The 66,645-nt window shown below is 44.0% G+C and overlaps 2 protein-coding genes across 5 annotated transcripts in view; both read right to left on the bottom strand.

Annotated features, from left to right (window-relative positions):
* Positions 1-13,031: 13,031 nt before the first annotated feature.
* LOC113407466 (zinc finger protein Gfi-1-like) lies at positions 13,032-24,327 on the bottom strand. The gene is made up of 6 exons (XM_026656028.1): positions 24,233-24,327; positions 23,280-23,482; positions 17,250-17,665; positions 17,022-17,159; positions 14,638-14,803; positions 13,032-13,210 (listed from the first exon to the last, which is right to left on the bottom strand). The coding sequence occupies exons 1-6, from the start codon at positions 24,325-24,327 to the stop codon at positions 13,032-13,034; spliced, it is 1,197 nt and encodes a 398-aa protein (XP_026511813.1).
* A 23,494-nt stretch (positions 24,328-47,821) lies between these two features.
* LOC113404956 (ecotropic viral integration site 5 protein homolog) overlaps positions 47,822-66,645 on the bottom strand; it is a 134,085-nt gene continuing 115,261 nt past the window's right edge. For all 4 annotated transcript variants that reach the window (XM_026655881.2, XM_026655880.2, XM_026655882.2 and 1 more), the window contains one exon: positions 47,822-48,448. In XM_026655881.2, the coding sequence (XP_026511666.1) occupies positions 48,134-48,448 (315 nt within the window). In that variant the 3' untranslated portion in view covers positions 47,822-48,133. The remainder of the gene's footprint in view (positions 48,449-66,645) is intronic.

The following is a 66,645-nucleotide window of genomic DNA, read 5'->3' as shown; positions in this document are numbered from 1 at the left end:
CACTACATAAATAAATTACAATGATTTGGACAGGTATATGTGCATATTTATTTCTTTTTCCTAAAGCTAATTAAATTTTTTGGAAAAATTGTCATACCAGCCACTAGCAAGAGTTGGTGGCCGCACTTTGAGGCCACCAAAAAATTTGTTACGAGAACCCCTGGTTTAAACACTAGCTGGAAGTAAGTTTAGACCATAGTACAAACATAAACCAAAAGGGTAAAAACAAGCTAACACTTCTGTTTTTAAAACCACCTTTAGAAGAAAACAGAGTATTTCCTAAGACTGCTTCCTCATTGAATGAGCTCATTAGTAATCTCCTAATAAGTGCTTCAAAAGTACACAAGAGCTACGGTTAGGTTTTGACGTAATCACAGATAAGTAGTTTCATATCACCAATATCTGCAACAGATACACCATAGTACACAGCCAGGCATGAGATTACCATCACTTCAAAAGAGATAGCAACCCTTAACCAGAGTGGTACAAACTCGTCTTCCTCCCCCCCCAGTTCCTATAAATTGTACTGGCAGCTTCAGCTTTTATGGCTTCCCTGTTCATGAGGCACAGCTGTCAGCTCCACTTTTCAACTGACTAAGGGGCAACAGCTGCCAGCCCCTTCCCCCAGATCTAACACCTAATGCAGTCCCCCCATGGGCTGGGCTTTTCTTCTCAGCCCCTGAAGGAATTTAACACTCTCTATGATTCAGCCAAGGATGAGATACACACACCTTGTCACAATCAGACTGTTTGACCCCAGTAGCCTTTTCTGGCCCTACAATCTAGTGTCCAAATGAAGGCCTTACTCAGACAAAACTTTCACTGGGTCTGATCCTGAGGGGTGTGAACTTACCTGCAGTTCCCATTGAACTCAAAGGGAATTACAGGTTGACTTGAATGGGATCTTTGCCCAAGTCAGCTCTGAACAAGGAATTAAAGATTTGTTCTTGTGAGTCCATGGAATTGTCCTTTTTTCCTAACACATTCCCCATTGTAAGGTTGAGCCAGTCAACAGAAATACATAGATTTATCCTGTAGCACTAGAACTAATTTTTTTTTAATTTTGGCAAAGGCTCCTAGAGCTTAGGTTAGGTCAGTGGTCCCCAAACTTTTCACAATTGCTCCCCCCGTTTGTCTTCCCCCCCCCACACACCCCAGAGCTGGGTCCAGAAGCTGGGCTGCACTCCCGGGGGGAGGGGAGGGCGCAGACAAGGGTAAGGGGGCCAAGGCTGGGGTTGCCGCTGGGGGCCGGGAGCAAGGCCGGGGCTGGGAATGGAGCCGCGCACTGCTGGGGGCTGAGGCTGGGGGGTGAGGCTGGGGTGAGGCTAGGAGCAGAAGCCATGCCAGGGTCGGGGGCTGGAAGCGGAGCCATGGCCAGGGGTGGGGCCAGAGCAGAGCTGGGGGCAGAGTGGGGCTGGGTGGTGCTCCCTTCCCACCCCCTGTAGGGGCTGACCTAGGCCCCGCTGCACCCTTCTGAATGTTCCTCCACACCTCCCTAGTGGGGCACACCCCACAGTTTGGGGACCACTGGGTTAGGTGGTTTTTTGTCTGAATTAGACATTGAAATTACCGGTAAGTAAATATTAGGCTATATTGTCATATATTCATGCGGGTCCTGCTGTTGCAGCTGTAAATCAAAGGGCAGCTCATGTGGTAACTGGCTTTCCTTGGCAGAGTATCTCTGAAATGTATGTTACAGTCAATATGCCTCATGGCTGGAAGGATCTGTATGATGTGATTTTGTCCAGTGCTTTAATACAGTGTCACACCTGTGCATCTGATCCCTACAATCCACTCACTGAGATCCAAAATGGTCTTGGTGTTTTGTCTACATGTACACCCATCCCGCCGCTGTCTTCCTGTGGATCTACTTGAGGATTTCACCTCCTGCGGCTTTAACGGGTGTTCTGTGGGGTGTTCACCTCAAGAGACATTTCAGTCACTTATAGGGGGAATCAAATAATTCCATCTGTATTTTATTCATCTCCACATTGAATTTTTCTACCCATGGTTTTGGTTGCCTGGATTTGCCAGACCAAACGAGCACTCACCCACACATGTTTCTCTGAAGACAATTTTTTTTTTTTTTGCAGATGTCTGGAGTTTCCTCTGCCTGTTTGTCAATCAGGATTACAAAACACTACCTAGTACCACAATAGTGAGATATGCAATTAGCCAGTTTAAAGTTTCTCTTTGAATTTTACAAAACTGCAAATTAGGGTGACCAGACATCTCGTTTTTAAAAGGGACAGTCCCATATTTAAGGCCTCCTGCAGGTGTCCCAACTTTTTCTTAAAAACAGGCAAATTGTCCTATATTTTCTGTCTCCTCCTCCCCCCCCCCACTCATCAGTACCGGCAGGTCCTGCTGCTGGACGGCCTGCTCACCAGTCACGCGCCCACCAGCAGTGATGGGGGGCTCCAGTGGCCAACGATGGGGATGGGTGTGCAAGGCTGGCAGCGGGGCAAAGTTGCAGCACGTGGGGCCAGCTGTTCCCCCTGCTGGTCCATCAGCACAGCCCTTTTGGCCAGCAGGGCCCCACCCCCTGTCCTGTTTCTGGCCAGCACTGGCTGCGTGCTGCGGTGGCTGGTTACGTCACCTCTGCTGCCCACCCACTGGCCCTTTACGTGCTCCCCTTCTCGCTGTCCTCTCCCTGCTTTTCCCCATCACCCTCCCCCCAGCCCTGCTGCTTTTCCATACTCCCCCCCACCCGGCAGGGTGCATCCCGCTCCCAGCGCCAGCCAGGAGGAGCCAAGCTCTGCATGTGCCAAAGCCCCACACAGCGCTGGCACGGGAAGCCTCTCCACGCCTCAGCTAAGCGATTTCCAGCCTGTTCATGCCCCGAACCTGCAGGCTCCACAGCAGCCCTCAGGGCAGGGGCTTAGTACCCTCTTAACCACCACCCCAACCCCACCCTGGGTGCTGCCCCCAGGGACCGCGGGGCTGCTCCGTCCCCTAGACACCCTCCTGTGCAGAGCCACCTCTCTGGCTGGGTTCACTGAAGCTCCTGCAGTCAGGTTCCCTGGGCCCTGGTGCACAATGCATCCTTAGGGCTTAGCCCCTTCCTGCTCGCGCTGTAGCCAGGGGACAGGAGGTGGCTGGGTTATGTTGGTGGCCAGCAGCAGCCTGGAGGTTTTAGCTGCCTCTCGACACTGTGCAGGCCGGAAGGTACAAGCGGCTTTCAGCTGTTGGGGGGAGGATGAGCTCTGCAAAGACATCGACCAGGTCATCCCTTCCCGCTCCTCCTCCCCTGCAGCTGGAAGCAGCTCCTGTCCCTTCCCTCAAACACAGTGCCAAAAGGCTGCTGCTGGCCACATTCTACTGTGAACACTGGCAGAAATCTGGGGGTAGGGCCCGGGGCATGTAACCCTGCATGCTCTCCCCACGTGTTGCCTCAGGAAGACGTGGCGCCAGGTACCAGGAGAGGCAGGTCTGTCCCAGGGGCCCAGCCAGGCATGGAGGGCAGATAGCACTGGGCAGGGAGGGTCAGGTTGGTCAGTCACCGTGTGTGTGTGGGGGGGAGGGCATGTGTATCACCTCTCCTCATGTAAACCCTAAAGATAAGAAGGAGATAAGGTAAATAAAAAGAATCCAACTATGCAGTATTTCTTTTTAACAGGGGCTCAGTCAACTTGAGGTTAATTTGTACTGCATAGTTCTGATTGATTGCTGTTGAACTTGCTTGAATATGAGTAATTTTACCAGGTGTCCTGTATTCAGCATAGGGAAATATGGTCACCCTACTGCAAATGTTCTCACCAGTCCAGAGCTCAAACACTTTTTCATAAACAATGGATGTGCAGCATTAAATGTGAATGGGCTATGTCTTTATTGCACCAAGCCAGAAGATGGTATTATGATTCATTAGCCTGTAGAATCTCTACATCTAAAAAAGACACATTTTAGTTTGCTATTTCATAGCACAAAAAAGGAATTTCAGTACACTGGGCATTATTCAAATCTGTAAAATGAGATTATTTTCTCCCACCCTAAGGCCCTTTATACTGCCAGAGCAATGTAAAACAGCCTTAGTGTAACTGAGAATCTGGCTCATTTCACTCTTGTTTGTGGTGGCCAAATACTTTTATGCTGGGAGTTGAATGAATCTTGTTGAATCTGGTGGCCATAATAGCCATCCTTCATTCAGGATAAGTGTCAGACACTGTTTAGCTATTTTTGGTGTAAAATAGCTGAAAGAAGAGCCCCATCCCCCCAAAACACTGGCCACATACAAGGCCAGTTAAGAGTTGGGCCATGTGGACAGAGGTGCTTCACTAGGGGTTGGATACAAATGGAGGGGCTGGGTATAGACTGATGAAGCTCCGTGTGTGTGAGCAGAAGCAGACATAAAAACCACAGAACCAGACAGAGAATGCATCAGAAAGCCAAGGACAACTTGTAGCATGAGAGGCAGCTAAGAGAGAAAGCTTGTGGGTAGAGTGCTGTCTGGGAAAAGAGGCTTGGAATATAGAGCAGGGAAACTAGCTCCTGTTGTTTGATTCCTACTGTGTTCAGGGAAACAAGACTTTGTACATTCTTTGTAAATAAACAGGATCACATCAAAGAAACCTGACTCCATCATCAATTTCTCCTCCTAATGGAAAGAACCCACAAGACCCCAAATATAGGCTAACTGCTCAGGTTAAAGGAGGTAGCAATTGACACAAAGGGCCTCACTTACACTGGTGGAACTCCTTTGTTTTCAGCAGAATTACTGCCTATTTACACTGGTTTAAATAAGAGGAGAATGAGGCCCGAAGGCTTTATAACATAGATTGAATATGAAGTTTGTTCTATATATTGTGACCAAATTCATCTATGAGACTTACACCAATAGCGGACATTCTCATAGCAATGCATTCACATTGTTTTATAGTGTTTTTTTAACAGATAAAGAGTGATAACACATCATTTATTTAGTCTAAGTCAGTCTAATATCAGCAGATCAAAGTGGCTTCACCTATATGCTATCAACTGCCAAATCAGGGCATTAGATTGCAAACCCTTTAAGGTAGGAACCGTGTCTTCCTATGGGTTTGTACAGCACTTGGCACAACGGGGCCCTGAGTCTGACTGAGGACTCTGGATGTTACTGAAATATAAATAATAGTCATAAATATGATTCTAATGTCTCAAAATTAGTAAGAATATCTGTAACACGCATTCTGGTGGCAACAGCAATTAAACTGTACTCCACGGAAGAATTGCTCAAACATGACATTTCAACAACTGAACAGACATCCAAAATGGCAAGTGGAAAAAAAGCCACAATGAAACCAAACCACAACAATCTCAAAAGAGAGAAGTAGTAGCCATGACGTCTCTCTTATGTGAATTGGGCATTATGCGAATCAATAATTAACAACAATCAAAGGTAACTAGAAAATGATGGGAAAATAACAAAGGACAGAACTTACTCCACTTGCATAAAACATATGGGCAAATTTAAGGACAAATTCCTTCCATAACAGAACAATAACTATTCTACTCCATTCCCTCAAAGAGATTGTGATGCAATTTAGATTGGGGAAACTGGGAAGGAAGTACACATTGGAACATAGCAATACTTAACTGGAATCAAAGAGAGGTAACAAACTGACAACTAAGCAAACACACTATCTCTACTGGCCACAAAATCAATCCAGAGATTGCCAAACCCGTAGGAAACAAAATGTAAATGAGGCCCCATACTCTTAACTGTACCCAACTTCTTTTTTAAAAAGTGCACAAACAACTGACTCCTACCACAGATTGGCTCACATGGCTGAGAAATTTCACGTGATGAAAAATCGCTCAGAAAATAGACCTCTCTCTATATGCAGCCAAAAATTAAAATTAAGGTCACAGCAGAACAAAACAAATCTGCCACTACAGGACTATCTGCATAATGATATGTTGGCGCAGATATAGCTTTAAGTTACTGAAAGCAAAAATAACAATGGCCAACTGGCATCATTTGTATAATTTATTGCACCCGAAAGACCCGGACAGTATCGGGACACCTTTGTGCTAGACACTGTACACACAGGAAGACATTGTTCCCTGCCCTCCAGAGTTTTCAGTTTAGCGTCAGACAGCTATGCCTGACTTTTGAGTATTACTCAGTGTAAGGTTATCACAATCTGGTCTTAATTAGTTGCCAAACAGCCAGTGTTTATGACATATATCATGCTGCCATGGGCAATGTGACAGTTTAAAGAACCCTGTTTGGAACAGGCTACATGAAACAGCTGTTTTCTTAATCTTCGTCTTCCCCTTATCGCATCAACTGGGATTGGGTCGTCGTGCAAGTATCCGCCATCTTTGTCTGTCTAAGGCAGCACTAAGGTCCACCCGCTTACCATCTTCTCTGAAGTGATCCATCTATTGCTTCCTCAACTTTCCTCTGGATCTCTTTCCTACCACCTGCTCCTAGCTTCACGAGGTCCCTTCATTCAGCCTCTGCATCTGTGTCAGAACCAGTCAAGTCACACTGCCTGGAATTTGTCTGCCATATCATGGACATTAACTTCCATCCTAACACTTTCATTTCAAAATCTGTCTCTTCATGTAACTCCTCTTATGGCATGAAGATGTCTCATCTCAAACACCTGTAGGCATCAAACCTAACATCTCTTTATCAGCCATGCTTCTGCATCATATAGCATTGCAGGGTGCACCATTGTTCTACACAATTAGGCTTTTAGGCTCAGTGGCATACTTTTGTCATACAGAGCCCCGAGATGTTATTCCACACTCTTCCAGCACTCCCCAGTCTAGACAGTATCTCATGTTCAAGCTCGCCATTTTCCATAGCCTTCCTATGAAGGTACATGAACTGATCAGTCTGGTTTAGTCTCACTCCATTAATCTCTATGTCCAATTTCCTATGGCACCTTTACTGACCACGTGACCTCCATTTTAGTCATGCTCATTTTCATCGTGTGCCATTATAGCTGGTCATATCACTGGTTTACTGTTTCTTTCTTATTGCTATATCATCTGCATATAGCACCTTCTCGTCTTGTCCCATTGGGACCTACCTGCTGACTTGGTCCATCAATATGACAAACAGCAGCGAACTTATGGCCGATCCCTAGTGCAGTCCGACTTGCTCTTTAAAGAGATTTGTCATTCCAAAATATGTTTGGTTCACTGATTTAGGTGATCTATATAGGGCATTCCCCAGTGTTATTAAAACCTTAGACACTCAACTTGATTTTCTTAATATTCATTCTAATTTTTATATCATCCTTTCATCCAGTGCCTCTTTTTTCCTAAATTTCCCAAAACATATATCCATTAATTTCATTTTATTTCACATGAAGAGGCAAAAAGAGAAGCAGTGATGAAAATGTAGAAAGTGGGGAATTCAACAGGCGAGGATTTAAATGGGTCAGAAGATAACAGGCCAGATCCTCAGCTAGTGAAACTCAGTGTGGACTAATTGGTATATTGATCATTGACTACAACAGTTCACATTAGCTGAGGATATGGTCCATACCATCTACTTCTTTAACTCCTGAATTTGAGTGATTATTTGTGTTTCTTCACAGCAATACCTATGCTTTCTTATAAAGCAGGCATTTCCATACCAGCGACCCCAACTGATTCATTTGCTCTCAAGTTAACTTGTCTATCTACTTTTTTCTCTTTAAGCTACTCAGATATTTCAGCTTTTTTTCCTATTATATTGTCATCCAGTTTCCCCCCTGTGTTTGCTTGTCAATTCAATCAGGATGTGTTTATGAACTTAATCATTGTGAAACCATAAATAAAAATGAGAGAAAATGTAAAAAAATAAACTATTGTATCATACTGTGATGTGTATTGTGTCAGAGAATTCCAATTTCAAGTCTAGTTGCTGGCAATAAGGCACTTAAGCCAAGGAAATATGCCAGATAGATAGACATAGCTAGATAGCCCATCTAATTGTGTTTATGTTTCATCTATCGTATATACCAGTTACTTGTCAGAAGCTGAGTGAGAATATTGACAGGGGGAGGGGAGGAGAGGGAGAATTCATAATATCCCAGATTACTTTCTAGTGTCTTCCTTCATTTATCTGTATTATGGTATCGTCTTCATTACAAAATAATAGCTCAGGCAAGACTGAGAATATAAGAGCAATCACATATAAAAAGTGTTTTGCTTTTACCATTCTGGAAAGATTGTTTATGAACGCTAGGTTAATCTTTGTTAGGCCATGCAACGTGGCTCAAAAAAGGTGTGGCAGGCAGTTTTATGATCCATAAAGCTTTTTTCCAAACTTTTATACTCTCATTATTTACATTCAATAGATGTTAGATACAGCCAGCTGCTGTGAGAAAGACCCATCAGATGTACTGAGATTTATGGCCTGATTTTTAAAGGTATTTAGGCGCCTACAGCTGCAGATAGGTGCCTAGTAGATTTTCGAAAGCATATGAATTTTTATGCACCTAAAATACCTTTAAAAATCTAGCTCTTTCTCTTTAGATTCCTTATAATACAGTTACTGTAGACATGGGCTTGTCCCTTGAACTTGTTTGGGTTGTTCTACTGCTCACATTGACCCAAACTCCATGTATAATGGGAATAACAGCTATTTGCCTGGTGGAAAATAAAAAGATAACTAAATTTGCCATTCTTGGTGCTCAAAAGCCACCTTATTAAAATCAAGATTTGTAAGGCACACATAGGATTTGGCTCTTACTCGCGTCTGATCATTGATCAGGCCTTGATACTAAAAATCTGACAGAATCTTACTCGTGTGGTCTTCCCCTAGGAAAGTACTTAAGCATGTGCATAAATCCCATTGACTTCATAGCAATTTATGCACATGCTTAAGTGCATTCCAGAATCACAGCCTAAAGCAGAACCTCTCAGAGGGCTTTCTGCTGAGTTATACTTCATTCTTGATAGATAAATCCAGATTTTAAGACCCAAGCTCAAAAATAAGGGCCAGATCCATTTCTGGTGTGACCTTATTAAAATCAATGAGGTTATGCCAGAAATGAATTTTGTCCATACAACCCAAAAGGCTTGTGGTGTTGTTTTTTTTAATTTATAGTTTATCTTAAATCTGGAAGAAACTAAAAAAGGTGGAGAGCATTAATATATCAACAAAGCAAGAAAGTACTAAGAATACTCTGCTATTGTTACTCTAACCAAAGTGCAACTTTCAAACACATTACTACTCAAGTCCTGCAGGCTATTTGTTAGTACTTATTTAGGGAAAAACCCCACTGGCTTAAATGCAAGTTTTGCCTGAGTAAGGCCCAAGACCTGGAAGAATTGACCTTATACTTACATGAACTAAAATAAAATCAGAGTGTTATCTGCTTTTGGAAACTCGCTATATTAGAAAACATAGATGCTACTTGCATAGTTTAATGTCAAGCTATCCTAGACATCAGGGTGGAACTTAGTAAAAGTTGCTTCATTTCCTCCTGCTGAATTAGTTGATCCTGCTAACTGATTTGATTAAAGCAGTTTTACCCCAAGTAATTGGTGTGGTTACTGGCCACTCAACGCAGCTTTTGGTGGCTAATTAATAAGTCAGGTAACTTGCCAGAAGTAAGTATTTTTATAATATCAAGAGGAGGTAGATTTTTTTTCTCAGTTGTTCCAGCCATGTTTTTTAAAACAATCAGATAAATTCACCTTGTTTTTAATGGCCTGAAGCCTGATAGCTCTGCACATTCAATAGGTAATTTAATCATCACTGGTGTGGATGAACAAAAACGCAAATTAACTCCTGAAAGGCTTAGTCTTCCCTTAGACAGCTCTGCCTTTCCACTCTTATGCAGGCACTGAGCTTCACCAACTGGTTAGCTGGAGGTGTTATTAAAAATTTACAGAGAGAAACAAAGGTGTGCTCTGGTGTCTCCTATTACCCTTTCTACTGTTACACTGGCAGACAAAAGGTCTGGAACCTGCTTCATGAATAATGAATCATGTAATATGCATAATGCATTTTTAATGGAACTAAGTAATAACATTAAGACAGATATTTGCAATCTTCAAATTTACACTCTAACAGTCTCAGTAATTTGTTCTGATTCTTCACCAGTTAGCTTATTAAAGTTATTTTTGCCCATTCATTTCAAATAGCTAGCCTTGAAATTGTCATTCTTTATGGACCTGAGCCTGCGCTTCTTTGAAGTCAAGGGAAGACCTCCTACTGGCATCCCTGGTAAAGAATCCAGCGTTGTATGCACAGTAGAGGGAATTTGTCACTATTCTGAATCCTGGTGGCCTTGCTTAATTTTAACTTGGTCCTTTCACAAGTAAAACCCACCCTGGTTGTGATGGGCCACATGCCTGAGTAAAGACTGAATAAGGACTTCTAGATTTGGTCTATAGATAGCAGGAAATTTTAAGGAGAAATCTATTTTTCAATCAGTTCATTGTATTTCCCTCTGTAAAGCACCCAAATCACTACACTTTTTAGGCTCTTTGGTTAGCCTGCCAGGCTTGACCTTCTTACTTCTCCCCTAGGCTAGGCTAGGCTTCTGTCAACATTAGTCCCTGGCTAGACATTGTTCAGGTAGAGCCCCTGCATCCCAGTTCAATGCTGCAACCTGGTACCTAAAACTTGCATTTGCCATCAACCAAATCAAGGTAAGTGCTGAAGGTTCAGGCTACCTGAAGCACTGGGGAGCTCTAAAGTGCTTTAATTTGGAGTTATCTTTCTGACGATGGTGAGTCTGCTCATGAGTGAAAAGAATCCCTCTGAAGAGTGAAAGCGGAGAGTATTTCTGCTGGAACTGAAATCTGAGGTCAGCAGGAGAGTCCCCACTGTGAATTCACTTATCAATATTCCAGCCTCCATTCAACGTCTGCTTACTGGTTTTCCTCTAAAGCCAATTTAAAATATTTTCTTGTCACCTACATCCAGCCTACACCTCATTCCCCATAACTTGTCTCTCACTAGTGCTGCCTCCAGTGCTTCCCGCTATGCCTGGACTATCCTGGGTCCTGTAGGCCATGTCACCTCTTTCTCTCTTCCTTCAAATACCTTCCCAAAACCCACTTTTCCCACAATTCCTCTAACAATTACCTGATCTCCTGTGCCAAGCTTATTGAGTATCCCTCCCTACATGAACTATTACCAAGATGTATTATTGTGCATACCCTTCCCCATCTCTGCTTGGCCTGCTGTGACCCTGTTCCTTTGTGTCATGTCTTTCTGTGCTTAATAAAGGCCCCGACCATGAAAGCACTCATACATGTAATTTGATGCATTTGAGTAGTCCCACTGATTGAGTTCAATGGGCCTCCTTGTGTGTAAATTTACTCACATATGTATCTGCTTGAGGAGAGGGCCTTCAATTGACAGCTCTGTGAGAAAGGGCTCATGGGTAAAATTTTCAAAAGTGAATCTGTAACTTAGGTGCAGATTTTTAAAGGTACTCAGGCATTGCTGCACTCACGGTTGCAAGGCCTAAGTGACTTAAGAACATTAGTCTCATTTGATTTCAATGGGAGTTGGGTGCCTAAATACCTTTGAGGATCTAGGTCTTAGTGCCTACGTCCCATTGACTTTCAATGAGACGTATGCTCCTAAGCCCCTGTCTCTTAGCTTCTTAAATTTTTAGGGCATTTTTGAAAATCTGCCCCATGTGTAAAGTGCCATGCCCGCCTATCACAATATATATGGATCACTTGATGATTACCTGTTCTGTTCATTCCTTCTTGGGCACCTGGCATTTGCCACCGTCGGAAAACAGGATACTGAGCTAGATGGACATTTGGTCTGACCCAGTATGGCCATTCTTATGTTCTTATACAATGTTGCATAATAATAAAGAGTGAAATTTCCTAACTCTGTTGAACTTCAATGAAAATAACTATAGAGGATCCTCAATACTTTATTAATTTAAAACATTATTCCAATAAATATGTACCAATAAACATAAGACACTCCATAAAATCTAAATAAAGACATTTACAATCCTGCCAACAAAGTAAAAACAGCATATTTTTCCACTGAGGTACACACAGGGTCATTTAAGGCAAATTCAATCAATTACAGGTTCATAATTATTCCTGCCCACCCTCGGCATGGTAGCATTTAAAAATAAAAATAAAAAACCCTAATATACAAACAAGTCTATCAGGAACTTGTCAGCTCCTTCCCAGTTATTTATAATCAAACCCAGAGTGCTGGTGCTGATGGTCATTCTGGACAGAAAGCCCGTGCCTGCTATTTGGTCCTGTTCTTTTCAGTCGGGGCAATCTGTTGTTCTCAGGAGTTCCTAGTTATAAGGCATTACTCTGTGCTTTGGCTTTTCCTGTTGAGTCCTTCATAGGCTTCTCCTTCCCCAACTGATGTAGAGCAAAATCCCAACCTTTTCAGACAAGCAACCCCACTCCTAACACACACACACACACACACACACTCACCCAACCAGGCCTTGTCTATACAGACAGACAGAGAGAGCTGGAAGGACAGGAGACAAGGGCCTGACTCTCTTCTCACACCAGTTTTACAGCAGTGTAAGTCCCGATTTACACCAGTGTAAGTGAGATCAGAACCAAGCCCAAGCTGATTCCTTGGTGCTGAAAGCTGCGAGATATCAGTCCAGCTCCTCCACTACAAGCCCTCCAGACAGAGAATGATCAATAAAGCTATTTAACAGTTAAACTCAACAAAAGCAAGCACTTTTCATAACATTACCTAACAGCTCAGTGTGTTTATCATGTAAACTCTGTTTCCCTGCAAGTTAATTTCAAAAATAAAAAGATGAAGGAATTCATCTTTGCCATGGGTGAAGGACTTTCCAGCTCACCGATATTTTCTAGCTTATCCACACTTGGAGCTTCAGGTTTCAGATGGAAACATTTATTTTCCAGTGTTGTGAGAGAGAAAGCCCAGCCTTTCAGATCCACTTTCAGAGTCCTTCTGGTTGAACTTTCAAAGCTGTGTCCCATCCTATCCTCCCTGAGATCCTTCCCCAAAAAGTAATGCCAGGGTCTGTGCTAACGGGCATGATTCAGGGCCATCAGGGAAGCAAGGGAGTCTCTTTACATAGTGTTGTAGGTGCTTTCTGTATCGCAGCTGGGTCTCATTTCAGACCGTGTTGTGTCTCCCGATGTCTCCTTAAATCCACCTTCCTCTGGAAGCCTTTGCCACATAGATCGCAGCCAAAGGGCTTGAAGCCGGTGTGCTTACGACTATGGGTGATGAGGTTGGAGCTCTGGCTGAAGGCTTTCCCACACACCTGGCACTTGTGGGGCTTCTCACCTACAAGGAGAAGGGGATAAAGAGGGCAGGCCCCATATTAGACAATCAACATAGCATCCAGGCAGATCCAGGACAAACGAGCCATAGTCAATGCGCCCCATGCTTTGAAGGGATTACCACGCTGCAATATTGTCATCTCTAAGTGACCACAGAACAGGGTCACTCTCCCTAGGACAATACTATGGGTGAAATTTTACCCCATTTAAGTTAATGGCAAAACTCCCTTTGATTTCAATGGGGACAGGACTTCAACCTATGTCTCATTTCAGTAATGTATGTTACCAGATTCTGGTCTCGCTTATGCCAGTGTAATTCCAGAGTAAATCCATCAGTTGATTTAGAATCTGGCCAAAGATTTGGCCAATAAAGTCCAATTTAAAAAAAACTGATTATCTTTCTTCTTCTCTTCCCCCATCCCATTTTACTATTTAAATGGTTCAGCTGAACCAAATTTTTCAAATGTATCCACTAAAGTTTAGTTTGTCTCAACTTGAGACAAATTCTAAGTCAGTTTACTCTGAAGTTACACCTGAGTAAATGAGACAACTTTATAATAATAATATTTAAGTTTGTTTTTCACAACCACGTGTGACCTTTTTGAAAGTCAAATACTTTGACAAACAGCACTGATTTTATATATGTATATTCAGATCACTATCATTTTCGATGATTTAAATCCATGATGCTAGCAGTTTGAAAGGGAAGCTTTATTTTTAAAGATCCCTGAGAAAACCTGCTGCCTCTTTCAACAACATTCTTTGAAAAATGCTTTCCTTGAGTAATTTATCTGCAGTGTATTAATTTCCATATTCATTATCACCAACAATGAAACTTGAGAACTATGCACCTCTCCTCCCATTATATGCCAGACTGCAACCATTTGATTGGAAAGTCCGGGTGGAAGCCCAATAGATAGATAATCTCTGAGTAAATATTTAGACTGAGAGTTGGACCCTGGGCCCTTGAGTTTAGTGTTTAATCTAGAGGAGGAGGCTGCTGCTGCTGCTATTGTAAAGTGGCAGGCTATGCAGATGGAGATGCAGCAGTCAGATTCACCTGTCATTTTCCAAGGGCCATAGCTCTAAATCAAGGCCATATGAATATACTGCTCTACAAATCATCTTACAGAGAAGCCCTTCTGAATAACCACAGGGAGGATCCTATTAAAGCAACACTGATTGGACAGTGAGGATTTCAGGTATTAAACAGAGGCTGTTCATGAAACCAAGTTCAAATTTCCCTTCTTTGCACCATTGCTCCGCTTGGGTTTCCACAATTTGAGCTACCCCGGTAGGGCAAGGGCCCGGCAGAGGGAGCTGCATGCACTGGTCTGGCTGAAGATGAATGGATTGGTGGGAGGAGAAAATCTACTTTTCAGAATCTATTCTAATGAATAGGGGCTGAACGCCAGCTGCTGCAGGGCTGACCTGTGTGAATGAAAGTGTGTTTCTTCATGTCAGATTTCTGGTGGAACCGTTTCCCACAGTACTGACACGGGTAGGGCCGGGTGTCCGAGTGAATGAGCAGGTGGGTGGACAGGGTGGAAGATCTCTTAAAGCTCTTGCCGCAGATCTTACAATCAAAGCTGCGTTCCTGCAGAGAGAGGAAAGACACACACCCCGTTATGCCACTCCCAAGATCTCTTCGCAATGCAGTTAGCCTGCCAGTGCATTAACAAACACCCCATCCCAGGAACCACATCCTCCTCCCCAGTACCCACTAGGCCCAGTGGAGGCACTAACCTTGGCATTACTGCCCCACTTGGTAAAACACATCCCTGATTCACAGTCAGATAAATTCACCTTCCTCCCAATTCTATGCACCACTCAGTCCTAGTAATGTAATGGAACGGCTCTTCCAGACCAAGGGACTGTGTGGGACTAGCTACTTTGGTGCCCCAGACTTTGCACTACATATGTGCACATTCCAGGGGGCTCCAATGGAGAAGCCATAAGACTTCGCTGAGCAGCCTGATGGCCACAATACAGCACAGTGGGGCATTTGGTTAATGACATTGCAAGGTACAGGACCCCACCTGACATCTTAACAGTGCTGAGGACCGTGGGAAAGTGAGGCATTGAGGGGAACTTTTGGATTGGGTTGAATTCTGTTGGGCAGTTATTGTTTGCTGCTAGCTTAACTTTTCATCAACATTCAGGTCAAAGGTGCCTAGGGCTTTAAGATCAGAACCTTTCTGGTTGTTAATATTTCTATAAATCAAAATACATACACTGGAACCACCACTACCTCTCCCTCCACTCAACTTCCCGTCAGATCTTTAGACGCCCCATCACGCACTCCTCTCCTCCTTTCACCTATGCTCCCTCTGTAGACACCCCATCGCAAAATCCTCTCTTCCTTCAAGTATCAGGGGGTAGCTGTGCTAGTCTGTATCTACAAAAACAACAAGGAGTCTGGTGGCACCTTAAAGACTAACAGATTTATTTGGGCATAAGCTTTCGTGGGTAAAAACCTCACCTCTGCATCTGAAGAAGTGAGGTTTTTATCCACGAAAGCTTATGCCCAAATAAATCTGTTAGTCTTTAAGGTGCCACCAGACTCCTTGTTGTTCTCTTCCTTCAGTGCTTCTTCCCCTACCACACACTCCTCTCTTCTCCCAGCACTCACTCTCCTCCTCCAAGGCCATGTTATGCTTTTCAGACACGTCTGCTTTAAGTCTGTATTTGGCAGGCAGCATTTGCTTGTTGTGCTCGGCCCCAAATGCTTCCTCCTCAGGGTTTGAATACACTGAATTGCTCTTTTTTCCACTGTTTAACTGGCGATATTTCCCTTCCTCAGACGCCTTGCAGTCGCACACTCATTCACTTGCAAATAAAACAGCAAACAAGTCTCTCTGTAACTCTGTCCTCCTGAAGCTGACTTTGGGAGGGAAGATTTGCCAGGCCAAGTGAGTGGGTGAAGGGAAAATATGGTACAATATCAGCAGGTGGAAAAAGTTACAAATCCTCCTACCAAAATTAACGACCATATTCTTCTTGTGTGTGACTCAGATCACGTTGAGATGGGTGAAGTCTGCTCGCTACACATGATTGGGTATTCAGGTGTTCCCTGCACACACACACACACACACACACACACTAACTAAAAAGGAGGGCAGATTCACTCCTTTTGGGGCAGGGCTGCCCAGAGGGGGGGGGCAAGTGGGGCAATTTGCCCCAGGCCCCGGGCCCCACAGGGGCCCCCATGAGAATATAGTATTCTATAGTATTGCAACTTTTTTTTATGGAAGGGGCCCCCGAAATTGCTTTGCCCCAGGCCCCCTGAATCCTCTGGGTGGCCCTATTTTGGGGGAGAGCTGGAGGGTGGAGACAATGAGTTTCTTTAACTGCTACAAAAGTCCACCATCCTGCTGCAAGGTCCTGACTTTGGGTGAGAGTGAGACACAAATTCATGACATGAACAGTTGTTTTATTTGTAAAGTACCATAGGTGTCCATAGCTCATTACAGACAAACACGGGGCCTGGGAAGTGTGGAGGAAGTTTTGTTAATTTCATTCTCAGTGTTTATAGTGCCTGGATCCCAGATGCCTACCTGTCACCATGTTCTCCTCATTCAATAGCCCACCTGCCACTGTGCCCCCATCAGCCTCAGCACTCTCCTTCCTCTGAAAGACACTATGCCTCTCTGACCCCCTCACCCTGAGTGCTTTCCTGCACCATGGCCCGCTCACCCTAAGTGCCATCTACCACCATTCAGTTGCCTCAGCTGCCTCTTTGGTTCTGTACCCACGGCCCTGGCTACCTGCCTTAGCACTGCATGCCCCCACCAATGTGCCTGCCCTGCTCTTACCTGGGAGTGCACAGTCTTGTGCTGCTCCAGGCTGACCGCATGGCCGAAGGTCTTGCCACACATGTCACAGGCAAAGGGTCTGGTGCCGCTGTGCGAGCGGCGTACATGCACCTCCAGGCCATGTGGGGTGGAGAAGACCTGAAGGGAGAGAGCACACAGGGGTCAGGCAGGCTAGCATGGGGAGGCAGGGGCTCGGATAGGACCGGAGTGGGGGAGGTCGGTTCCTACCTTGCTGCACTTGACGCACTTGTAGGAGCCAGTGCTGATCAGCAGTGGGCGGCACAGAAGCTCTGACTCCACCTTGATCCCACCTGGGCCTTTCTCCTGCTGCAGTCCAGGCTGGGCCTCTGCATAGAGGCCGGGTGTTGCTGCTGATGGCCGCTCGAAGAGTCCCAGCCCAGGGGAGCTGAAGTCACTGTAAAGTCTCAGTGCTGAGCCACAGTCTGTACCAAAGAGGGCAGACTCCGAGCTCCGCTCACAGAAGAGCCCCAGGGCTGAGCTACGCTCCAACGTTGGGCAGGGCCTGTAGTTCTGCACCAAATGCCTCAGCTCAGAGCTGCCCAGGGTGCTCCATGCATATGGCTTGAAGGGCACTGAGAATGGGGGCGCCTCATCCAGGGAGGGGCAGACAGAACGCTCAGATGCTGTGGAAACACAAGGGGAGGGAGCGATTAGTAGGGTTCATAGCCACCACCCATTGGGCACAAAGCAGCACCTCAGAAGCCCAACACAGGTTCCAAAGCCAGAAACCTATCAGTGCTGCACACTCGCTCACATGAGGGCTGCCTCTAACCTCTCACAAGGGGCGGGAGGGGGCTGTTAGCCTGCATAGCGCACTATAGGCTTAATGCATTCATTGCTCCACTCTGCACAGGCTGCCAAAGCCAGCTTTTCAAAAATGGCCACTCATTTGGGGTGTCTCAGTTTTTGGGTGGCCCACTTGGAAACTTTGGCTTGATTTTCACAGATGTTGCTCACCTGCATCTCCCTTTGACTTTGACTGGAGTTTTGGGTACTCAGCACCAATGAAAAACATACCCAATATGTGTCTCAGACTGGGCACCTAAAATTAATGGCTACATTTGAAAATTTGGGCCTAAATGACTAGGCAGTAATGTAAAGCACACATAATAAATAAATAAATAATAAGCCTAGCTCTTATATAACACTTTTCATATTCTCCTACACATACCATTATGGACATGCCAGTAGCAGCTCCCTAGTTAAAGGTGTGTTACGTTTTACACTTTTAGCAGAACTGAAATCCTTCTGTTTCCCAATTTAATGTCTGAATTAGTCTCCAGATTTGGCACCATAAGTCTTTAGAGGACAGTTGAATTGTCTCTGTAATGTTCCTCACTTTTGCAGAGGAAACATTTTAAAATGGTCTCTTGCTGAAATGGAGATGTGTAATGCTCACATTTCTCTGGGTTCCTTTAGTAAAACAAGCATGGGCTCCACAAACTCTGAACTTCGCAAACTCCAGCCCTGACAAATATTATGAAAACCGTACGCATAAGCCACATTTAAAATTAAAGACACAAAAGAGAGTGATTGCCCTTCTTGGTCATAACCTACATGAACTGCACCACAACAGACTGCTGGAGGCTCAGATCCATCACTTCTGTTTTGCCAACAAAACGAAAACAAACATGTTCGAGTTGTTTTGGGTTTTGTGCTTTGCCAAAATTTCCCAGCCAGCTCTAACCTGAGCCAGCAGTTCTGGTCATACCCCTGGTGAGGGAGATGGGCAGCAGGGATATAGAAATGGGCTCTGGGAAAGAGCTTGAGCTCCAGAGGGCCATGAGGATTGAGCAGGGAGAGCCAAGTTTGGAGGACATGGCTGGTCAAGTGGGACTTTTGAGAAACAGGGGGGTTACCAGAGATGTGCCAGGAGATGGGGAGGAAATAGGCTTGGGGCATGTGGCTCAGAGCTAGGACATGAGACATGAAGAGATGGAACCCAACTGTCTCAGCCCTGACACATTGGACCTTAAAGGGCTCCCTGAGTACTACTGCCTTGGCTCCCCACCGCACCAGCCAGCAGCACAGGGGGAGTCGAGTGTCTCTGTGCTGAGGCATCTGTGTATCAAGGGCTCTCCACAGCATAGCTACACTATGGACTAGGAAGAAGAGGCAACAGTGGAGAGTATTTAATTCACTCTTCACATGCTGATGCCTCCACATAAAGCCATTGGGCTTCATCACCTCAGGCTGCCTGAACAACCCCACCTCTCCCTCAGCCAAACACCTCTTCCTGCAAACTCCCACTTTTATATCCACAATTACTCCCCTGGCTCCTCACATCCCCAGTCAATTCCTGGCTTCCAGAGGCAGCCTCACACCCTCTCAAAAACCCCTTGACACACCAAGATGAGGGTAAAGATATGTGGCTATGTATGCTGTAAAGGAGGGAGTTGAGATGGAAAAGGAAACTGATGAGTGGAGATAGAGCGCTGAATGACTTGGCTCTTATTTCCTTGCTTTATGTTGGTGGGATATGCAGTCTAGAAACCTCACATCAAAATAAGGAAGATTTTTGTGTGGGAATACCCACACATAACACACACACTCACTCATACAAAATGGGTCTGTAATGCTGACATGATGGTGAACACGGTTTGTCCTGCTCTGCACTGACTGCAAAGCTGTGGTGAGCAGCATGTCAGCTTTCTCGGTTCTTCACAACCAGTGTCACAGTGTTGTCACCTATTGCAATTTGATCACAAGTCTCAAGAGTATTTGCTGGTTCTCTTAAAGCCCCAGCTTCCGGAAGGATGTGATTTCATCAGCATTTCAGCTTTCTTTCTGTTATTAAAGTAATTTTCAGACATTCATGGTTGGGGTGGAAAGCTTGAAAACATGACCCTTCAATGCTCCAGCACAAGAAGGCAAATCAAAATACCGCCAGGGCCTTATTTTTAAAATCTCATGATTTTTAAGACAGTCTCTTTATTTTTAGGGGTGGGGGAAGGGGATGACTTATGATTTTGACCCCTTGGAGTAGGCAATAGGGATGTGGTAACATTGGGTAGTGAAGACCAGTCCTGTAGAGTCCCACCCACATAGATACACACCCTTCCTATGAGTGCGGGTGGCAGGGCAGAGCACCCCACACACTGGGCACACCCTCACTAAGGACTGGATGGAGTCACAGAGGCACAGCCTTGAGGTGGGGCGGGATGACACTGCTCCTCTGCCCCAGAACGCTTCCCAGCACCAAGGGCAGTGCAAACTGCTCCCTTCCCTATCCCAGTGCCTGGGCAGAATCATATCCTGCCTTCCCTCCACCCCCCTGCTCCCTAGCCCGTTTAGGCTCCCCCAGGAGCACAGGTGCTGCAATTTTGCCCGGGCTTTACATAGTTCATGCAAGGGAGGCGAAGAGCCCATCCCCCATAAGGGCTAGTGGGACTTAAGCCCTAAATGACTGAACTAATAAATGAATAGGCAGCATTCTACGTACACAAAGATACACACACAAACACACACCCCTATCTCTCTGCCTTCCTAGCTAGAGTCTTATACCTGGGAAAGGTATCATGCAAATTCAATAGCAATGATATATTTAATAGTATATATTAATATGATTTAAATTAATCAGTTATAGACTATGAATATGTATGGCCAGGTGTTATTACATACATACATATAAAGAGAGCTTATAGGTATAAGGTATTTATATACAGCAGTAATTTGCATAAATACGGTAGATGTATGGTATTTATAAATATTATTAGTAATACTATAAATAAATCTACTCTATGCAAATTACTATGGCATAAATACAATATTCAGATTTAATTTTGCACACTAATGAAATGTGAATACATATATTCGTTTTGCAGATCACATGGAATATGAACATGAATCATATTCTATTCCACTATAGGCACATAGCATATGTATTCTATAGCGTTTGTGTCTATATGCACACTCTCACTGCCTCTGCCCTATATGAATTTAATTTAGAAAAGCTGTTTCTCTCTTTTCTTTCTTGTCAAGCACAGCAACGATCTTTCCACAGAAGAATAAATCTCGCCGTGAAAAATCAAATATTGCATCAATACATCCCCGCGACCTAATTAGACCGTCATTTGTCTTAAAAATTTCTGAGACAGAGAAGTTGGCGAGGGAATGGGCGGGAGGGGGGGCGGACTGGGGAGAAAGAATTGGTGGGAGGAAGCTTGCTCTCCTGACACCGCTTTCAGGCTTGCCAGGCAGCTCGTACCTGACTCTGTATTGATGCCAATCTGGATGGAGTATTCAGTGTAACGATTTCAGCAGCATGATTAGGGGCCACGCCTAGCGGGTCGGATCAGTGGATGCCAGGGACACCTGCAATCCCCACTTCACTCCTGGGATATGTTCGTTAAGAATTTAACGGGGACAGATCCCTCCAGTATTGATGCCCCCATCGCATAATCCGTTTCAGCTATAAAATATTATTTCATTTTGTTAAGACACTCGCTCGGAACGCACCTTCCTCGACGCACTCACAGTAAATGAAGCGCTTTAGGCAAGTGAATTTTAGGAGGGGAAAAATAATCGTGAAAAAAAACTAGGCGCAGATCTAGTGAAGACTGTCTCTCCAGTGGTCTGTGTCCACATGTTTACAGACACAAGATGGGTGAGATAATAGGTTTTGTTGGCGAAAGAGACAAGCTTTCGAGCGTACACAGAGCTCTTCTTCAGGGCTGTGTAAGCTGGACAGCTTGTCTCGCTCACCAGCAGAAGTGGGTCCAATAAAAGATTCCACCTCATCCACCTTGTGCCTCTAATATCTGGACCTGGGACCAAAATGGCTACAACAAGGCTCCATATATGTACACACTGCGGCAGGGGCGCGATCTACGGGTCCCTCTCCAGAAGCCATTAGTATGGGGGGAGAGGGGGAGGATTTAGTGTTAATTATATTGTTATTATTAATTAGAATGCAGATAACTAAGCAAACCAGATCAAATTGCATCCCCACATTTTGTCGTGTGTACAATTTTATTTGCCTTGACTCAAACCCTGGGGGCTTTTAAAATGTAGAGCTGCTCCCCTATTAGATACAGACGTGGCTATGCAGTGACATTACAGGGACAAAGTAGGAATGAAAATCAGGAAGAGGTTTTTGTTTGTCTGCGGGGGTTTCTTGATCTTGTAAAGCTGAGACAATTTTTTACCTTTCCAGCGACAGAAATTGTTGCTTTTTGCACCGAGTTTATGCACGCACACACTTTGTCTTTTTTCAGCTGCAGCTTTTTAACGGAGGCAATAAAAAGCTTTGTTATTTTTGTTATAAAACGACACGATTGTATTTTTAAATGAGATAGTATTCAAGCCAAAGTCAGGTCTGCATCTTCTCCCACTGCTCCGGCCACATCAAAGGTACAACCAGGGAGCTAGAGACAGAGCTGTAGCTATAAGTGTGAGCTTCCTGGATTTGGGGTGTTTAAATCTGACCGTCATTATTTTCATCTGTTTTTCAGGAATGCATTTTTAGAAAAGAAAAAAAATCCCTTTTTAGACAAGAAACAAGAAATAACTTGAATGGGAGTTAGGAAAGTATCTAACAGATAATGCACACACACACACACACTTATATTTACTATAGGTGTATAGATAGCCGTGTATCTACATTTACTAGTTTTCATAACACGTATCCCCTAGCGCAGTCCGATCTATCATATAAGAAAACTCAGAGACACTGTAGCAGCCTATTATATTTAGACACCAACAAAACTAATTTTATACTCCTGTGATTTGCATTCTTCAATATTTCAAGGCTCTTCAGTCAAATTATTCTTTTATATTCACTCGTGTCCATGCTCAATCCGGGCTAGATCCTGCTCTGTATGAAGCCAACAGGAATGTTGCCCTCCGTGAACTAAAATACCTCTGGATGCATGTTTAAAACTGGAGTAAGATGCACAGGGAAGCTCATTTCTAACCCAAAGCAATGTACAGGGGTTGTCGGGATTCAGTGTAACACACAGTGGAGGCTTTCTTCTTAACAGCTACACGAACATTGGTAAAACAACCGACAGCTGCTGCGTTTGCATTCGTGCTGGTCGGTGCTGACCGGGAGTGTATCAGCCAGGAACCCCCATCACTCTCCAGCCCAGCCGATTTCCGTGGGCTGGGACGGCGCCCGACGGCCGGCTCCCTGAGAAGAGGCTGGAGAGGAAGACAGACCCTTCCCCTGGGCTGCCAGTCGCGCCCCCTCCCAGTCAGAGACCCCAGCCCGCAGGCGGTGCCGGCTCCGGGCCCTACCTGGCGAGACGGATGGGGACGGGGGTCTCCAGAAGTCCTCGAACTCCGACGCTCTGTCGCAGACGCTGCCCTCGCAGCTGGGAGCCGAGTCGGAAGCGCCATCGACGGCCTCGCTCAGGTGGGATTCCGGGGAGGAGCGGCCCCGGGGGGGCTCCGGGTCCCGGAGGCCGGAGCTGCACAGACCCGTCTCTCCCGGGATCTTACTGTCTGCGGGGGACAGAGGCGAGAAGGGCCCTTACCCCGGGGCAGGTGGGGAGAGCAGGACCCCTCAGCCCGGCCCCTGCCTCCTCGCCAGGGCAGCGTCCCCCTGCGGGCAGCCTCGCAGCCTCGCCGGGGCCCCAGCAGCGCCCCTGCCCCAGCACCCGGCAGCGTCTCCCTCTGTCCCCGCCGCTTCCCCAGCTCAGCCCCGGCCCGCTGCTTCTCGGGGAGACCCGCAGACGCGGCCCTTGCCAGGGCTGGGCTCGGGCCGGCTGCCCAGGGGTCCCCATTCAAACACTAGCCGAGGGCAGCGGGGTCCTCGGGGCGGCAGGGGGCAGCCCCCTGGACTGCAGCTCCGGCTGCCGCTTGCCAGGCGCTGAACTCCCCCAGTACTGGGCGGGTACCTGGCAAGGGGCAGGCACGGGGCAGAGACCTGGTCGCTGGGATCCCCTGACCCTTGGGCCGCATCTCCCCACCCCGCCTCCTCCAGTGCCCCATTGCTACAAGCCCCCGTCCCCCCCCCCCCCCCCCCACACACCGGGGCCGCGTGCCTTTGCCCCGCGAGCTCCCCCGAGCCCCCAGCCCGCCCTCCCAGGGCTCTGTGGTTGCCTGCAATGAACTGGCACAGCCCCCTTGGCGCAGGTCAGGCTCTGATCCCCCACCTCCATCTGTACCGCTCCAAGCCGTGCCCGGAGCTGCAGTGCCGCGGTCTCCGACCGCAGGTGCCCGCCCTACCTGCACAGATCTGGGCCAGCACGCTCTCCAGGCGCAGGCTGTAGTCCTCGTCCGGAGAGCGGGGCTGGTGGTAGCTGTGCGCCTTCTTACTCTTCACCAGGAAAGACCTGGGCATGGTGAGGCTGCTCCTGCAAGGCGAGGCGCCTGTCACTCTCCGCGACTGTGTCCGCGCCCCGGACACCCCAAACCACTAGCGGCGCCACCCGTGAATCGCCTTAAATCCCCAGCCTTGGCTGTGCTCTGCGGAGAGATTTGACAAGCCATTGGTTAGGGATCTCCGGGGGGACTGGGAATCGGGACAGGGCGGGGAGGGGCGAGGGGACGGGGCAGGGGAGGAGCATGCGTACAGGACGCTCCGTTCACCAGGTGGCATTCAGACAGGTGGTTTCAAAACAACGCATCTCCAGACGCATCAGCCCCAAACGGGGCTATCGGCTGGGGGGGGGAGGGGGCTGTTCGTTTCTTAGGTGTCTCCAACCAGTTCGGAAATCAAACCCGCAGCGCTGCGAAGGAGCGACACTGCTCGCTCACTCTGTTGTTACTCAAACGCTCCCCCCCATCTGTCATCAGGAAGGTGGGCTGGTGGGAGAGGGGCTGCTTGCAGCTTGTTGAGCAACAGGCATCCAACAGACGGGGAGAAATAACACGCTAGTCTCCTTTTGCACCATCCTCACCTTGGAGAGCTCACACGGGAGCAATCTACCCAGGCAGTGCAAACGAGGCGGATCATTTAGTGTGCCAATTTACCGAGGTTAAACTGAGCCCATTCGTCACTCACACAATCCTAGCAAAAGACTGAAAGGCCCCACAAATATCACTGTGCTCTCATTCCCCCCTGAGACTGCTAATAACAACAAGTAGCTGGACAAACTGATTTCTAACCCAACTTTTGTGAGATGTCTGAGTTACAATAGCTTAATGTGTTTATAATTTGCATGGCTGTAAACATTTTAAAAGCTCATCAGCGGCGATATTGTGCCCAGGAACAATATGGGTTATTTGCAGGCTCTTCCCTCTAAGAGACTCTCAAGCAATAGCTTGTATCGGATTGATTTTGTGGGAGGTAAATTGCAAACAGAAAATAGCGGTGTCTTGCTCTGTTCTGCTGCGCTTCAGTACAAGGAGGGTCCTGGATACTGAGTACCGGGAGAAGGGAAAGTTTATTCAAGCACATCAGGAAAGAAATGCCAGCTACGCGCCTGCTGTCTGCTGCTGCTGGAAAGTAAGGAGAGCAGCAGCCTTCAACCTGCTGTCTGATCTCTGGATAATTTAGTGAGATCACCAATGTTCATTTACCCCTCCCCCTACTCAGTTAACAATCCCCGCCAGACACGATTCTGTGTGGACGGTCTCTTCATATTTGCATTAGATCAAAGAGCTAAAAACCAGCAGCGAAGCGTAGCCGCCTCGGAGACAACACACTTTCTGAAACGATGTAACAATTGCATGTCATCTGGACATGTATGAATGACACCGTATTTCTGTCCCAGAGACTGTCTGCTAAAAGGGTTTCGGCGACATCAGTGTAAATGAGATTAATTTGCTTAGAGGGAGGGAGTATAATTAAATCTACAAACTAAATCCAAAATCGGAGAGTTATCCAGGTTGGAGTACTGTGGTACATCCCGGTCCTAGTTCAAATATCCGCTGTTGAATAAACTTTAAAAAAATATAAAATTGTAAAAACATTTTAACTGTAACATGGAAAACCGAGATCTCTCCACACACTTGGATCGAAAAGAAACCTGGGGGAGAAAATCTGTTTACAGGTTTCCTTTGGGGTCTCCGGGGCCAGGGGTTTAACGAACAGGCGGGTGTCCTATTCAGATCAGCTCCGACACATGGAGCCTCAGAGCTGGGCTGACAACACCTGTACTACTCGGCATTTTGCAAAAGAGAAATACCCCATGTCTGAGCTCTCATGCGCGTTTGTTCTCCGCCAGTGCCGGCTCGCCAGTCCTGGGGTAAGGTAAGGAGCCAGCCTGCGCTTTCTATGAGGAAAGAAAGGAAGACGCTGGATCTTGTCCACGCACGGCATTGAATTTAAGCTGGGTTTGTTTTTCCGCTAATGGCTCCAGTTTGTTATGAACAGCTAAAAGAGGTCCTGTCTGATTTCATTTACCCTGGTAGGGCCGGGCCCAGAGGGGAACCAATCAATTGCTGCATATACATTTTTTCGGCTGGCAGCTCTGTAATTTACAATACCAGCAATCAATCGATTGCCTTTCATTGCTCACGCAGGTGTTTTAATATTTATTCCGCCTCGTTTATTTTTTTGCCATCGAAAAGATGTAAACAAATATAGTAAATGTTATTCAGTGGGATCATTTTTAATCCCCTGTACATTAAAATAGAGGTTCTCTTGGCAGGATCGCCCGAAAAGCAGTTGTTCTCTTCGCTACACTGTTTTCAGATCGTTCTGTTTGCTAGAAACTGGTGGGAGAGTTTCTCCCCTGTTCCACCTGTTCCTTAATTCATCCTTGAGAAGGAGGCACTGTTAACTGTGAAAGGAAGGGGGTAAAAATCAAAGTGGCTTGATAAATTTGTTGACATATTTATCATGAGCCACAGGAGCCTGCCCTCTATTGATTCACTAACACCGCAGCCTAGGGGGCCTCAAAAAGATTTCAAACACTTTAAAAATCTCAACTTCTTTTTTTTCCCCTCCAAAAGCCTGGGCACGTCTGTGCGATGGGAGCACACCCCAGCTTCGCTCCTTGCGTGCGCTCCAACACGTGTGCGCGCGCAGGGCTGTCCACACTGCCCTTCTTGTCTTTCCATGCACTCCTTCCACACACCGTTGGAAAGGAAAGTTACTTCGTTGCCTGATTCCAGTTTGTTAGAGTAAGTCGCTGCTTTCTCTGAACAAGACAAATCGGTTTCCTTATCTCAGTTCTGGCTGCTGCTTAAATCTGCGCTCCCTCCTGAAAGCCAAGGCCAAATTTTCGGAGATGGCAGATAATCCCAGCCAGTAAATGTGGGAACACGGTTTCCCAAACCCACCTGGCATTATCCGACCCACCCGTAAGGAAGTGAAACATATGGCAGGAACTCGGGGAGCGTTTAACCAACTGTTCTAGTCCCTCTGCGCCAGGAAATCAAAGCGAGACCCACATTCCCCAGTGATGCTGGCGCTCGGGCTTTTCGGACACATGGATGTCAGACTCCGAGCCTGTCCCGGGGTCAGTCAGTGATGCGTCGAGGGCGCAGGCCTCGCTTTCCAGCAGCCTGTTACATTTCGGCCTCAGTTTTATCTTTGGGCAATTCGTGGTTATTATTCGCCACGTGCTTTCGTTTCATTTTCTCTCCCCGCTCCCAGTCGCCGGGCTGTTATTAACTGTTCTCCTCGCTGCATAGAAAGAGGGAGGGAGGCAGCGAGCTGCTCCACCCGCACAGCTGGGCACTCTCAGCCCTTCGCAGGAGGGCCGGGCAAAGCCAATTCCGTTTCCCTGCAGTGCCCGGGGCGCACTGCGCTCCAGACGGCTGCTGGAGAGGAACCGAAGGGGAGTCCGTTTTCCTAGCAGAGCTGCCCTCTGCCACCACGGGGGAGACGTGTGTCTAACCTCCCCACCCCTTCGGGGCTCGGGGCAGGGCCGTCTCCCAGGGGCTGAGCAAAGAGCAGCGCTGGTAGGTTTGTCCTTTGCTCTCAGTGAGACCCGCGGGCCAAGGGGGACAGGACATTTCCCCCAGTCGGCCAGGGGCGCAAGGCAAGAAAAGGAAAGTTGCTTACCATTTGGAAGCGTGGCTGCAGACAGCTTTGTGCCACACAGGCTGCTAGTTTAGGTGACTTTAAATTTAGCCTCCCTTAAGGAGAGCTGGTGTTTGACTTTGCCCTTTTTTTTCTCAACTCCTTCTGAGCTCAGCCCCCAAAACCACAAATTCCACTTCCTGAGCGTTAGGAGCTTCTGCAACAAAAAATGCGTTTAAAAACCTATCAAATCAACACCGGGTTTTCTCTCTCTCTCTCTTTTTCTCTCTCTCTCTTTTCCTTAAATGAAAAGGTCTTACCGTATTCAGCTTGGCAGGGTTCGCCGGGGTGACATCCAAGTGTCATTCTGCAATAGGGCGTTTCATTTCACTCGGGGTTCTGCTCTAGAAATTACACACAGCGAGCTGAACTATTCTTGGATCCTCTTCAACTTCCGCAACGAGAACAGGTCACAGATTCAAAACACAGATTGACTCAAAAAAGGGGGGCGGGGGCTGGGGACTGTGCTCGGAGGAGCTGACACAAAACTTTCAGGGAAATTCAAACCTCTCAGCTCAGCCCCCCCTGCGGTCCTAGGAGGGCTGAACAACCCCCACGGGGCAGTCTAGACGGGGGTTGTATTATGGATCGGGTTTAAGGCAGAGCATTGTACAAAGGAGCCCTTCCCTAGCCTAGAATTAACTTGTTGTGGAAACTCTTTTGGGATAAATACACCCAGCGTCGCTGAAAATACCGTGACACCCAAACCTAGAGGTTTGCTCATTTCCCTTTGGATTTAGGTAATGGTTAAATATGGAAGAGGTAGGCGAGATTCTCTCTCCCCCCCTTTGCACAGAGGTTATTGTAGCTACAGAGTGATTCAAACACCGCAGGCAAGAGACACACACTCGGGAAACGACTGCCTTAGAGCAGCCTTCCTTACCTAATTTCCGGTGGTCAGTTTGCTAAATTAGAAAGGATCTGTGAGAAAGGCGCTTGCTGCACGCAGCGTGCAGACCTGAAGTCACCAGAGCTAGTGGGGAAGGGGCGGAGGAAAGAACAGCTCGGCGGGTGCACCGTTATTATCCAATTTAGCAGCGCTTTACTTACTTCGTGCATGAAAAACGTCCTTTAAAATTAGAGAGGGGCTCAAACCACTGCCTTCGCCGCTGCAGTTCCCCTGCCCCGCTCCCCAAAGTTTGCGGGTGCTCCGATCTGGGCTTTTGGCTCCTCTCACTATAAAAGAGAAGGGACAATTGATTGACACAGTTCTCATTCTGAGCTAGTCTTGAATTCTGACACATCCCAGCGCCCTAAATCCGGGCTTCTAAGATCCCGGCATTTGATCTGGCCCTTCTGAGGTACACGATTTCTTTTGCCATGCACCACAGGCAGAGTAAATGCACACCCTGGAGGGGAAAGGCTAGTTTGCTGCGGGCTTTGCAAATGGAGAGCTCAGATCTCCAACCTGCACAGAGACTTGGGGGCACCCCAGTCCCTGACTCCTGCTGCTCAGGGGAGAAGGTTCTCGCGGAAATAGTCAAGACTGTGCAAACATTGGCCGCACTACAGAGCTGACACTAGCGTTTTGAAGAACTGATTCAGAAACAGCTGGAGAACTGGGAGAGCTGCTGAAGATTGAGGAAGACAGAAGCTCTCATGAGCTTCCACAGGGCCTGATCTACAAACCCAAAGAAGTCAATAGAAAGACTCCCATTGCCTTCAGTGGCCTCACAATACCCTGGGTCCCCACCTGCTGGGACCTGGCCTCTCATCCCCCCTTCTCACACCCAGAAGCACCGTGATGCACTGCCCTGTGCACCTACACCAGTTGCTAAACAGGTTCTTCTCTACACTCATGAATGATTTGTGTAGGTGACAAGGTGTGTAGTGAGGTTGAGTTCATGGTTGTGATGTGCTTGGAGATCCTGAGATGTGTGCAAAGTGTTATCATTAACAATCTCCAAAGAACTAAAGACAAAAATATCAAACAAATGAAGATGCCCAACCTTTTCAATGATGCTAAGGTTGTGACATAAAGGAAATTCAAACTTAAGGCCGACACATTGTCCTTAACACTTTCACTGCTGCCAGAAAGTTCCAGGGTGCTAAGAACAGCTGTTTTCTATAGTGCATCCATGTACTGATATGTTATCAGGGCTTCTTTTCTCTTGCTCTAGCCTTTGTAGATTAAATTACAATGAAGGCCATGCATGGTGCCAATTTTATAAGTAAGTGTTGAAACCAACCAAGAGGAAATAACAAAGCCAGTGTGATTTTTAGTAGTTATAAAACACAGGGTCAGGAAACCATAATTCCAAGAATGTGCTGCAGACTCATCAATTCTGACTTTCACCAAGACACTTAGGCCCAGATTTTTAAAGGTATTTAGGCATTGCTGCACTCAGCATTGCAATACCTAACTGTTTTAGAAGCCTAAGGCTACATCTACACTTGGAGCTACTGGTGTGTTTCCCAGCTCACGCAGACATACTTGAGATAGCTCTCATCAAATTAGTGCACTAAAACCAGTAGTGTAGCCACAGTAGTGCAGACAGCAATGAACGGCAGCCAGGCTGAGTACTGACTCACAGGATCCAGGCTGGTTTGTATCCAGCACGACGAGCCCTTGCCACCTGGGTCACCACAGCAATGCTACTATTTTTAGTGCACTAGCCCACTAAGAGCTAGTGCCAGTATGTCTACCGGAGCTGAGAATTACACGCCCAGCTCCAACTGCAGACATACACTGTATCATTTTCAGAAATAATTTAGGCCCTTAGGAACCTAAATCCCATTGACTGTCAATGAGAATTTGGCTCTTTAGATGCCTAAATCTCTTTTGAGAATGAGAATTAGTTCTGCTCAATCAGTTAGGCATTGCACTGAGCGCAGCACTGCCTAAATACCTTTAAAAAGCTGAACCTTAACTTCTGTGCCTCTGTTTTCCTATCTGTAAAATAATTCCCTTTGTAAAGTGCTTTGAGATCCTTGGAGGAAAAGGTGCTCTACAGGTGGAAATATTATTATTGTACTACCATTACTACACAGCATTACACTGGGTACCAAAAAGTCTGTGTCCATGTTTATAAACTAATAGTTAAAAGCCATACAAGACCACAGCACAGTCTGGGCTCCTGCACAGTTTAAATCAACATTACTTGTAAATGTGGAAAAGCTATTCTATCCTTCAAGAATGTGCACATGCTTAAATACTTTTGAAAATCCGAGGGGAAAATGACTACATTCATAACACCATCCAGGTGTGACTGGATTATGGATTCAAAACCCTTCATTCATTGCATGCCCAGCAATTGCATTTTCTGACACACTCTGGTGTTATCCCTGAATGGGTAGAAGGACATCTGACAAAAGTGGCCAGGTATGCTCACTATTAGTCAAATGAATATTTGACCAGGTGCATAAATAGCCATCTCTCTCTGTCCTATATGAGATGAACATTTCATACTATACTATACCCATCCACAGCAAGTTGCCTTATTAGTGCTGTCTTCCCAATCTAGTAGCAAGAATAGTATATGAAAACAGATTTATTAAATCACTTTGTCCAGAAAAAAATGCACTGTAGCTGTCTGATTGTATTGTTGGTTTGCTTCCACTTATTGCTCAGGACTTAAATTGGATTACAATAGTGCAAGATATTCTAGGCCCCATTCCCTCTGCCTTGCATCTTGTGCAGCTGTTTACATCTGTGCAAGATGAGTGTGAGATGCTACCATTCTGATTTGTTAATGTTTTGCACCCACTTTGCACAGGTATGAGTATATGAGGGACAGAACCTCCACAGGGTCTTGTTGGCAGTGTGGGGATTTTAGCCTGTTCCCCTCCATCCTCCCCCCGCCTGACAGAATTATGATGCATTTCTGGGGAAACACATTGCAGAAAGACCAGAGATACCTTGGATTTAGAAATAATAATAATAATAATAATAATAGCATTGACTTTCTGCACAGTGGGCTCATGGGAGGGTGAAGCCTGCAGCTTCACGCCTACTGTGGATCATATAGGGTGGATGATGATGAATTGCATTAACAACAGTGCTACTGTAGTGCAACACTGAAAAGCTGCCCAATCATTTCACTCAGTGAGGCACTAGGTCGTGAGGGAATGATGCACAGAATGAACATAAAATTGCTATGGTTAAAAGGGGCCAAACTTGAAGACTTTCTGTGCACGTAACTCCCATTGACGGCAAGGAGAGCATAAACTGCAAGTGTTGGGCAACCTGGTCCAACAGAGGAGTTTTCTTCCCAACTCTATGTCCTCTGTCCGACTGACACGATTCCACTGGGGGGTGTGTGGGGGAGGGGAAACAATCAATCAAAAGGCTTTTACACGATCAGGAAAACTCGACATTCAGCTCAGCGGCAACAACCAACAAGCTACCACTAACCCCTAGCTATGGCCCTGTGCCTTCTCAGAGGCTCTCCCCAGCTGACTACCCTGGAGATGTTTTTACAGAGCGCTCTGGTTGAACCTTAACTTCCTAATAAGCTCTAAGGCACAGATCCTCAAAGGTATTTAGGCACCTAACTCTCATTGGGTGTCTCTACACTGCAATGTAAGCCCACTGTTCATGGCACTCAAGTCTGCTGACCCATGTTAGAGAACCTGGGGCTTTCGCATATACACTGAATCTTAACCTTATGTTAAAATTTTTCTAACCCAGGCTCGTACCCGGGCCTCTGGCATCCACACTGAAGCATGCAGACCTGCGTCAAACCAACCATATCCCAGTGTCCCTAGAAGCCTCCCAAAATGTGGCCACTGTAGCCCTTTGTCCATAGGGCACTGTAGGAAAACCTTACTGCCCACCCTGCATGTTACAGGACGTTTGAACAACCCGCCAATAAGCATCATGGAGGAGACCCCATTTCAAGCAGTTCTCTGGTTTGCGCTTTCATTCTTGTGTCAGGAAATGGGCAGCAATTCCCAGAGGCGCTGGTGGACATTTTGGCACCATTTTCTGACCCACCAAAGGCACTTGACAGAGCTTTAGATGGAGCAGGAGGTGGTGGCAGAGGACGAGTAACCTGGCATGGCAGACTAGCACTGGGTGATGCTGCTCCGTACACACCCTATACCCACTTATGCCCCCTACGTAGACTGGAGCTTCTGGCACAGGGCCACAAGCACAGACTGGTGGGCTCACATCATCATGCAGTCCTGGGATGGCCAGCAGTCGGTCCAGAACTTCTGCACGAAGAAAGCTTCATTTCTGGCACTTTGTGAGCTGCTTGCCGCCCGACCCTCTAGTGTAAAGACACACATGAGGCCACCACTCCCTGTCCAGAAGCGGGTTGCTAGAGTCGGCTGGAAGCTGACTGCCCCACACTGCTACAGGTCTGTTGCCAACCAGTTTGGTGTTGGCAAGTTGACTGTGGGTAAAGTGGTGGCAGAGGTTTCTGAGGTGGGTGGTTTACCACACAGTGGTGGGCATAACTAATATTCCTGTGGTAATTGCTGGCTTGGAGAGACTGGGGTTTCCAGACTGCATCAGGGCCATGGGACTTGTTTGCCCTCCTCAAGGAACATAAGTGCATAAACCACAAAGGGTGCTACTGCAATTTCTGAATGTCAACAGGGGCTGCATTGGAAAAGTTTGTGATGCCAGAGTTTTTGCTGATCAGGAGTCTACATGCATAGACAGGCTGGGACACTATTCCCACCAAATGATCTCATCATAAACAGAGCTACTGTCCTCATTGTTATTCTGGGGGACCCCACATACCCTCTTTTGCCTTGGCTTATGAAACCGTACCCTGATTTCAGAGGCCCTGGCCAAAGGCAATTTAATTACACACTCACCAGGTGTAGAATGGTTGTTGAATGTGCTTTTGCCCAACTGAAATCCCATTGGAGATGTCTACAGACCCGTTTGGATGCCAGTGTCATCAGTGCTGTCTGCATCACTGTGGCTTGCTGTGCTCCTCACAATCTCTGTGAAGCCAGAGGTGAGCCATTTCCCCCTGAATGGCCCAATGGCAGTGAGGGGCTGCTGAATCGGTGCACTCAGCCAGAAAGTGCACCTACAACAGCTGGAGCTAGATGTACTTAGGGAACAGAAATTAGGGATGCTTTGTGTTTCCACTTAAGAATTTGCCCAATGGAAGAGGAGGAAAAGTACCTCTCAGAATGTGCTTGATGGGGGGATAGGGCTAATTAATTTGGGGGGGATTCAATGCTTGGGAGGTGGGGAGGCTTGAGTGCCATGCAATGTACTTATGAATGACGTGATGAATTATGAATTGGGGGTGGGCAGGGCTTTAATTCAGCCGGAGCTGTCCGGAGCAGCGCTCTGGTAAATATTTTCAACCCCCCTGGCATGTTGAGGAAGGGGAGGTGCGGGGGGGGGGACGGGACTCTGGGAAATACGCTATAAGAATTTAAGTCCAGGAGCAGGGATGATTCACAATATGGGGCCATATATGGCAGTGATTGAAGTGTGAATTGCAGTACCTAACTGTATAGAGTAATAGCCTTTGCCTAGTAATGTCTAATTGCACCTGATCATGTGTTTTATTTCAAATCATGATTGTATGATAAGATGCAGTGATAGCAATGAACTTGCTTGATGACATAAAAGGCTTTATTTGTAACTAAGTGTTAAACAATAGAGCAGTCACCCATTGCCAGGCAGTCCAGCTATCATTGCAACATCCAAACACCAGTTACAAAAGAACATTTCCAAAACAAAGAAGTGCATTAACCAGAGCAAACATGACAGAAACCTCCTACCGCTTGCATGTCTCCTGGCCTCCCATTTCCTTGCCTCGTGCTCCATAAATATTGTAGGGGGAAGGAGGTGTCCACAGGAGAGGAGATCAAGAAGGAAGGCTGCATGGGGTTATTTGCCCTGGCCAGCCGCTCCTGGGTCTAATTGCATGGGCCACCCACACATGGAGTTGTCCAGGCTATTTCTGGACTGAGGGTCCATTGCAGGAGCATCAGGCTGTGGTGAAGCAGAGGCAGCAAGACCTGGTAATCTTGTGGCCATGATAGAGATGAGAAACCCAAACAATTCTTTCTGCTGAGCTCTGTCCTCCTCCCTTAGCCGCCATTCCTGTTCCAGGAACCATGTTGCAAGTGCCTCTCCCACGATGAAATCCTGTCCTCTAGCTGTGCGGTGGGCCTCAGCCTTTCCTCTCACCTCTTGGTAGGCCTTTCCTCCAGTCTTAAGTCCCTCTGCTTCTGCACCTGGATGTGCTTGTCAGCCCTCTCAAGAACTTTGAGCATAAGCTCATCACAGAAACACTTCTTCTTGAGAAGGTACGTTGAGTCAAGGAGGTACAGCAGCCAGTAAAGTTCAAGGCGCCTGAATAGGACAAGACACAGAGGGTTATTGTCTCAAATAGCTCAAGGAGGAGCTCAGAATTAATTCTTGTGGAATTTCAAGGACATTTCAAAACTGAACTGCAATATATTGTGAAAGGGATGTTTCAGGCCACAGAATCTCCCTGGACACAGCCTGGTTAATTGCAGTTATAGAAGTGCAGAGACAGTGGTAAGTTTAAAATTATAAGCTGTTTGTTTTATAAGGATTACATAACTACTTAGGTTGAAGAGTGGGTGGGTGGGCGGCCAGTGGCCTTGCTACAAAAGGCTTTTTCTATCATTTCACGCCTTTCACATTTTGAAGGACATCACTGTTTTTGTGGTGCCCTATTGGCAAAGGGAGATGTTATTCCAAGCTGCTTATGGGAAACCCGCAGAGAATGCAGCCCAAGTATTAGAACATATAGTGACTGAACAGCACATCTCTGAGTGGAGTGGGCTGGTCAGCTACCAAGGTGGCCCTGGAAAATACACCCTTCCCAGCAGTGGGACTACCTCTCTGGAGGTCCTGCTTCAGGAACAGTTTACAGCAGTCAGCACCTGGGATTGGGTCAGAATCCAAGAGGGAATCAATAAGATGCTGCGTTAGCCTCTACATGGCTTACCCTGTTATGGCTACATGCAAACACGCAGAACTCCCCAGCCTTCCTCCTCTCTACTGCTAGCACATTTCTGAACAAAAAGCGAAACCCCACTCAGACTTGGGACAAGGGACTTTGTCACCCATGGACTACCCCTAACTGAAGGGGACTAGATTTGGGAATGAACACATTTCCCCAAACATGCACACACACTGTTCACTATTTCCAGGCAGCTCAATAGACTGTTGAGTGATTATAGAACGGCAAAATTAAAGCCACAGCAATGTAATATTGTTTTAAAGAAAAGAGGAATCACCCCAGCAAAAAGATGTGCCTTTCCACTAACAATACTCTTTAAAGCTGCTTTTTACTGTTTGCATTTCCCAGTCACCCTTTTGAATGCCACATGGTGGGGGGGACACCAAGGCACTGGGATACAATCTGCCATTCGTGGCTACATTCTGGAAGCCAGGGGCTTCTTATAACTTTTCCATTGGTTCTTGGAGCAGAAAACCCTCCCATTACTGTAGCTATAAACTTTAAATTGGAGCCAGAAACTTACATAGCTCAGGGGCAGCTTCTGTCTCCTCTGGGTTTGCTGCAGGGTTGGCAGCAGGCTGTTCCTGGGGAATGCAATCAGACAGCACCTGAATGGACCCAGAATTTGCTGCTGAGCCTGTTCCAAAGCCGGCTCTGGGAGTGGTTTCAGCAATAGTGTGGTCCTCACTAGGAGCCTGCAGCTGGTGCCCATCAGTCGCCATTCTGGATTCAGGGGCCAATTTCTCAATTAAAAAATATTTGAAAACCACTTCTTTTATTTTAAACATTTGGGGCCCGATTCTGCCCCCTTACCTTTGTTGTCCTGGGACTATGGGAGAATAAGGTGCCACCAATGCAAGTAATAATGGCAGAATCTGACCCTTCTTTATTAATAACATGTGTTAAAGCTGATATATTATTTTAACATGTTTTTTCTAAAGCAGATGAACTGTAGAACTGGTTGTGTGCGTGAAATGTCAGCTTGTGTGTGTTGTCAGATATACCCATGAACTGTCTGAATGTGAGAGAAAGAACTAAAGATTCTACGGGGTACGTGGAAAACTAAATTTAAAGACAGAATAACCCCCAGCTGAGTTTTTCATCACTTTTTCCAAGATATGTTTGGCTACGTCTCTCACTTTCTCAGATTGTGGAGTAAGTTTAAGTTTTGTCCAGTACAGTTCTCCAGACCCTCACTTACACCACAGAGGACCTGAACCTGCACAGTGCCAAGCACCCACACCTTCTTTTACAAGCAGCTGGAGTTAAGGATGCTCAGCCCCTCACCGGGCATTGTTGATAACAAATAAGACTTATTTGTCAATGTGAGGATTGCACTGCAAGGATTGGGCCTTAATCTTAAAGCCATATGCAGGGAAAAACCCTGTGCACTGTTAATAGCTACGAGCTAACATGACATCCCGTGGTTTTAAAAGAAGAGTAACATGCTTGCATATTTCCTGGTGCCAGGCCTGGCTGGCCTGGCTACAAAGGTAATGACTGAGCACATATTTTTTTCTATATTTCCTTTTTCCCTAGAAATACCATTTCACATATTTTATGGCTACAGCTTTTGTTCTTGCTATCGTCATTACAAGGACTGGAGAAACTGGAGGTATCAGTTATATTATACAATAGATAGTGTAACATACACTGATTCATAGCAAATGCCTTATTGCTTTTGTATTTCCAGTTAATTTGGTATTTAATTGGATAATTAATTCCTGCAAAGTAGAAGTGCGTAGTTGTTGTAGATTGGGCTTGTCTCTTATTTATCACAATTTAGCCCCAACCAACCAATAAGACTGTGGCCAACTTGTGTGTGAGTTAAGCAACATTTTCACTGTTCTAAGAGGCTGTTTATAGAAATTTAATGCTACTCAGATCATCTATTGCAAATCACACTGTTGCTGTTTTTGTGCTTCTTACTCTGTAGCATATGGTCTTTGATGCTATGGGCTACTGGATAAACATGTTGCATAACTATTATTTTATAGCCTGAACCAGTTTATACACTGCTCTAAAGCAAAGATGTAAAAAAATTCATAGTGTATGTTATTTAGGATCAAGAATTTCATATATCTTAAAAAATGTATCTCTCTGCTTTAGAACTATATGTAAACTAACTCAATCCAGAAATCCACCACAACCAGTGATGTGGTTTCTAACAACCAGTCTCACTATAGCATTTGAGACCTTAGTATGAAAGTCTATGGAAAGCCTTGTCATAAACTAAAAGTTCACCACACAAAAGGAGCAGAATAGGAGCAAGCTCCCCTTCCTCCCTCCCAATATGCCCAGAATTATGGAAGAGTCAGAAATGACTCCATCGTTAACTTTGCACTGAGATTTTCCACTTAATGCAGGACTAAAATCTCTGTTTTATACATTATTGTCTGAATCTAGTCTTCAAGTCTGGCTCAATGACTCTTCAAGGGACAATTGAATTTTCAAATTATTTCATCAGTAAAAGATTCTATAACTTTTGAAGAGGAAGCATTTTTAAAATTTGGCCTTCTTTGCCTTACATTCCTTTGGGTTCCTCTAGCTTAAAACCACAAATATTGCACGGGCTTCACATTTCACCCAGAAATTTGTCTTCAGTACATCTCAGACTTAGGGTGGTTTTTTAAAACTTAAAACAGAAAAAAAAATGCATTTCTTGCAAATCCGTACAACCAAATTGAGTCCTTAACCTACATGCAAACTTACAACAGTTTAATTAAGAACTGATCTGCACAGGCGTTGCACCATTTTAAATAATTTCAAGAATTGATTTAGTTAAACTGGTGCAGTGCCCTGTGTGAATACTCTTGAATCATTTTAATTCTGGTTTATATCAGTTTAGCTTGGCTAAATCAATATCATTCCAGTTTAAAGCAGCAGGTGTCTAGAGACACAGTTGCACTGATTTAACTGTTTAAAGAAGCTGATGCTGGTGGGAAGAGGAAAGTATTTGGAGTAGTCTACAGCCATGGTGCAGTCGTCTTTGATTGAAGATTCACATCCATAATTGGTCAATTCAGTCCGCAGTCTAGGAATACCCTTGGATTCCTCGGTTGACACTGGGCTCTCACATCGCAACGGCCATGCACAATACTTCTGAATCATCTCTGGTTGTCTAGGAGACTCTGTCCCATTTTGGCAGACAAAGACCTGACCTCAATCATTCCTGCTTTCTTCACCTCTGGGCTGGACTACAGCAATGTGATATACTTAGGCATGAACCCTTCAACACTTAGGAAATTCCAACAGTAAACACTGCAGCACGTCTCCTCAGCCACACAGGCTACAGTGAGCACATCACACCTGTCCTCTGCTCCCTGCACTGGCTTCTCATAGGATATCAAATCAAGTTCAAAGATTTGGGCCTTATCGTCAAAGTGCTCCATGGCCCGGGCCCAGAACACCTAAAAGAGAGTCCACAGCTCTGGGATGAAGACAGTGGTTAATAACTTCACTTCTCTGATACAATGGAAAGTTCAACAATAAGAGTAAAGCTGCTCTGTGTGGGAGACAGAATCTTCTCTGAGAGTGGTGAGAGACTGGAATGAATTCGCTCAGGAACTAAGGACCATCACAAAACTTGACCACTTTCTGCTCCAAGTGCAAGGCACATTTCTTTGACCTTGCCTTCTCCAATACAAATATGTAGCAATAGGTACATTTAAAAAAAACCAAAACAAGAAAACGCCAATCCCTATCAAAATCCGACACTACTAACACAAGCATCTCCCTCTAGGGCGAGGATGAGAGAACAAAACGCACAATAGATGTGTAATCATATTGCTTAATGCACTCCTGGAAGGTGCTCAGGGTACGTCTACACTGCAGTCAAAAACCTGCCGCACTGAGTCTCAAAGCCCAGGGCAGCTGACTGGGGCTCAGGGGACTTGGGCTGTGGGGCTAAAAACAGCAGTGCAGGTAGCCAGGCTTGGACTGGAGCCTGGCTTTGAGACCTCCCCCCCACACACACGGTCTCGGAGCCCAGGCTCCAGTCCAAGCAAGCCTCTAACATGGCTGTTTTTGACCCAGCAGCCCAAGTCTGCTGACCAACCATGGCTGTGCCACAGGTCTTTTACTGCAGTGTAGACATACCCTCCAATACTACAGTGATGAGAGCAGTATAAAAATCTATAGCACACATCCCTTTAGATACCTTAAGACCATTAAAGAACATGATGAGCACAAACAACTATTTTTGTCAACAAATAGTTAAGTGTCATCCAGAACCTAAAAAACGTATATGAAAAAGTTTCTGGCCCTTACAGTTGGGAAGAAACCCTTGAAAAAGTGATTCAGGTGTAACAGAGTCTCTAAAACATAAATCCTAGACAACGGGTAAAGAACAGACTGAGTAACAGTGTTAGTAAAACATTAACGCTCATCCATTTAAAAGGTGGCTTAAGGCAAAGATTTTGCTGCAATATAGCATTGGGGTAGTTCTGCTGTAAAAAGTGTTGAATCCCCCATGTGAGAAAACTTTAAAAAGCGCTCAGGTTTTTCTGGCCAGTGCTCAAAAGCTTTAGGCTTCCAAATTCTCCTAACTTCATGTGAAAAAATCATAGAACTGGAAGGGACCTTGAGAAGTCATCTAGTCCAGTCCCCTGCATTCAAGGCAGGACTAAGTATTATCTAGACCAGCGTTTCTCAAACTGGGGTCCACAAAGGTATGCCAGGTGGGTCTGTGGGCCCCCCTGAGCAACTCCTCCCCCTCTCTCCCAACGCTTCCTGCATGCTGGGGAGTGGCTGTTCAGTGGCATACAGGAGGCGCTAGGAGGGAGAGGGAGGAGCAGGGATGGGGTGCGCTCCGGGAAGGCGTGGAATCATGACCAGGGCCCCCGCCCTGGAATCATGGAATCATGATCAGCCCCCGCTGATCAACTCCTCCTTCTCGCTCCCAGTGCCTCCTGCATGCCACAGAACAGCTGTTCCCCATTGTGCAGGAGGCACTGGGAGGGAGAGGGAGGAACGGGAATGGGGTGCACTCAGGGGATGGGACGGAAAGAGGCAGAGAAGAGGAGGGGCAGGAAGTGGAGGGAGGTGAGGCCTTGGGGGGGAAGGGTGGAGTTGGGGTGGGGCCTGGGGCTGAGCGGGGAGGGCTTGGGGGTCTGCAAAAATTTTAAATCAAAATCAGGGTCCTTGGATTGCTAAAGTTTGCAAATCACTCATCTAGGCCATTGCTGACAGATGTTTGTCTAACCTGCTCGTAAAAAGCTCTAATGAGGGGGATTCCACAACCTCCCCAGGCAATTTATTCCAGGACTTAATCACCCTGACAGTTAGAAGGTTTATCCTAATGTCCAACCTAAACTGCCCTTCCTCCAATTTAAGCCCATTGCTTCTTGTCCTATCCTCAGAGGTTAAAGAGAACAATTTTTCTCCTCCTTGTAACAACCTTTTATGTACTTGAAAACTGTTACTATGTTCCCCCTTCAGTCTTCTCTACTCCAGACTAAACAAATCCATATTTTTCAATCTTCCCTCATAGGTCATGTTTTCTAGACCTTTAATCATTTTTGTTGCTTTTCTCTGGACTTTCTCCAATTTATACATATCTTTCCTGAAATGTGGTGCCCAGAACTGGACACAATACTCCAGTTGAGGCCTAATCAACATGGAGTAAAGAGGAAGAATTACTGCTTGTGTCTTGCTTACAACACTCCTGCTAGTACATCCCAGAATGGTGTTTGCTTTTTTTTGCAAGTGTTATACCAGGGGTTGGCAACCTTTCAGAAGTGGTGTGCCGAGTCTTCATTTATTCACTCTAATTTAAGGTTTCTGCAGGTAATACATTTTAACGTTTTTAGAAGGTCTCTCTCTATAAGTCTATATTATATAACTAAACTATTGTTGTATGTAAAGTAAACAAGGTTTTTAAAATGTTTAAGAAGCTTCATTTAAAATTAAATTAAAATGCTGATCTTATCAGTTTAGTGCAGTGGTTCTTAACCTGGGGTGCACGAACTCCCCGGGGGTGTGAGATGCCGTTTCTGGGGGTGCGAGACATGCGATATTTTTTTCGAAAGTAAATCATCGAAAACACAAATTAAGCACAGGCACATAAGTACAACTACTTTGTTTCATCAAACCTATGTATTTATTAACATTATACATGTTTTAACGATTACTGTAATATACAAACAACGTTTTCAAGTTTTTAAGCTAATTGTAGTGTAATTTTTGATATGGGCTGCAGAGTGCTGGGACCAGGCCAGGAACAGAGCCCTGGGCTGGCTGCTGGTACCCCAGGCCGGCAGGAGGACCGAGCAGGGCCGGAGGCCTGGACCCCGGCTGGCAGGGGACCGGGTGGCTGGAACTCCAGACCAGCAGCGAGGTGAGTGGGGCCGGCGGCTGGTATCCCAGGCCACAGCAGGATCAGCGGGGCCAATGGCCGGGACCCCAGACCAGCAGCGGGCTGAGCGGGGCCGACGGACAGAACCCCAGACCGGCGGCGGGCTGAGCTGCTCAGCCCGCTGCCGGTCTGGGGTTCCGTCCGCTGGCTCCTGCCAGCCGGGGTCCTGGCCGTCAGCCCCACTCAGCTGCTGCCGGCCAGGGGTTCCATTCACTCAGGCTGGCAGTGGGCTGAGTGGGGCCAGTGGCCGGGACCCCGGCTGGCAGCAGCGTGCCAGTAAAAATCAGCTCGCTTGCCGCCTTTGGCATGCGTGCCGCACGTTGCTGACCCCTGTGTTATACTGTTGACTTATATTTTGCTTGTGCTCCACTATGACACCCCCCCATCCTTTTCTGCACTACTCCTTCGTAGGCAGTCATTTTCCATTTTGTATGTGTGCAATTGATTGTTCCTTCTTAAGTGGAATACTTTTCATTTGTCCTTATTGAATTTACTGCTCCAGTTTGTCCAGATCATTTTGAATTTAAATCCTACCCTCCAGAGCACTTGTAACCCCTCCCAGCTTGGTATCGTCTGCAAACTTTATAAGTGTACTCTCTATGCCATTATCTAAATCATTGCTGAAGACAGTGAACAGAACTGGACCCAGAACTGATCCCTGTGGGACCCCACCTGATATGCCCATCCTGTTTGACTGTGAACCACTGCTAAGTACTCTCTGGGAACAGTTTTCCAACCAATTCTGCACCTACCGTATAGTAGCTCCAGCTGGGTTGTATTTCCCTAGTTTGTTTATGAGAAGGTGATGTGAGATAGTATCAAAAGCCTTACTAAAGTCAAGATATACCACATCTACTGCTTCTCCCTATTGACAAGGCTTGTTACCCTCTAAGAAAACTATTAGGTTGATTTAACACAATTTATTCTTGACAAATCCATGCTGTTACTTATCACCTTATTATCTTCTAGGTGTCTGCAAACTGATTGCTTAATTATTTGCTCCATTAGCTTTCTGGGTACTGAAGTTAAGCTGACTGGTCTCAAATTCCCCAGGTTGTCCTTATTCCCCTTTTTATAGATTGGCACTATATTTGTCCTTTTCCAGGCCTCAGAATCTCACCCATCTTCTATGATTTTTTGAAGCTAATTGCTAATGGCAAATATCTCTTCATTCAGCTCCTTGAGTATTCTAGGATGTATTTCATCAGGCTCTGCTGACTTGCAGACATCTAACTTGTATTAGGAATTAACTTGTTCTTTCTGTATTTTAGCCTCTGATTCTATCTCATTTTCACTGGCATTCACTATGTTAGATGTCTAATTGCTACTCATTTTTTTGGTGAAAACTGAAACAAAAGTCATTTAGCACTTCTGTCATTTCCACATTTTCGGTTATTGTTTCCCCACCCTTCATTGAATAATGGGCCTATCCTGCCCTTGGTCTTCCTCTTGCTTCTAATGTATTTGTAGAATGTTTTCTTGTTACATTTTATGTCTCTAGCTAGTTCAATCTCATTTTGTGCCTTGGCCTTTCTAATTTTGTCCTACTTGTTTATATTCATCTTTTGTAATTTGACTTAATTTCCACTTTTTGTAGGATTCTTTTTTTAATTTCAGATCATTGAAGATCACCTGGTTAAGCCACAGTGTTCTCTTGCCATACCTCCGGTCTTTCCTACACAGTGGAATAGTTTGCTCTTGTGCCCTTAATAATGTCTCTTTGAAAAACTGCCAACTCTCAAACTGTTTTTCCCCTTAGACTTGCTTCCCAAGGTATCTTACTTACCAACTCCCTGAGTTTAATAAAGTCTGCCTTCTTGAAATCCATTTTCTTTATTGTGCTGTTTTCCCTCCCATCATTCTTTAGAATCATGAAATCTATCATTTCATGATCACGTTCACACAAGCTGCCTTTCACTTTCAAATTCTCAACCAGTTCTTTCCTATTTGCTAAAATCAAATCTAGAACAGCCTCTCCCCTATTGTCTTTTTCCACCTTCTGAAATAAAAATTTATCTCCAATACATTCCAAGAACTTGTTGGATAATTTGTGCCCTGCTATGTTATTTTCCTCCAACAGATGTCTGGGTAGTTGAAGTCCTGTGCTTTGCATGATATTGTTGTCTAAAAAAAGCCTCATCCACCCCCTCTTCCTGGTTAGGTGGTCTGTAGTAGACCCCTACCCTGACATCACCCTTGTTTTTTCACGCTTTTTATTCTTACCCAGAGACATTCAACAAGTCTGTCTCCTATGTCCATCTCAACCTCAGTCAAAGTGTATATAAAAGGCAACCCCTTTTTTTCCCCTAGGCCTATCCTTCCTGAGCAAGCTGTACCCTGCCATACCAATATTCCAGCCTATATGCATTATCCCACCAAGTCTGTGTGATGCCAACGATATCATAGTTGTGTTTATTAACTAGCATTTCTAGGTCTTCCTGCTTATTCCACATATTTCTCACATTAGTATACAGACATCTAAGATACGGATTTGATTTCCGCCCTATGTTCTGTCATCTCGGAGTGCCAAAGAGGAAACAAGCATTTTCACCCCCAGATATGAAATATAACTTAAATGGAGACTGATTGTTTCACTGGCTCCCCAGCCCTGCATTTCTCTGCTACTCCCTTTCCCAGCCTAGCTCCTGGTCTGGTTCTCGGGCCCAAAACTAAATTTATACACCCACCCACCCTATTTATCATTTAATTTGCTCAAATTTATAATTTTCCAGTCTAATGTATGGTAAGATTTCAATTTTAAGAGAATTATTAAATAAGGTCGCAGTGGAAGGTCAGTTAAGGTTGTGCACTGTAGTGCAGTTAGCTAGTCTGTAGAATTCAGCTATTTGGATCAGGTTTAAACCTCACTAGAACTCTTTCGCTGATATTTTGATAATGAAATGGAAAGTAGCAGCATGAATAAAACAATCTAGGCTATTAACATGTATATAAACAAAGTTCAGGAAACAGCCCTTACCAATTAGGCTCATTCACTATCACTTGGGCAGTCAGGCAGTTATTGCAAGATCATAACACTTTGCTGTTCAAACAAAAAAAGATTTTACGACCATCCTCTAACTGAATTTTGCTCCTGCCACTTAATGCAGAACGTTACCTTTAAGAGAGACTTGCAGCTGGTATTGATAGGCAAAGAATAATTTGTCATCTATTCACATGGGTGCCAGTGATCCATGTGCAAACAAAGGTGGACAGATGCTTATTAGGGAAAAATAAGGCAACTGTCACCTAAATGTTAGTGAGCAAGAGAGCTCAGATTATTTTTGCTTTGTGACATTGCTAGCAGGGTTCGGGTGTTAAAACAGTAAATATTTATCGCAATAGGGTGAAACTTCACCATTCATAGATTCATAGATTCTAGGACTGGAAGGGACCTCAAGAGGTCATAGAGTCCAGTCCCCTGCCCGCATGGCAGGACCAAATACTGTCTAGACCATCCCTGATAGACATTTATCTAACCTACTCTTAAATATCTCCAGAGATGGAGATTCCACAACCTCCCTAGGCAATTTATTCCAGTGTTTAACCACCCTGACAGTTAGGAACTTTTTCCTAATGTCCAACCTAGACCTCCCTTGCTGCAGTTTAAGCCCATTGCTTCTTGTTCTATCCTTAGAGGCTAAGGTGAACAAGTTTTCCTCCCTCCTCATGACACCCTTTTAGATACCTGAAAACTGCTATCATGTCCCCTCTCAGTCTTCTCTTTTCCAAACTAAACAAACCCAATTCTTTCAGCCTTCCTTCATAGGTCATGTTCTCAAGACCTTTAATCATTCTTGTTGCTCTTCTCTGGACCCTCTCCAATTTCTCCACATCTTTCTTGAAATGCGGTGCCCATCATGTGATGAGAAATATATTGTCATTGATGAAGATAATGTACACTCAAAGTAACGGAGGCAAAGACCAGGAGTAGCAGGAGCTCAAGTAGTAGCTAACTTCGAAGGTGTCACCTGCCCATTTTATGGTCAGTTATTGCCTGGATATGACCTACATACGAGAGATAGTGTGGCCAAGATGCCCAAAGCTCACTTCTTTCATGGAGCTGGTTTCCTTTAAATTGTCAGGTTCTGTAACTAGTTTAACTCATTAAGTGAAAAAGGATGCTGTATTGGCCTTATTCAAAAAGACTAGGAATCTTCAAAATTAAAAGCCAAGGAGATGCAAGTGACCAATAGGGGACTTGGACTCTAGGGCCCCCATTCAGCAAGGTCCTTAAGAATGTGCCTAAGTCAGCACATTAATAGTGCCATTAAAGCTCATAAGCATATGTCTAACTAAGCACATGCTTAAATACCTAGATGAACTTTAATATTTCTAGAGGAAGCAAATTTGTGCCATAACCCTGCAGTATTATTTAATTCCTTTCAAATCACAAGCCGTCCAGCTGCTAATATTAACAGTACATACTTCCATGGAATTTGTAATTGAGGAGAATTGCAGTGGTACATTTATGTCAAGAAATATTCTGGGCTAGGGAGAGTCTAAGAGACTAACGTCTAAAATGCTGTGCAGGACAGAAGTAGCAAGTCATTTTGATCAAAAGGTCTTGGAAAGGACAGGAAGAATTTGAGATCTAATCAGGCCTTCCTTTAGGGGTGAGGAATGACCAGTCACACAGCATGCATTCACTCTAAGCCATTGCTCCATGTTAAATCATGTGCATCTTCATTAGATGCACTAATATTAGCTTTTTGGTTCTTCGATATTCTTGTACTGATCTTCCTCAGAATAACTTACTATAGATATCTGGTTTTACTGCTTTGAACAATCCTTCATTGGAACTGTAGTTAATTTAAAACCAGATAAAAATACTTTCCATCTTTATCTGAACTACTCTCTGGATCTGCACTGTGCAATCACCTACAGAATCTCTAGGATACAGACATTAGTTATTACTAAGCAATAAGTGCTACAACAAGTGTTAAATCATGAAAAATTTATTATAGTTATATATATGAAGTTAAAAGTTTAGTCTGTTTTTGAACAAGCATTTTAGTTAGTCATGAACCTGCTAGTGTCAGTAGCTAAACAGATTAAATCTAAGATTAGTGTTTTGCCTTTATTTTGTAACTCACTATCAGTATGTATATACAGAATTCATTTTCCTGTTAGAATGCCAAAGTAGTCATTTTGCAACATTTACATTCCTCATATAAAATGTGTAATGTACATTTTCAGGTTGCTGCAGAGAGATATAAACATGTACAAAATAAACATTGTAGTTAACATACTTTGACCAGGTTTTTTATTAGCAACACATCAATAGCAGATGCACAAAAAATAAAAAAGTCAGAATGATTTTAAAAACCTTTTGGACATTTGTGACCATTAATTTGTATTTAAAAACAGAAGAAATAAAGGCTTGTGTTTGGAGCCTTTTATGGGTCTCCAATAATAGTTATTTTTAATTAAAACCAAACAGTCAAACAACAAAAAATAATCAGACATACACCATGATCAGCCAGTTTGCGAACGTCCATCTTGATCACAAATGGATAACAATGTAAAAAGAACACATTAGTTCACGGAGTATAAAATATTGCACAAGAGCAGTTTCTTTTGCAGAAAAGATTTCCCAAGTTTATGAATGGCAAAATGGTTATGCATTTAAAGAAATTATATATTTGCATTTTCTAAAACAAGGAACATTCAGTAATACTGTTAGAACAGTCATCCATCAACTTCTTCCCAATCTACTCTATGGTATGTCAGTGATGAAGATTTGGCAAAGGTAGAAGGCAAACAGTAAAGTGTGTGTATACATATATACATATATTATATATAAAATGTGTCAGACAAGCCACAATAGCTATCTAATCCAAGAGCTGGGCATTTTTAGTCATTAAAAGAAATCTGAAGTCTTAGATGCTAGTCACAGTGATGATCACACAGTAGTAGAGTAGGATTCCATTCTTTGCTGGTTCTTTTGCTTTGGAATAATCTTGTCCATATCCCCAGTGTCTAGAACACCTTCTTCAGTATCACTGTCACTGCTATCTACCACAGTTGGGGCCAAAGTCATCTGTCCAGTCCTTCTGTGTAAATGAAAATGGACCCTATCCTCCTGTATGGAGTTACTTATAAAATCTTCATCAGAAGAATGAAATGACTCATCATCTCCTATCAAATGGTTGACAATGTGAATCCCATCAAAAGTGGGTTGGTCGGAGAAGCCTTTCTGGCCTTTTAGGCATCTGATCTGTTAAAAACAAGAGTTAACATTTAATCACAGGTGAAGAGTCCAGCAATAGGAATAAAAACAACATGTTTGAGAAGTGAAGTATCCTTGACATTCAATGATTTCTAAATGCAAGCAGGACCAAAATTGCCAAGAGTTACTAGAGTTTGAATGTCCAAGAGGAGAAACTTTAGAAAGAGGTTGAGTGGGTACTCTGCACTTTTTGAAATCAGGCCCTTTAGGGTGTTTCAGGTTTGATACCAAAAAGCACTAATCGTACTCCCGAAAATTTTGAACTGTATGTACAAGTCCCGCTGGTTGTTGAGGCTAAATCTTGTGTCTTTGAACATTCCCATTGAGAATATACTACAGCTGTGGGATTTCAGGTAGCCCTATTTATTACTGGACAGTCACTACTTTTCTGTATTATCTCAGGAAGGGTCTTTTGTGCTTGTCATCTAATTAGAAAAAACAAGGAGAAAAGCTTCTGTCGGGGGAGGTGGATGGGTGTGATTGCCAATGTTTTTTGGAAGAGCAAGTGAACAGCATTCAAGAGCAATATAAGTGGTTCTCTCCACCTTGAAAGATAAAGAGCATCAACCTCCAATGAACCACAGCATGAAGGTTTTAACCTGCATTCTTGCTCTGAAACTTACCTTTCCTCACAGTAGAACAGACTATTCTCAATTTTAAAGAGAAATGTCTTACAAAACAAAACTGGTTGGGGCACAGGTAAAGTGTACTTAATATTTGCTTTTCAAGTACACTAAACTATAGTGATAAGCTAGCTACTATGACCACAGGTTTAAAGCTACTCTGAAGGAAGAAAAAAACCAAAACAAAAAAAACCTTAATGCTGAGCAAGTCACATAACTTAGTGAGACTAATCTTAGCTGTTGGAAGAGGTCTGTGAGGTTAGTTCTTAGAATTCACCTAGATCAGTTTAGTCAGTCAATATTAAGGGGTCAGTTTGACAGCTGCAGAGACAGCACCACACTCAAAAACCATAGGGATGCAGAAAAGGCATAAAATTCCTTTGTAGAAACCTCCTGCGGCCATTTTGGGAGCTTAAAAGGCCATGTATGAAAATGCATCACATTTTGCTCTGCTAGACAAACAGTTGCTTGCAACACAAAGGCCGTAAGAATGGTGGAAGGGCAAAAATCTAAACATAGAGGCTCTGATTAGAAAGCCTGAATTATACAGAACATTAACAAGCCCAGTTTACGTTGCAGAGTTCTTGGGGGGCGGGGGGGGGGGGGAATTCACCTCTGTGCACAGACCCATTTCAGTGTGGTGATGCTGCTGGCAGAGCAAAGAACAGGGAACTTCCACACTTGTTTGCAAAGGGGCTGGTGTTCTCCACAGAGAATGGCGCAGAGGGTGGGAACTGGGAGCAGGCAAAATCTATGATTACTTCAGTGGCCTTAATATACCATGGAAATCGTGTGAAGGGGTTGCAGTCATTTCAGCCTTTAACCAAGAAAGTCTCCATGAAGTGTGTGTGGGGTGTGTGTGTGTGTGGGAGGAGGGCGCACGCCTAGGGTGGCAGAACATGTTGCAGACCTATGGCCTGGGTTCCAGGTTTGAAGGTGGATTTCACCTCTTCAAAAAGAACAGGAGTACTTGTGGCACCTTAGAGACTAACAAATTTATTTGAGCATAAGCTTTCATGGGCTACAGCCCACTTCTTCAGATGCACAGAATGGAACATATAGTAAGGAGATATATACACATACATACAAAGCATGAAACGCCTACATTTTACCTGCAGAGTCCACCTGTTGAGTGAAATTTGCCCACAAAGTCAGGACTTTTTGAGCGTGTGTATCTTGTGCTGTATTACAGTTATATCCCATGCTGTGTCAAATAACGTAAATAGATATATACATAGAACGGGGGCAGTATAATGTATTTGGAAAAAGTCATCAATTCATCTACCTCAGTGTTTCCCAAACTTGGGACGCCGCTTGTGTAGGGAAAGCCCCTGGCGGGCCGGGCCCGTTTGTTTACCTGCCGCGTCTGCAGGTCCGGCCGATCGCGGCTCCCACTAGCCGCGGTTCGCTGCTCCAGGCCAATGGGAGCTGCTGGAAGCGGCATGGGCCGAGGGACATACTAGCTACTGCTTCCCGCAGCCCCAGGCCAATGGGGGCTGCGGGAAGCAGTAGCTAGTATGTCCCTCGGCCCATGCCGCTTCCAGCAGCTCCCATTGGCCTGGAGCAGCGAACCGCGGCTAGTGGGAGCCGCGATCAGCCGGACCTGCGGACGCGGCAGGTAAACAAATGGGCCCGGCCCGCCAGGGGCTTTCCCTACACAAGCGGCGTCCCAAGTTTGGAAAACACCGATCTACCTAGTTGTGAAAAAACTGATTCGTAAAGGCCTATCTGCACTTTAAGTGGCAGAATCCCATAACATGGATTGGACAAACCCAAACATTTCCAGTACTTAACTATGGTATTTCCAAAGCTAAATAGGACTAATAATGGAACACTGGGGGGAGAGGGAGACCCTGTCTACAGACTTGGTACATTGTAATAAGGCACATAATATATTGTGGCTGCACTGGTAGGCCACCGGTGCTTACTTCAGTTCTATTGCGAGGTTTGATTTCCAACAGTAACTGCCCCCAAGCACCAGAGACTTGAGCTACCGCTATCTGAACTCTATTTGCAGAAAGAAACCCCTGAACAAGCAAACTCATGCAGGGGTCAGTCATACATTTTGCTAAGATTGTGATAGCATGCCAGTTACATGCTTTTAAGTAGCAGCATCTGCAGGCACCTGTGTCTGGGTGACAGCCAACTGGGGCCAGTTGGTAGAAAATATAGAAGTGGCCAAAACCTTGCTCCATCCCAAACCTTGAACTCGAGTCTGGATAAGCAGCCTCTCCTTAGGATCTTTCTATCCTCCAAAACTAGCCGATTCTGCATTGCGTATGAAGCAGTCACTTTAAAAAACCTGGCAGATAGCTTCACATCTTGGGGCTGCCATTCTGGATTCACTTCTTTGAGCAATAAACATGGTTTTGGAAGCTTCAAGTCCCAAAGCCTATTTGAACTTGTTAAAAATGTGAATGTTCCTATTTGACCCTAAATGACCTGAAGTGAAATGGCAGTGCACTAACCTACTGCAAAACCTGGACTTTTCCTCAATAGAAGAAGAAAAATTAGCAAGTTTTAATTGTAAAACAGAAAACATTCCAATACAATTTGTTGGTTTTTAACTGAAGAAAGTCAAAAATAATTTGACTTGTACTATCATTGAATTTCATTCTTTTCTAGAAAGGAGCGATTGTTAGAAAACTGAAATCCTTAAAAAAAACCCTACTGTTCAAGAGATAACCTTGAGGGTATCGCTGTCCAAAATTCAAGGCAGCGTGTAACACCAGCACTAAGGAAAGTGCTTAGATACTTACTACGCAGTAGGCTTACGAGCTATAGGTCTGTAATGCTCATTACCAAAGCATACATTGCACAGATCCTCCAGTCCTTCCCTGTGCCCAGTGAATTTGCTATGGACTGAAGGCTTACTCGGTATGTGTAAAATTTAAAATTCAGCATGACATGCCTGTGCTCCGAGGGCATCAGATGCCACAGTAGTTGGTACCAATTTGAGAACCTAAATGGATAGTACCTTTTAATTTGAGGATCTACAGAATCTTAAAGCTCTTTACAAGTATTAGTGAACCGAGGCACAGCACATCTGACAGGTAAGCCATATTCTCTAGCTTATAATTTGGGAAAATGAAACAGATAGAAATTAAGTGATCTGTCAAGGTCACGAAGTGCAGGCAAGAGCCAGGAATAAAACCTAGGTTTTCCAGTCCCATCTGTGACCAGAAGATTACCTCCTCTGGGAGGAAAGAGGGTTAGCCCTTCAAGGACAGCCCAGATTGAGTAGGGCTGGAGTTACATCGCTGGGGCATGGCACAGCCGTTGCCAGGCAGTGAAGCCCTTCTCTGTGAGGGAGGTCACCATTGGTTAAATCCCAGTCCTTCAAGTGCTGTGATTGGCTTTTCTGCCTAGAAAGGCATTAACAGGCCTCATTTTGATCTCTCTCCCCTACTCCATTTCTAGAAGACTAGGTGGTTGCTTCATGCGGTGGTTCTGTGGGGACTCTGGCCTGATCAGGCTTGGAAATACAGCAGGCTTGGTAGACCCACAAACATTAGGAGGGAGGCCTTTAATAGCTCAAGGTGACAGTAGCTTTACCCCCACTTTCACTGCTGCCTAGACAGACTGCCTATAGGAGACCAAAGTTGTAGCCACAGAACCAAAAAAGGACTGTCTCCATCTTTGCCCCCTCCATGCCATTCACAAAGCTAGTTGCATCAAGAACAGAACCTCAGTAACTGACAGTATTTGCTTACATAAGCCTTCTCATGTAAGAAGCCATGAATTAGAAACATTTTGAAAAGAGAATGCATGCTTTGTGTTAACCACAGGAACGCACCGAGAGTTTATGATTATAAACACTGTCCAAGGCTAATGGAACTTACATTTATGAATTCAGAGCAGTTGAGGGAAGACAGGCATATAATATTAACAAATCGTGTCACTGGACTTTGGTATACTCTTACCTGAAGCTGACTGCCTCATCAAGCCATGCATGAAGGAAAGAGACAGCAAAGAGATTTTCAGGTTTTAGCACAATTCAGTTGTAGCAAATGAAGGGTGCAGATATAAGCGCACACACAGATTATATTTTTAAGATACCCCCTTAATATCTCTTTGAAGCTATTAAGGAAATATCTCTAAACAATATTACAATGTCAGCCTACAGTAAATTTTAAAAGGAAAAGATGCAATGAAAAAATGATAGATTAATATTGATACTGGTAAGACTGTGATAGATTATGGCACAGAAGGGAGGCAGTCATTTCTGTTTCTTTTGAAGACTTTAGAAACCACAGTTCTAAAGCAGTCAAGAACTGTACTTCATGTTCGACATAAAGATGCTTGCCTAGCAGAGTCAAGCCACTCAGTAGTGATTACTAATACCATTCTATAGTCTGGAAATGGGATCAAAGCATGGGCACTCTTTTGGTTCAAGGTAGGAAAACAGATTATTCATATTAAATCCATATAGGAAAAAAATCAATACTGGATTATGCAAATCTTATTACAACAGGAACAGTCTGAAGAAATCAAAGCCCTTTTTTGTTCTGGAACCTGAGTAAGATTTCCTGATTATAAAACAGACATGATTCAAAAGAAAACTAAACTGTTACTGAAACTATATGCTAACCACTACATCTAATTAGAGCAGAGAACGTCTAACATGGTAAGTGAATATTGTAAGAGAATCTAACAGAAAGCTACCATTTTAGCAGCCTTATGAGGCAGATTTAGGCTTAAAAAAAACAAAACAAACAAAAACCAATCAGATTCCATTCCATTTTTCCAGTGGAAAAAAACAACAGGCGGTTAAGTAAAAATGTAAGAGCTATCAAGTTAAATGCTATTTAAGTTAAGCATCAGTAAAAGCAACTTAATCTGAACACATAAAATTTTAAAAAGTTTCCTTAACTCTAACTTCCCATGGTGTCTAATGGATTCTGAATTCTTAGTTCTCATCAAACTCACGACTGTTGGCCTCTGCTCCTTGCTGAAAGTAAAATACCGTTTAAGATGGCAGTCCCAACCTAGAGACAGTCACAAAAAAGAGATACTGAAACAGTGTCAGCTCTCTATAAAAATCCTCTATAAGTATCCTTTACTATACCCATTCTTTAAGTAAAGATTTAGCTTAAAGGAAATTTTGAGGTAAACATGGTACCTTAAATTGTCTAACCGTCAACAGGGAAACAGACTTAAGTCTCAATTAAAACTGAAGTTCTTCTCCTTAAAGGTGAACTATAATGCAGAAATACATTTCCACACCAAAACCCCCAAAACTTTAAAATGAAGTTAAGGTTTCAGGCACATATCAACTCAGACCAGACATTTTCCCTTTCAAGGTTAGGCAAAGCAAATGTCAGAAACCCCAAGATGTTAAGGTTGCACTTCCACAATAAGCCACACACACTCAAACCACCACAACCTGAACTCTGCAGCAGGAAAGAAGATAGACAAAATCTCATAGTTGCAGACATGAATATCAGCAATCTATCACCTAAAACAGGTCTTCACAAATATGGGCAGTCATAACACTATGGTCCAAATGGGGTTCAATTCAATTCTCTATGCATTCCACTCCAGATTTAGTTTCCACGTATGTCAAGAAAATTAGGTTTCCCTTCTGTCACTGATCTTAGGGAGATAACTAATATTATGCTTCTGCCTTTTTGAAACTCAAAGAGCAACAGACAATCTTATTTGAAAGTTATCAATTATGTTAATTACTTTCAGGCAAACATTTTACTATAATTAAAAAGGACATCACTTTAACAGGACATCTTTCATTTTTACAGTAATTTGCAGGACAATTTTCACTCAAATGCAGGATTAAATGCAAAAATCAAGGACAGATGTTTGAGGAGAGTGGTACAACCGGTCCTTAAATCAAGACACTCCATAAATGAATCCAGCAATGCATATTGCACCTTTCCTCTATTAACTGACTTTCCATGTAAAGATACCAAATGAACAAATACTCTTAATACCAATTTAAAGGAAATTGTACAGTACTTTGATTCACTGCAAATACTACATGCTTGCAACTATATTGGACAGAGTTCAGGTTGTGGTTTTTATTTCAGTGACTGCATTTCCCGTTTAACTTACTTTTTAGTTAATATTAGCAGCTGCATCCTCAAGCCAGGATATTATGCCAGGAACTTTAACTTTAATCTTAAAGTTGGTGGGAATTTACTTAGTTTTTAAGATGGTCCCCTGGTCTGTGGGACAGGAGTCTTGTTCTTTCAAACTCCAGATGGTCCACAAGAAAGGAGACCCTACCAAGCTGACCATAGGAGATGCTGAGGCAAGGGAATGTCCCCTTACTCTGCTTGCCAGTCTCCTACTAACCATGGTCTTGAAGCACTGTTCTGTGGAGAGTGTCCTAATATACCGGACTCCCGAACGTCTGCAAGACAAGAGTGCTATTCCTGCAAATGTTCAGGTCCTCAGGATCAGTGTGCCTTTCTCTCATAGATTTGGAGAGTAGCTGCCCTCCTGTCCATTCCTAATGTTTGAAGGACTGGAGATCTCTTTCCAAGGTTCACAGGAAGGGCAGATATGGCTGGTAGAAGGATTTGGGGGGGAGGAGGAGATGTCAGTAGAACCAAGGAAAACCACCCATAGAGTGGTTTGTGGGAATGAAGACTCCTTCCCTGTCTGCTCTACAGGAAAGCAGATTCCCCTTAAGAAGTAACAACCCTAGTAAGGCTTGTGGGGACTTTGGGTGGCTCAGAAACGCCCAGTGAGCTAAAGGGTTAGGAAAATTTGGTGCCACATGAGCTTTTTATGACTGGAGGCTCATCAGCCCCTCTTACCAAAGAATCTGAGGGGTTTTCCCCTTCTGCTGACTTCAGAAGTCCACACAAATGGGAGAGGGAGATGTGGCCTCCTGATATTCTCCCACCACTTGCCTCTTGCTTTCTCCCTATATAGTCCCAGATTTTAAATCTGGGGAAAGAGTTAACTGCTTATGGGCTGTCTAAGGTCTGCATTGAGTAGAGATCCGCAGTGAGCCTTAGGAGGCACTAGATCTCTGCTGGAGGAGTTCAATAACATATGTGACAGCTCTATGTCACTTTCAAACACGTCCAAAAAAAACAACCCTAGTAGCGCTATTGTTAGGGTGTCCTTAAGGAACAATTTTGAGTCACTTCACATTTTCTACAAAAATTCTGTTTCAGCCCAAGATCTAACTTACTTATTGAGGATCTGATTTTTATAGCAGGGACCAACACTGGGCTTACAATACAAACTCTGTTATACCCTAAATATGTAGTACAGTTGTGCCGCTGCTCCATACAGTCTGTCCTTTACTACTTCCTGTTCAGGTATGAACAGCCTCTCTTTCCTGTCCAGAAACTTGAAACAAATTGTATTATACAAACATTAGTAATTATCTGCATGTTGCTGGAGAACTGAAAAGAGATAGCGGTACCACAAAAAGCTAAAACCGGCAATTTTCCCAGCTGTCAGTTGATGGGGGAGGAGATGTGGAATAAAGGAAGGGAAGTGAAGACGTGATATTTGTAATGCATAAAAAAAAAAAAAACACGCAAAAATCAACACACAAAAACCAAAAGACCGACCAAGTAAAATATTTGGGGAAATTGAGGTAGCCACGACATCTCATAATAGAGCAGTAAAAAGCACAAAATTATTTCCCTACTCCAGCCCGTTAATTAGCCTTAAACCAAATAAAAAAATCTTCACCTCATCCCATTTAACTTTATGTACATTTCTATTCTGCAGCACTAGGATTTTTTTCCTAGCACATGCTCAGATTCCAGCTATGGGATTTTCTATAGCTGACACCATGAACAGTAAGTGTAACTTTTTAAAAAGGGAAAACTGCAATGCAATACATAAAATTTTAATCACAGATCTAATTAAAGAGTAGAATGAGTAAGTGTGTCTAAAAGCAAATAAGCAAACTAGAAGCTGCTGCATTGACAATCTGATGCATAGGTATTGTAGGTTAAAGACAGGAAACGCCTTGATCATGCATACTAATGCTGTGCAGCAGGAGACTTTCAAAACTTGTTTTCAAAACTTTTTGGGGTTAACCGTGAATAATACAGCACTAAACAGTGTTATAAAAATACAGCTAAGGCAAAAATTACATTTCTTGTCTCTTGTAAGCATTAAAATGCTGAACTGCATTTTTTTATTTCAAACTTACTTCCTAGCAGAGGGTTCAGTCTGATCGATCAGTGAAACAGAAGCTCCCATTGGCCCCCATTTACACTGGCCTTTAAACAGAGTTTGGCAACAAGATTTGAACATTCGCCCAGCTTAGCTGTTTGGCTGGTTAGTGTGGCCAGAGCCAAGTAGTTTAAAGACTGCATTCAGGCCCAAATTAATACATCTGGGAAGTTAATTGGAACTCAAGGCTGGCATTCTTGGAGTGAGAACCCAGCATCATCCACCATGAATGAGATACTCAGTGACAGGCATTTCTAAAAAACAATGAACATTCATTTTAAGAGACATTTAGTAAATAGAACCAACTGGCTAAACAACTAGGCCCTTTAAGAATAGGAAGTACAGACCGTTATCTACTAGCATATTCTATCTGAGGATTTTATAATGCCACTATCACCATAGTACCGAGGCACCTTCCACCTAAAACAGATTGGCAGTTATAGAATCAGAAATGTAGGGCTGGAAGGGACCTCAAGAAGTCATAGTCCATTCCCCTGCCCTCAGGTAGAACCAAGACCAGCCCTCACAGCCCTTTGTCTAATCTATTCTGAAATACCTCCAATGACTAGGATGCTACAACCTACCTTAACGAAGTCTCTAGAGGACTTCATAGGGTGTCTGGCTGTTCTCTCCTTTTGGGGGTATAAAATGGTTTCTGGAGTAGAGTTTGTTTGGGGACGGGGGGGGGGGGAGAAGAGTGGCAAGGGGCAGATTGACACAATGCTAGCACTTTCTCTCTCATTATGTTAGAAAGCCCCCCCCCCCCCCCCCAAAAGAGGAAGGCTTTACAGCATTTCCTCAAGGTGGGAAGACTCTGGATTTGTTTAATTCCTTCTGGAAGTTTGTTCCATAGCCAGATCCCCTTGACTAAGAATAGTGTGTCCTAGCACTCCCATGTTTCATGCTGGGCTTAGTGATCTGTACTATCCCAGAGGAACACGACCGCCTTATTGGTTCATTGAATGAAATTCAGTTTTTCATGTACCCGGGGCTTGATCCATTAATTGCTTTGGCAGTTAGGAAAAAAAACAACAACCCACAACAACAACAACTTTGAACTGCAACAAACTGAATGGGAGCCAGTATGACACTAGAGCTTGAGTTGCTGTGAACACATCAAGCCCGTAACATGGAGGCAACAGACATTCTGAAGCAGCTGGAGCCTGTGCACTGTTTCCACATTCAGCTTCCTATCAACATGACAGGTTCTCTTTAAAAATGCAAAGATGCTCTGGATTGAGATAATTTCAGTTTACTTGTGAACAGTGGGAGTGAAAAGGGTAACAGTGATAATGGAACTGCAACCATGATGAATGGTAAAGATATGCAGTTAACCCCTTAGGCCTGTGATTACCAGTGTGATAACCATTGCTAACTGCTCAATTCTCCAATTTCTGAAGGATGATCCAAAAGTAATTTTCTTTTCTAAACTACCAATTTGAAACAAATGCATAGTGATAACAGTGGAATACAAACTGAAATACTAATACAAAATGAACTTTGCTGCCCATATCACTAGACAGTTCAAACCATAGCAACGCGTCATAAGCGAACAGCAAAACAGTAGCAACAAGTTTCCAAGATTGAGTCATTTCAGGCTTATTTTTATAGCACCTATTTAGTACATTTGGCCTTTTCATTTTGTATTCTCAGGTTCTGGAAATCAGTCTTGAAATAAAGAATGCTTTCCAGTGGCTGTACAGATGATGGCAGGAATCATGCAATTGTCTGTAAATTAATTAAAAACATGACATTTTATGTAAATTTTAATGCATTAAAAAAAAATAATCTCATCTCCAGTTGCCTTCTAGTTTTGTATTTCAGATTGTTCTGCATTTGTTTTTACAACTATGAATACGAGATTTTTTTTTTTTTATAGAAAGTGGTTTTAAAGCTTTATCAGTTATCAAGGGCTCAAGAGCCAAAAGGAAACAAGATGCTAACTGTGTGCTCTGTATCAGCTTTACCAAAGCCTAGGCTGCTGTATTGTAAACGTGACAAAGATTAAAACTAGCGACAAATGTTCAGACCAGAAGGTTTCCAGTGAATCAGAACAGGAAACCAATAAAGCGATCAATGGGAGGTCATGACTTCTTGATCACTGCACTACATGGCTGAAAACTATGGTTTTGATCTAGTGCCATATAATCTAATTAAACTTTGAAATTCTATAGCAAATATATGATTGAAATAGTAGCAAAACAGTGTTGAGAAAGATATACTTTACTTTTAACCTGCCCCTATTCATAAAAAAGTATCTGGTCATTACAAACCAAATTTAGTTCATTAATTTTCCTAAAATCTGAAAAAATCTGTTGTAATAAAACAATGACTTTAAAAAAGTTTTCACCTGGGAAGGTGCTATAAAGTAACTAGTTGGTAGGTGGAAGGAAAATTCCCAGAATCTTTTCCTACAAGAGGTTCTAATGCAAGTGTTTATTTGAAGTAAGGAAATGGCAACAAAAAAAAATTTTTTTTTTTTTTTTTAAATGAGAAGTACGTGTGGCACCTTAGAGACTAACAAATTTGGGCATAAGCTTTCTGGGCTAAAGCCCAAATATTTTAGAACAGCATTATGACCACACTGCAAGTGCTGTGACACTTTGACCAGGGAACTATCTAAACATCTCTACTCCCTCTTCCTGATAGCTGGCACCTATAAATAAAATTACTGAAACCTCAAGTATTAACCAGAAGGTACTGGTTGGCACAGAGGCTGAGTATGTACATGTTATGGGCATAGATACTGCTGTTACAAGAAACGATCACTTCACACTTTTGCTGTCTTTTTAAAGCCAGAGTTAACCCTGTATTCTTAAATTGGCTAGGACACAATTGCTTCCTACCCCAAATAAGAGTTCTACCCACCATGGTCGCATCACTATGATCACGGCCAGTCAGAATTTTAGGAGAGTAACTGAGAGGATTCTTTGGGATAGGAGAGCAAGCATACATCATTCAGTGGTGTGCAGCCTCACTGCCCTCAGCTTTTTGCTAAAGTGGAACCCTGCTGTTGGTGCTGGGATATGTTGTACAATTTCCAACGTCTCATGTATGTTTTACGTTATGTTTTACAAGGGAAAACTGCTCAAATAAACTAGGTTAACTGGGCCTACTAGTCACTGGAAGGTTGTGTACATTCCAGTGAATTATAAACACTTTCAAAGGGGTAGCCGTGTTAGTCTGGATCTGTAAAAGCAGCAAAGAGTCCTGTGGCACCTTATAGACTAACAGACATACCCACTGGAAGAAGTGGGTATTCACCCACGAAAGCTCATGCTCCAATACGTCGGTTAGTCTATAAGGTGCCACAGGACACTGCTGTATAAACACTTTGTGATCTCTGCCACAACCCCATGAAAATTGGAAGTTAACTTTTTTTTCTTTATATAAACACCCCTGCCCACCTCTACTCCTTCCTCCTACCCCGCTCCCAAGAGAATTCATGCAGAAAGTTTAGGTGACTTGACTAAGGCAAAAGAAGCAATCAGTATTAATGGTAGCATTAGAATGCAGGACTCTCACATTCTTAGACCCATGCTTAGTTCACAAGACCATGTGGCTTCATGCCATTGAGTTGCCTTTATTTGTGGTCAGACCACAGTGGCTAGTTATGGGAGATGGCTCAGCTGCAGGAGGGATTTTACAGTAGCCCTAATGATGGCAGCTGCCTCGGCAGTACCACTCTCTAGTGAGCTATACACACACAAGAGTCTGTAAAAACTGGGGAGTAGAAAGCTCACAACTGGAGTAGGCCTAATTGGTGGAAAGTGGGTAAAGGTTCATAAGTTGTCCCAATGGACTGTTACATAGAATTGTTTTAAAAAAAGATGCAAAAAAGAAACAAAGATGGACTTAATTTAAACAAAGGTCTACTGATACCACTTAAAGAGTGTGTTAAGATCATATTTGGTAAACAAGAGGAGTGTGGAACCAAAATTTAGGCCTAACTGGTGGACAAAATCATGAGAGGATGGGCTATTCTGCTGATCACCCTTGTGTGGCCCTTAAAGAGAAACTCTGAGGTGAAAAGGGGCAGGACTATCACCATTACTACAGGCACAGCAGAAGCATTTCTCATTGTGACACCCAGATTTCAGCACACCACTGGCAATACCTAACCATCAGTGCTGCAAGGATCCCAGCCAGATACAAGAAAGATCAAGGTCTTCTCCCTTGTCCTCCTTTCCGCCCTTCCCCCACCACCGTTTTCCTCTGGTCCCAACTCTGCTGGCTTTTCACTTGATCCTGATATCAATTGTAGTAATAGCAGCAGCATAACAAGATGAGAAAGCCCATCTAGCTCGGCTCAGCCTAAGAAGAACCAATGAAGAAAAGGAACCTGACCAGACCAACCAAATGTTGCCCCTAACTAGGGAGGTGAGGCTGGGTCCAGAAGAATAACTATCCTGGACAACCTGCCAACCCAAAGCATCCTTCCATGATGGAATAACCCAAAATCAACAAAAGCCTCATTTCACCCATATTTTACTATCCTCTCTTCCCCTTCCCCCCCCCACACTTTTGGTGTTTGTTCTGTTGAAAGTAGAAAAGTGACTAATCAATCATTCCCAACTCAAAACTGAACAGAACAAATCCTTTCTTCCCCACCAAGGGCTGCTTGATTGAATCAGAGACTAACCAATATTCCTCTCTAAAAAGAGACTGATTGAGTAAGATTTTGATTGATTAACAATTTGGGTTTCAATGCTTTAGCCTTGTTTTGATTCTTTACCTTGCGTGTCTCAACCAATAATATTCTAACCTTTGACATGTCCTAGTTTGTTTGCCAAGGTATAAGCAGGCATCTGTACTTGGAACCCTGAATTTGTTTAAAAAAACAACAACAACTGTTAATGCTGTACAGTGACAGGGGCATGTTACCACCTTTGACTATTTGGGCCCATATATTCCATCAACAGTAATAAAACAGGTCCCCTTTTCCTCCCCGCAAAACAAAGCAAAAATCAATGGATATTGGGCCGTGGTTTCCCTGGATACCAAAAAGGACCACCTTGGGATCCATAGATAGTACAAAGAATAATCTGATATTCGGAGGATTCGGTAAGAAAATTTTAACCCCCAGATATTCACATTAGTTTACATCGTATTAGGATTTCAAGGGTCTTTTTGCATTTTTTTTCCCTTGCATGGTGAAATCCATGATTCTCCTTCGTATTTCTCCGCTCTCACTGTTTTGGATGGGGAGGAATGGTAGAAAGCCATGGGCCCAAATCCCAGCTAGGTGTAAAGCTACCATAAATGGTATACTTCACAACTTGGATCTGTACTTTAGAGGTAGGAAGTGAGCCCTATCAATCCCTACTGAAGGATCAAGTTAAGAAGACCTGAATAGTGATGTTGCAATTTGAGCTGCAGCACTCTCTCATTGCCCCTTGGTTGGGAAGACAGAAAACTAACTTGAGATGCAGCCTCCTGAAATCACTATTCAGGTCCTCCAAGAATATGCTGAGAACACCAATCAGAAGGGGGCAGTGAGGAATTCAATCTAAATTTTTTTTTTATAAAGCAAAAATTACTACAAAGTTCATTAATTTTAAAGCAATTAGCAAAACAATAAGAGGCCAGTGTTTTGCTACCTCTAAATACTAGTCTAAAAAGTGTTGTGTTGCTTATTGAGATGACTGAGCAGCCTGCTCAAAAAACCGTTTTAAAATTTGTGTTTTTGACTTGTAAATTACAAAGTGTCCTCACCTTATCAACTTTCAGACTGCTGTCTTGAGCAAAACAGAGGAAGCTCAAAATACAGCAGAAATTTAAGATGATGGTTTCAATTTAGCAATATTATGCTAAGAACATGTAATACTGTAACAAATGGCACTTGTCATGCATTTACAACACACATAACGAACTCCCTCCATTAGATGCTGTCCCTCAGTGAAGGAGGAATATTAGCAGAGTGCTATCTGGAAGTATACACTGCTTCTGTCTATCTTTAACTGTTCAACAGCTAAAAAGATTTCTGTATCTGTGGCTGTTAATTCAGAAAGCCATATAAAAAAACAGTAAAGAAAAATATTAATAAGAGAACTACATCTCCCAAAAATGACACTCAGTGGATAAAGGGTTTGTGAAAGTGGGACTTTGTACTTAAGCTATAGCATTCCTATATCAGCTTTAGAGGAGTCTTCAGAGGGAACAACTGATGTTAAATGGAACAAGATTAATTTTTAAAGGTAATCTGTGTGCCAAAAAAAGGGTTTACCAGAAAATATTTTACAACCTACACAATCATGACAATTCCTCAGTACTTTTCCTTAACTCATTCAGTAAGTAGCTCCATGTTAAATTGATGAGAACCCAGTTTGGTTTTTTTAACATTACATTTTTTGCATTATATAACCCACAGGACTGTATCTTCTCTTCTGCATGTACACAGCGTCTACGATGCAGAAGAGAACTGCAATATGCACAAGAATTCAGATGTTTTTTGACTTGCCAAGATAGCTTTGATAGTCCCCGATATACAATACTCAAGGACTGGTGTACTCCCCTGCAAAGTGGACCTAGATTCCTCAGCTCTCTGATGTGGTAGATTGAAAAGTCTGTGGCTACTTAATTTCAAAGTTAAAAAAAGGAGGCTTCTAAAAATAAAACAAGCACATTAAACTTGTGTTTTACTATTAAATCTAATCTGAAATTGCCAGCAGTGAAACAGTTAATGTTGGCACCTAAACTGACATCTTTACATTTCAGTCACATTGAGATTAACAGAGCAGTCTATACTGCTCCAGTACATGGTTTCATGTGTCTGCAGACTCAGGAAGAGACCACCACATCAGTTTATACTGCTCACATTTGTAAGGTTTTCCTTCAACCATGAGGAACAGAAGGTATTTTTTGTAAAGAAAAGTTAGATTCAGGAGCATAATTCCAAGGTAGACTCTGTGGCCGTAGTTACATAGTACAGAGCCCTGATTATTATGGAATCAACCTCAGTTTTTCTGCCAAGTGTACCTTAGATGCCAATTTGTGTTAATGATGATGTGGACAGCTAAGACCACTAACTTTCATAAATACAGTGTCTTAGTTCTACAGTAATGCTGTTGCCTCAATTATCTGGTTATGTCAAAAGCAGTACTAAAATTCCCAGCTTCAAAATACATGATTTCAGCAAGGGCAGAATAAGAGTTAGAGACAGAACTATAATACTGCTTCTTCATCTTTGGTTTATTGTTTAGAGAATGGGACACTATCTACACCTTCGACCTTGGTAACAATCTTTATAATTATCTAGTTTGTAAAATGTCCCTGATTCTCAAGGACATAAAACTAAAGGGCACAGTTACTAAAGAACAAAACTTTTAAAATGCATTTTTATACACACACAGTAGACAAAGCTGCAGTGTTAGATTGGGTGCTTGCAAACCACATGACCTCACGAATGCTATCTTATCACATCACAGGTTCCTCAGACTGACCACAACCACTTAAATCAGACTCCGCCAGCATAGAGGCTCTATCTTTGACATGTACTAGTAAAGCAACAGCATTTTTAGCTGGCCAGCAGCCTTGCAAGAGCTCTGCTTGTGGGAGGGCAAATCTGATGGTCTCTTGTCCAACTGTGTTTGCAAGATATGATACAAGAAAAGCACATGATTTATTGCACTATAAACTTCAACCACAAGTTGAAATGCTTACTCTTTGTAAATCTGAGGGTTAACATATTTCCTTTTAGTGACAGCATTTGTTATCGAGCAGAAAAACATTTAAACGCAGCCACTTATTTTGAAAGCATTCATCTATAGTAAACAAAAAAAATCAAACAATTAACATTAAATTATATTTAGAAGGTGAATACTTAATGCAAACAAATTTTACTTGGTTTTGTTTAGAAACATTAATTGGAATCTTAAGCGTTAATAAAAAGATTGTAACAGTCCAAACTTAGATACTATAGTAATGGGTGCAAATTTACAGATTACTGAAAAAACCATTGAAAACAAGAACTGGACCAATATCACTGTGCCTGGTGCGGGGCTGATAATCTTATGACAATGGCAGTGAAGAAACTAGAACTGCCAGGAGACATACATGCAAAGCTGACAGCATATATCTACTGTACACATCCCAGGGTGCCCAAAATTACAAACCAACCAACCAACCTTGTATAATATACAAGGCAAGTAGTATACCCAAATGTCATCTTCAATGGAAGGGAGATTCAATCAGTGAGACTGATCATCTAGGCTGACACTCATTTAAAGCAGTACGTAGACTGAGAACATATTACGGGATAACTTTTTACCTATACCTATCCTATCTCAGAACTGGAAGGGACCTTGAAAGGTCATTGAGTCCAGTCCCCTGCCTTCACTAGCAGGACCAAGTACTGATTTTGCCCCAGATCCCTAAGTGGCCCCCTCAAGGATTGAACTCACAACCCTGGGTTCAGCAGGCCAGTGCTCAAACCACTGAGCTATCCCTCCCCGGACTTATTATACTCCTGTGATGTTCCCCTCTGGTGTTGTCTGGGCCAGTGATCTGCTGGGTCACTCCAATCCTTGACTCTGGGAGCCAGCTTTACTCTGCTCTGCTGTAGAACCCCCACTCCAGGGCTGTTCATGCACAGCCTCTGGCATGTAAGCTGCTCCCAGTTACTTGCAAGCAAATGACACTAGCCAATATTCTCTGATCCCAGAAACAACCTTAGGCCTTGGCTACACTGGCGGTGTACAGCGCTGCAACTTGCTGCGCTCAGGGGTGTGAAAAAACACCCCTGAGCGCAGCAGTACAGCACTGTAAAGCGCCAGTTTAATCAGAGCCTGCAGTGCTGCACGCTCGCTCGCAGCGCTGCAAGCTATTCCCCTCAGAGAGGTGGAGTACATACAGCGCTGCAAGAGTTCTCTCGCAGCACTGGCGGCACGACTACACTCGTGCTTCACAGCGCTGCTGTGGCAGTGCTGTGAAGTCCCTAGTATAGCCAAGGCCCTAGGAACCTCTGTCTTGCAGTGTCCAGTTATATAAGCTTGCAGAGTCCAGTGGGTATAAGTTTGTCAATTTAACAAAGAAATTGATATGTACCAGGCTTGTTATCCCAAAGGGAGCCTCTGACACGCTTCATACCAAACGCACTGCTTCAGGTAGAACAAAAACAGATTAGCTATAAAGATTGACTTATACATTTGGTAAATTGAATTAAAAGCGAAACCCATTCTAAGCTGATCTTAACACTTTCAATGTCCTTAAAAACGGAGATGCTTCTCACCACAGGCTGGCTGGTTACTTTTCAGTCAGGCTCTCTCCTTTGATCAGCGTTTCAGTGGCTTGGTGGTGGTGGTGTCTGTAGATGTAGGTGGAAGAGAGAGAGAGCATGGCAAAATGTCTCTCCCTTTTATCATGTCCTTTCTTTCCTCTTGGCTTTGCCCTCCCCCC

This window comes from Terrapene carolina, unplaced genomic scaffold (genome assembly GCF_002925995.2).
Source record: "Terrapene carolina triunguis isolate 2854851 unplaced genomic scaffold, T_m_triunguis-2.0 Scaffold211, whole genome shotgun sequence".
In the NCBI taxonomy this organism is placed as follows: Eukaryota; Metazoa; Chordata; order Testudines; family Emydidae; genus Terrapene; species Terrapene triunguis.
This window is presented reverse-complemented; position numbering and strand designations above follow the sequence as displayed.

What these genes read in the sequence shown, in the direction of transcription:
- LOC113407466 (XM_026656028.1), bottom strand. Translation starts at nt 24,327, where the DNA reads ATGCCCAGGTCTTTCCTGGTGAAGAGTAAGAAGGCGCACAGCTACCAC. An exon ending in AGCCTGCGCCTGGAGAGCGT is followed by an intron (nt 23,483 to 24,232) that starts GCTGGCCCAGAT and finishes CCCCGCAGACAG; the next exon opens with TAAGATCCCGGGAGAGACGG. An exon ending in ACACACTTTCATTCACACAG is followed by an intron (nt 13,211 to 14,637) that starts GTCAGCCCTGCA and finishes TTCTCCTTGTAG; the next exon opens with GTGAGAAGCCCCACAAGTGC.